At 43.2% G+C, this 72,089-nt stretch overlaps 1 long non-coding RNA gene across 1 annotated transcript; it reads right to left on the reverse strand.

The window, feature by feature from the left end:
• Positions 1-24,174: 24,174 nt before the first annotated feature.
• LOC149122195 (uncharacterized) lies at positions 24,175-50,535 on the reverse strand. The gene is made up of 4 exons (XR_016221899.1): positions 50,064-50,535; positions 31,171-31,318; positions 26,362-26,450; positions 24,175-25,514 (listed from the first exon to the last, which is right to left on the reverse strand). It is a non-coding gene; the product is annotated as an uncharacterized LOC149122195 (long non-coding RNA).
• Positions 50,536-72,089: the final 21,554 nt, after the last annotated feature.

A 72,089-nucleotide genomic window follows, 5' to 3' on the forward strand; every position in this document is an offset into this window, starting at 1 on the left:
TGGAACCCTGATGAAGGCACTTTAAAAATAACTGATTTTGGGGTCAGCACTGTGGTCTAATGGGTAAAAGCCACCACCTGCAGTGCTAGCATCTTGTATGGGCACTGGTTGAAGTCCTGGTTGCTCCACTTCTGATCCAGCTCTCTGCTATGGCCTGCTATGGCAGTAAGAAGATGGCCCAAGTCCTTGGGCCCCTGCACCCATGTGGGAGACAAGGAAGAAGTTCCTAGCTCCTGGCTTCAGATTGGTACAGCGCTGGCCATTGCAGCCATTTGAGGAGTCAACCAGTGGATGGAAGACCTTTTTCTCTTTCTCACCTCTCCTCTCTCTGTGTAACTCTAACTTTGAAATAAATAAATAAATCTAAAAAAAAAAGTAACTGATTGAAAGAAAGTTGGTCAAAAATAACTTCAGGAGCCTTGAGCTCCTATTCTGTTTTTGCACATGTGATATCTCTGCTGGGATGCCATAAGTAAGGTTACAATTCCCTTGGCCACTGTCCCCGGCCAGGAAGGTCAGTCAATGGGCTTGTCCCCACTGCCTCACAGAGACCTCTGCACTCTCAGCATCTGCTGTTGTGGTGGTGATATCTGAGTTCCCTTCAGGTGTGTCAGCGGTACTAGGTATGGTTCAGCAAGCCAGGGAGAAAGGGAAATCACCAGTGTTAACTGTCCTGTAGCTTGACCCAAAAATGCAGCTCCCTGGCATGAACATCTTCCTTATAATGTTTACAGAAGGTGAAAAAAGAGCCTAATGGAGTACAAGATACAGAGTTCTTGTACAGTGGGCATACTGGAGGGAATTGGAGAAGGGTGTGATGGTGCCATGGAACTGGAAAACTTTAATTAAAATCTTGGTTACTCCAGCCCAGTACACTGTTTGGGCTCAGGAATAGAGACTGGGCTTCTGTACAAGCCATAGATTAACTAAATAACAATGTCCCTACCACTTTTGAGCAGTTGCTGAGAGAGGGAGTGTATTCAGATCTTGGTCAACAAGTTGCTTATCCTTGGATGAAGGCTTATGTAAAAATTTCTAACATTCATTAAAAGTATGGAAAAAGATTCTTGATGCTAAAGACCTGTCCACTTCTTTTTCTTTAGTCCATCAGGGGCTGACTGAGGGCTATATGTCCTTTGTGGATAGGCTAGAAAAAGCTATTGGACATCAGGTAGATAATCAGGAAGTGGCAAAATATTACTAAAACAAATGGCTTATGAAAATGCAAATCAGGATTAAAAAATGTTTTAAAAGCTGTTGTCTCCAAAACCTGAAACTATGATGGCAGAAATGAATAAATTTCTTCAAACAGTATAGACTGAGACTTACAAAACTAATTTACTGGCTGCTGCCCTTAAACATCCTGATAACATAAAATACTTTAGCTGTGGGAAGCAAGATATTTTATTATTTCTTTATCTTTCATTTTTTAAAAAGATTTATTTATTTACTTGAAAGGCAGAGTTACAGAGAGGCAGTGGCAGAGAGAGAAGGGGAGAGGGCTTCCATTGGCTGGTTCACTCCCTAGATGGCTGCAATGGCTGCAGCTGTGCTGGTCCAAATCCAGGAGCCAGGAGCTTCTTCTGAGTCTCCCAAGTGGGTGCAGGGGCCCAAGGACTTGGGCCATCCTCTACTGCTTTCCCAGGCCATAGCAGAGAGCTGGATTGGAAGTGGGGCAGCTGACACTTGAAGCAGCACCCTTATGGGATTCTGGCACTCCAGGCAGCAGCTTTAACTGTTATGCTAAACACCAGCCCCATCAAAGTCATTGTAAAAGAAACTTTCTGTCACTGCCAAAATCAGTTACTCAACCTTCAAAAAAGTGTCCAGGGTCTGGACCTGTGGCGTAGAAATCAGCTCCCTACTATGGCCTGCTATGGCAGTAAGAAGATGGCCCAAGTCCTTGGGCCCCTGCACCTGTGTGGGAGACCCAGAAGAAGCTCCTGGATCCTGGCTTCAGATTGGTACAGCGCTGGCCATTGCAGCTATTTGAGGAGTCAACCAGTGAATGGAAGAACTCTTTCTCTCTCATCTCTCCTCTCTCTGTGTAACTCTGACTTTCAAATAAATAAATAAATCTTTAAAAAAGTGTCCAAAACCCAAAAAGCATATCACTGTACTAATCAGAGCTGCTCTGTTCTTTCAGTTTAAACTGAACAATGGTTCTGCTGAGGAACTAATATAATAATAATAAGGAAAGGGAGGGAATGTCCACTTTGCATTCTTTGAATATATACAGGGTAGGGTGAGTGCACTGGTTTGAATTGATGCAGGGACTAGCATGTGATTCAATAGACTAAGCTGCTCTTCTGACATTGGCATCTCATACTGGAGTGCAGGTTTGAGTCCTGGCAACTCCTCTTCCATTCTAGATTTTTGCTAGTCTGTTGAGAAGGCAGTGAAAAATGGCCCAACCATTTCTGTCAACCATATGGAAGACCTGGATGAAGCTCCCGACTCCTGTCTTTCATCTAATTCAGTCCTGATGTGATGGGCATTGTGTAGTAAGCCAACAGATGAGTGATTTCTGCTGCTTGTCTTTCTCAGTCTCTTTCAAATAAAAAAATTTAATTTAAAAATGAAGGAGTGGCCATTTGACATAGTGGTGTGACCACTGCTTGGGATGCCTGCATCCCATTTCAGAGAGCCTGGGAAAAGTCCCAGCTCTGCTTCTGATTCCAGCTTCATGTTGGTGTGCATTCTGAGAGACAGTGATGAGGGTTAAAGGAGTTGAGTCCGTGCCACCCTTGTAGAGACCCAGATTGTGTTTCAGGTTGCTGGTTTGGGCTTGGTCCTGCCCCAGCTGTGGCATAAAGTTGGGGAGTGAACTATCAGATGAGACATATCCACATATTTTCTTTTCAGTACAAAAATAAAATAATTATTTTAAAAGATCACTAGAGTTCTCAAAATATTTAAAATAAAAAGATCAAGCTGTTTCAAAACTATCACAAATGTATTCAGAACAGGAAACACATTGTGAATATTATTGTATTATTTCTGCAGTCTCCATACAGGCATGTAGATGCTTAGAGGGGGTCCAGTTTTATAACTTTGGCCTAATGGGAATTGGGTAAGGTTTAGCCTTTATAGTATTTGATGCTGTCCCTGTTTTACTAACATGATGTGGATATTGTCATCTTACTATTTGGTCATTTTAAGAGTAGTTAATTTTGAAATTAACTACAGAGCATCCCTCAGGAAAGAGTCACTCCAACTGAGAACCTAAGTTCTGAGTTCTGTAAGAGGAGACCATGAGAATCCCCAAGCTCAGACCGGTGTCCGAGTTTTAAGCTGTTACAGATAAGCATTTCCCCCAAGAGCAGGAAACTGACTAAACATGCCAGGCCCTAAGAGGGGCATGAACTGGCCCAACCAAATACCCCAGACCCTAAAGTGAGGAAGAAGCCTCATGAGCATCACCCCAATGTGCTTGAGGTGGCAGAGACCTCTCTTACCAAGCCAGGGGGTTGAGAATTAGGTTCACTGTGGCCTGCAGTGATGAGATCTGGCAAAGGCTCTGTGAATGCATTGAGAAATGAGAAAGTGCAAGCAGATGAGAAAGTGATCTGGAGAGCATCTCTCAGCGCCATCTGAGTCAGAAGGGAAAAGGACATGGTGGGAAAGAGAAGGTAGGCAGGGCAGAGACAGTAAAAAGGGAAAAGAGTTCAGAAAGGAGAAGAAAGTCTGGAGAAAGGTTGATATGCACAGCTCTTACCAAAAGGATACGGGAGTGGTTGATTGGGGCCAGTTGCCATTCCCTCACTCTCCCCTCACATGGCACACCACACGTAAGGAGATGATATGAACTCACAGACTGAATTTATTCAAATAAAATGAACTTGCAGAAGTTGATCAGCTGCCAGCGTGCACAAAGACCAAACATATGACTGAAGTCCCAGACCCCAGCAACCTGGGCCTTATTATATCTTAGGTGGGTTAGGGTAGAGGTGGGGAATAGTAGGTGGAGATGAGCTTCTCCATATAGGTTTTTCAAGGGCTTCCAAACCTGGAGTAGAATGTAGGGGGTGAGGTGGGAACAATATAGGATGTGAGACTGAACTGGTCTCTTGAAAGAAGGCACGGGTAACAAGAACCTAAAATGACTGAAGCTTATGTCCTTGTCCCATCATAAGCCAAAGCCAAGAGCCCAGAACTCCATCTGAGTTCCCACATGGATGGCAGAGACACAAGCACTTGGGCTGCTTTCCCAGGTGCACTAGTGTTGTGGGCTAGCTTAGGCTCAAACTTCAATTTCATGCTCTTGCCTTTTACTTAAAGAAGAATTCTAAGTTCAGGCACAAATACAACATGCAGCATGATGAGGCTTATTTATAGTGAGAATACATAGGAATAAATAGTCTTTATTAAAGCAGAGTGTGGCAGGAAGGGGAAAAACAGACTTCCATACCAGCCTCTTCTGTGTCCATGAGGGGAGAGAGAGCAAGCTTGCATTTCCCTTCACCAAGCTTCTTATGAGCTTCCAAAAGGGCAGTGTTTACATAGTCTGCTTGACATGTGGGTGATAGGATTACCTGGGGGTGGAGGAGGTATGGCTTTCAGCTCATGAACTATCTATCTACCTTGAGTTTTTCCACATCATGAGCAGGGAGCTGGATTGGAAGTGGAGCAGCTGAGACTGCAACCAACACGCAGGTGGGATTGCTTGCATGTAGAGGTGGCTTAACCCATAGTGCCACAACACTGGCCCTGATATTGACATATCATTAACTAAAGTCTTTTTCATTTTCAATTCCTCAGTTATTGCATAATATACTTTTTCTGTCTTAGTAACCACAAATTATCATTTTAAAATCAAAATCTACACATTTTAATGATAAAAATAATACATGGGTGGCATTGTGATTCTGCAGGTTGAGCTGTTGCTTAGAATACCAGTATCCCATAACAGAAAGCCTGATATGAGTCCTGCCTGCTCTTCTGTTCCAGCTCCTTGATAATCCAGTTTCGTTGTAATGCACCTGGAAAGACAGTGACCCAAGTGCCTAGATCCCTGTTGCTGTGGATTCATTTCTGAGAGGAAGAGCGTGGTGGGGGAAAGAGGTACAGAGTCACCACACAGACCCCAGGAGTTGGGTGAAAGCAGGCCTGAGGCAAGTAGTTGCTACAGCTGCTTATATAGTAAGGCAGCCAATCCAATCAAGGGGCGGTCTATGCCCTAACCAATCACAGCCTGTTGCCAGGCAGTTTCCAAAGCCATCCAATCACAGCCTGTTGCCAGCCAGGCTCTGTTGTCATGTGGTTTCTGAAGCCATCCAATCACGGCCTGTTGCCAGGCAGTTTCTGTTGCCAGTGGCCATCTTGGCATGACCTTCTCACCTTCTCATTCTACCACATTGATCCCTATCACCTATGTGGGAGACCCAGATGGGGTTCCTGGTCTCTGGCTTTATCCTAGCCCACCCTAGATATTGAAGCCATTTCTGGAAGAAAACAGTAGATGGAAGCTCTCTCTCTCCTCACTCCCTCAACTTCTCCCTCTCTCTCTCTCTACCTTTAAAAGTACATCTTTAGTAACAACACACATATTAGCTATTAAAGACTGCAAAGAGTATAAAATGAAAGCATGACTCCCTTCATTCTATACTAGTCATATTTCCCAGAACAAACTACTCTTAACTATTTCTTACATTATCTTCTGAGATTTCTATATGCATATATACAAGAGTACTTTAAAGTATCATAAAAATGTAATCAAATGCTTGTCTAATTTGCTGTAATTAATTTCTTTTTAAATTTTTATTTTTATTTATTTGAAAAGTGGAGTTACAGAGAGGCAGAGACAGAGAGAGTGAGAGTGAAAGCGAGGTCTTCCATCTGTTGGTTCACTCCCCAGATGGCCACAATGGCTGGAGCTGAGCAGATCCAAAGCCAGGAGCTTCTTCACGGGCACACCGGTCCAAGGACTTGGGTCATCTTCCACTGCTTTCCCAGGCCATAGCAGAGAGCTGGATCAGAAGTGGAGCAGCTGGGACTTAAACAAGTGCCCAATGGGCACAGCAGGTGACAGCTTTACCTGCTGCACCACAATGTCGGCCCTTGTAACTAATTCCAAAGTCCATGCATACAAGAAAGTTTCAAAACCATTTGTGTAGTGTGTATTATGAAAAGAGGTGAATGAATTGCAAGTTTTGCACCAAAATAATGTCATCTTTAATTCCATTTCTCATGAACTTTTTGAAGTGCCTTCATAAAGATATTTGTGCAGAGGGCTGGCATTGTGGCATAAATGGGTTAAACCACCACCTTTAACGCTGACATCACTTAATGGGCACTAGTTTCTGTCCCAGCTGCTCCACTTCTGATCCAAATCCCTGTTTATGTGCCTGGGAAAGCAGTGAAAGATGACCTGGTGGAAGCTCTTGGCTCCTGGCCACTGGCCCCTGGCTCCTGGCTCTTGAATTTGGCCTGGCTCAGCCCCAGCCATTGCAGCCACTTGGGGAGCAAATCAGCAGATTCACAGGGAGAGATGGAAGAGCTCTCCTTGCCTGTCTCTCTGCCTTCTGAATGAAATGACAATGAGTAAATAGCACTTTATAAAGAGATACATATGCATGTGTCCTTCTTTTTACAAAGGGGCATTTTTTTCTGTACCTTGTTTTACATAAGTACTCTTCCCTACATCATTTTTCAGACCTATTACATATTTAGTATTTGACTGTACAGATATATCATAATGCATTTTACCACTTCTCTGTCAATATACATTTAGGTTGCTTCTGTTTTATTCCCATCTTCAACAATACTACAAAGACCTGACTTGGTCTTTATGTATTTGACCAAATATATGTTAGATAAATTTGCAGTTGAATCCTAGCAAGGGACATTTACATTTAAAGAACTTTGATCTGCCAAATTATCCTCCAAAGAGAGTACTGTTATTCTCCTGCCAATATGAGTGCAAGGGCCTGTTTCCCCACACCTTCCAAAAGTGTGTGTGATCAGAGTCAAAATCCCTTCCGATGCTTCCAATTTCCCATTTCTTCTGCTCTCTGTCTTCAACTTTTCTTTCCCTCTTTTTAGGTCTCTGATCACACTTGGCTTTTGCCAAACTAATCTGTGAATATGTTCTGCAATTATTTCCTCTCTACTTACCTTCTACACTGTCTTCTCTCACCCTCCAATCTCACTTTTCCTGCTCACAAACTTCCCTGATAGTTTCCCTGCTGCTCAGCCCAACTGAACAGAAAGCAGGTGCTCGCTCTTTCCCTGGTCTCCCAACCTGCCATCCTCTTCAACCAACAGAGAATGTTAATCAGGAAACATGGGAATAATTTCATATGAATTAACACTGCCTGTGGTGCTGGCATCTGATACAAATTTCTTATATAGGAGTATGGTTTTGCATTTAATTACACCCATTCTCTACTGCTTATAAACATTATCATATGAAAAAACAGAAATGAGAGTTAACTATATCAGAAATTATGTCAGAAATTAACTCTGAATTTTAAAAAGCTATAATATACATGGTTAATTTTGGCAATCTGCACAAATGACCTGCGTCCTGTTACTTTTTGCTTTTGAGTACTTCCCAACCTCTCTACTGACCTCCACCTCCTCCCTCCTCCTTCACTCCTACTCCCTTTCTACATCACTGCCCCCTTTGCCCCTGAAGCTCTCTCCCTTAGGAAGCAGGCTTGTAGACTGACATTCAATCATGTGAGAAATGTTACTTATTTCAAAATGGTTCTGTAGGACAGGCCTGAATGGCATCTGATGGCAATCAACTGACCTTCTATTAACCCTTAAATGTGTTTCCAGCATATGTGGGGCCAATATTGAGGCATAATATGTAAAGCCACTGCCTGTGACACTGACATCCCACATGGGCTGTGGTTCATGTCCCAGCTACCCTACTTCTAATCCAGCTCCCTGGTAATGTGCCTGAGAAAGTATTAGAGGATAGCCCAAGTGCTTGTGTCCCTGCTTCTTCATGGGAGATGTGGATGAATCTCCTGGCTCCCGCTTTGATCCAGTCCAGCGCTGGCTGTTGTAGCCACTGAGGATGTGAACCAGTGGATGGAAGATTGGTATCTGTGTGTGTGTGTGTTTATCTTTTCCTCTAACTCTGCTTATCAAATAAATAAATTTCTTTTTTTTTTTTTTTGACAGAGTGGACAGTGAGAGAGAGACAGACAGAGAGAAAGGTCTTCCTTTTGCCAGTGGTTCACCCTCCAATGGCTGCCATGGCCAGTGTGCTGTGGTCGGTGCACCACACTGATCCAATGGCAGGAGCCAAGTGCTTCTCCTGGTCTCCCATGGGGTGCAGGGCCCAAGCACTTGGGCCATCCTCCACTGCACTCTCTGGCCATAGCAGAGAGCTGGCCTGGAAGAGGGGCAACTGGGACAGAATCCGGCAACCCAACCGGGACTAGAACCCGGTGTGCCAGCGCAGCTAGGTGGAGGATTAGCCTGTTGAGCCACGGTGCCAGCTACAAATAAATAAATTTCTTTTAAAAAGTTTTAGAAAGGGGTACACACTATGGTGCAGCTAGTTGAAAACATCCCTTGTAACACTGGCATCCCATATAGGTACCAGTCCTGGTGGCTCCATTTCCCATCCAGCTCCCTGCCAATGCTCTGGGATCAAGTACTTGGGCCCCTACACCCAAGTAGGAGATCTGGCTCCAGGCTCCTGGCCTCAGTCTAGCACAGCAGAGGCTGTTGTGGCTATTTGGGGAGTGAACCAGAAGATGAAGATCTCTCTCTTAGAATAGAAAAAAGAGGGGTCAGCACTGTGGTGCAGTAGGTTAATCCTCCACTTTCTGCACTGGCATCACATATGGGCGCCAGTTCTAGTCCCGGTTGCTCCTCTTCCAATCCAGCTCTCTGCTGTGGCCTGGGAAAGTAGTAGAAGATAGCCCAAGTCCTTGGGCCCATGCACCCATGTGGGAGACCCAGGGGAAGCTCCTGGCCCCTGGCTTCAGATCAGCAAAGCTCTGAACATTGCAGCCAGCTGGGGAGTGAACCAGCAGATGGAAGACCTTTCTCTCTATCTCTCTCTCTGCCGATAACTCTACTTCTCAAATAAAAAAAATCTTTAAAAAAAATAGAAAAAAGATTGAAATTAAGGAGAACAAATAAAAAAAGCCCCTCTCTCATTCTGCCTTTCTGTTTAAAGAAAACTGACCACAAATATTCTGACTCAATTTGACATATGATGGAACCAAGAAAGCTACTGCTGACTTTGTCTAGTGCCTCCTCAATCCCTTTCTGCAGAAAAAACAATTCCTCTTGCTTTCCAAGCACCCAAAGCCAAAATGACCAGTGCTACCCAGTTTAACTCTGTTAAGGCTGCTCCAGCATTGAAGGAAAGAAGGAGGAAGGGACACAAATGCATGGTGCTTTAGATCATAGTTTCAGACCAGAATCTCATGGTTGGGGGGTGGGTGCTTTCTCAAGATGGAGTCCCTACTGTCCAGGTGTTACTTCGTTACCAGCTTATGTATCTCATACAAAATATTTCTCTCTTACACATTTTATAAAACTTGCCAGAAACCTATAGCCATGAGGGGAAGGATGTGCCAAGGACAGCCAGTTAGCCTGATGAGTCTAATCATCCTGTTCTCAGCTTTTTCCAAGTTGTATTAACAGGTAAACAACACAGTTGCTCAGAAAGTGGTCTTACAGTTGTTACAAGAGCTGCTTCCCACTAGAAGCACAAAAATTCTGGTCCATTCACAAGCACTGTGATAGGGAGGGCACTGGAGAAAAGGTCAAAAACAACACACTGGGGCTGAGAGGAGAAATGCTGTCACCCTAACACCCTTTACCCAGAAATCACTTTCTGTGTTCACTTCCTAGATGGCCTCATTATGCTAATGAGTTTCATAAACTGGTAATCTGGTGACAATGACATTCTATCAGGACACTGGAATCACTCAGTTATTCATGTGAAAACTGCATTACACTGAAACTCACTCAGCAACAGTTTGCAAGGTCACTTCTACTCTACATCTCTGTGGGGGGAGAGGTGAACTTTTTTTCTTTCCCCTCTTCTTTTTGACCACTCCTCACGTTAACAACTTGTATAGATGCTTCCACAGACCACAGTCTTTATGAAAATGTAGAACTAATATCATCCTATGTAAAAAAAAATGTCATGGGTTAAACACAGAACCCAGAATAAGACAAGTAACTGGACTTCTTCATTAATTCAGTCTGGGTTCCGGCACTGTGGCAGAGTAAAGCTGCCCCCTTCAGTGCCCAAATCCCATATGGGCCATGCCAGGTGGATTGTTTCGAAAGGGAGGGGGGAATTTTTTCTAAGTCCCAGCTACCCCACTTCCAATCTAGCTCTCTGCTATGACCTGGGAAAGCAGCAGATGATGGCCCAGGTCCTTGGGCCCTGCACCCAGTGGGAGACCCAGAAGAAGCTCCTGGCTCCTGGCTCCTGGCTTCAGGTCAGCCCAGCTCTGGCCATTGCAGGCATCTGGGGAATGAACCAGCAGATGGAAGACCTCTCCCTCTCTCTCTGCCTCTGCCCCTCTGTATCTCTGACTTTCAGATAAATAAATCTTTTTTTAAAAAAGTATGGACTATAAGATAATCAGCCTGGTGGAGCACTGGGTGACTGCAGAACTGGGCAGAGAAAGTGCTACTTTTCTGTATTTGTGTTTATAGTTCTCCACTTCATGCAAATCCAGACTAAAATAGCTCCAGTTGTTGACCCGCACAGTTCACTCACTCTCCGTGACAGGCAATAGCAGTTGACATCCTTCCTAACAGGAGAAGGAAGAAGGGCTGACGACAAAAATTGAAAAGCAGACAATTAAATCATCAGCTAAGATTCTGCAGCCTCAAACTCCAGATTGAAAAGTCTGCTAACTAAACACGGAAGAAGGATCAACCCGCAAAGTTACTGCTCACCGTTCATGCCATTCCCTCTGGCGAAAAGCTCAGCAGCAGGGCCACCGCTGCCAGGTGTGTCTGTGGGGAATCCAACGGCCCGATGAGGTGCAGAGTGGGGGCCATGGAGCAGCTCCTATTCTGCCCTCCTTCCCACCCCTGCAGCCTCCCACACTCCTCTGAAGGCCACTGAGCCCCACCCCACAGAAGCAGCAGCCAGAAGGCATTCCATGACCCACCCAAAGTGGGAGCCAAGCTTATTTAAATGGAGCGAACTGGGAGCCTCATGGCCTTCCTTCCCCGCCCTCTCATCCGCCCTGCTTGTGCAGTTGTCCTGACCGGTGCTCTCTGTTTTGTAACCACCACGTAAAGCACATTGAGGAAAATTTCAGCAAGGTAACACACGGGCCGGCTGGGCACTGGGAGGCTGGGCAGTGGCGGTGGGAGACAGGAGAGCCAAGGTCCCAGCCCTGACCATGCCCCGGGAAGCCACCAGGATCACTGAGAAGCAAGTGAGCCACGTGGCAGAGCCGCCACCCACCCTCTCGCCCACCCCTCTCCCACACACACATCTGTGCCCCCTTCTCTTCTCCATACTTGCCATGGAAAGTCCCAGGAGCACGTCCCCCTGCTTCAGGACACTCAGGGAGCAAAGCGGAGAGTGTGGAGCAGAAAAAGTCCCTGGCATGTGGGACCCACAGGCGGCAGCTGAAGAGGCACAGAAGCAGCGGGTGGCGGCTCAGGGTGTCTCCGCAGACTTCCTGGGATTGTGTGCAGAGCAAGAGCGGCAGTGAATGTGGGAGAAGGAGCAGTGTGGCCTCTCAGGCTGACTCTGATCCGTGAATGAACTTCCTCTGTTCTCAACTCTGCGCCAGAGGCAGGCACCGACATGCGCAAATGCTGGCACAGGTACTCCCACGTCCACACGCACAGGCTTTCGGAATGCAGAATACGTCAGGGCACCTGGTGACTCTGGGAAATGGAGTCCAGGCCATGCATTTCTAGAGACTGGAGGGTGATCCCCAAGGGCTTCAGTGTGGAATGGATGGAGAAATACTGGCCAGCAGGGGGCATTCACTCTGTTCACATCCCCTCTTTTTTTCCTTCCCACCCCAAAATCTCAAGGATCAGTTGGTGTTCTTTCCTGAATCAAATCTTAAAGCATGGCACTCACTTCTGCTAACTGATCCCAAATCCTGGCTCCTTCATAAGCTCTGTCTTCTTCCAGAAACATCTTACTGGTTGCATTGTTCCTGGAAACTTCTTTCAAATAATAAATGATTACGAAAGCAATATACCTTTTAGCAGAGGTGTAGAGGGTAGAGTTTAACATGCAGATTTGATAATACAATTTTTATTTGTGTTTTATTGATGTTTATAGTTCTTCTCAAATCATTTTACACCATCTTTTAATTCCTCAAGCATAGAAACAAAGAAGGGAACTGGATACTGTGTGGGGAGCAACTCGGACTAGACTAAGTTACTGGAATTAAGACTTATTCTATGCATCTGCTCTCCCACAATATGGCTCTGGGAGAGGAGTAAACAACCTTTACGCAGCTGCCTCTCGCCAACTTGAGTGATGACCTGCAGGAGCTGATCCTACTCCTGATTGGAGGAGAGCAGCGTACTCGGTGTGTGGGTAGCAGAATTGGGATTGGTGGAAGAGGACTATAAAGGAGGAGAAAGACAACATGCACCAGGAACATCTATCTGAAGGAACACCTGAGCAGCCCCCGAGAGAGTTTGCATAAATCTAGAACACAATCTCATGGGTAAATGATATGTATAAGCCCTATGTAAATCATCAAGCCTATCGTGTTAACTGCTACTATATACAATGGTCCTCACTATGATGCAGTTACTTAGAAACTAAAAGACATGGGGTCAGCGCTGTGGTGTAGTAGGTAAAGCCTCTGCCTGCAGTGCCAGCATCCCATATGGGAACCTGTTTAAGTCCCAGCTTCTCACTTCTGGTCCAGCTCTCTGCTGTGACCTGGGAAAGCAGTAGAAGATGGCCCAAGTCCTTGAGCCCCTGCACCCACATTGGAGATACAGAAGAAGCTCCTGACTCCTAGCTTCAGATCAGCTTAGCTCTAGCCATTGCAGCCATCTGGGGAGTGAACCAGCACATCAAAGATTTTCTCTCTCTTTCCCTCTCTCTCTCTCTATCTCTTTCTCTGCCTCTGTCTCTCTGAAATTGTGCCTTTCAAATAAGTAAATAAAATTTAAAAAATGCTGATGAGAAACTTTTTAAAGAAAAGAAACTAGAAGACATAATCAGTGGCTATAAGAACAACCTAAATAAAAATGAAATTCAAAATCTCACAAAATTACATAATTCATAGCTGAATTTGGAACACCTCACTAAGTCACAGTTCATGTGTCCAGCAATCTCAGGTACTCAAAGTACAATGAGCAGGACATAAGTAAAAATGTTCCCAGAATAGTCAAAATATGCATTATAAAGTCCAAGTGAGGTGTCCTGCCACTGGCTCAGCATCATGGCTCTTAAACTGGCTCATAAACTGGCTCCTCTGGCAGGTGTGAGTGGGCACAAAGAGAAGAAGAAAGCAGTTGGTGTGAACTGTGACTAAGTGGAAAGGGCTCCAAGAACAGTGATGCAGAGCTCTGTGGCCCCTAGCTGGATGTAATGTGCAGGCAGGCATTTTGATTTCTGGGAGACTACGATGCTCTGAGTTGTCCTGGGACCATCAGAACTGAGCAGAATCAACACATCCAAGGCCAACATCCACAATTCATCTAGTAATAATGGAGCACAGGAGCTTGGCTTTATGGGTACAATTAAGCCGCACTCCCTTGCTGTATCTTTCTGTTTGGAGCCACTGGAACTGGAGAGCACATGGGGTCAGAGGGGGTAGAGGAGCATGATGTGTGGGGGTCTAAATGTGGTAGTAGTGTGCAGAGGGAGATGTGGAGGAGGAAGAGAAAACCAAAAGCATCTAACACTAGGGGCATAAGGAGCAGAGGAGGAAGGGAGACAGGGATGATTTGTCTGCATTATGCCTGGTACTCTCCTGGGTATAATTAATACAACATGAATGCTGTGAATATAGTGCTTACCCTAAAGACACTTCAGTCCTGGGGGACAGGTGACAAGGACATAGACAATTACAAAAGAGTGTGATAAAAGGTGTAGGTGCACAATAGAATCACCTGCATCATTTGTGGATTTCATGTCCACGTCAGGTAAGAACAATTAGGCTAAGGTCAAATCTCAGGCAGGAGAGCCCAGAAATGACACAGTTGTCTGAAAAGAAAATAGGCAGGTGATAGGCAGAGGCTTGGTAACTGAACCTGGGGCCAGAGCCTGGATCCTGACTGACTGGGAGGCTGTCAAACTCTCATTAACTTGTACCAGGCTGAGGTGTCCTAGCTTCTATCCTGGTGCTCATGTCTGTAGAGAGGCATAACAAGAAAGAGAAACTCACCTCTGGCTGTGGTTGACCAGAGGGACTGTGGGAGGTCCTCCATTTGAGGCCAGAATTGTTTTACCCTGAGGTTTCCTCATTCATGGGAAGCTTTATTTTCTTTTTCTTTCTCTTTCTCTTTCTCTTTCTCTTTCACTTTCCTTTCCCTTTCCCTTTCCCTTTCCCTTTCCCTTTCCCTTTCCCTTTCCCTTTCCCTTTCCTTTCCTTTCCTCTTTCTTTCTTTCTTTCTTTCTTTCTTTCTTTCTTTCTTTCTTTCTTTCTTTCTTTCTTTCTTTCTTTCTTTCTTTTTTGACAGGCAGAGTTAGATAGTGAGAGAGAGATAGAGACACGGAGAAAGGAGAAAGGTTTTCCTTCTGTTGGTTCACCCCCAAATGGCTGCTATGGCTGGTGTGCTGTGTTGATCTGAAGCCAGGAGCCAGGTGCTTCCTCCTGGTCTCCCATGTGGTTGCAGGGCCCAAGCACTTGGGCCATCCTCCACTGCACTCCCAGGCCACAGCAGAGAGCTGGACTGGAAGAGGAGCAACCAGGACAGAATCTGGTGCCCCAACCGGGACTAGAACTCGGAGTACTGGTGCCGCAGGTGGATATTTTCTTTTTTGCATTAAACTCTTCTGCCACCAGATCTCCCACATACCCACAGAGGACAGATCATAATGACTTATTGAATGAACAGAATCTTGAGGTGTCAACTAAATAGAAGACTCATCTTATGAGTCAATACTCACCTTATGGGTGTACTGCAATATGAGAAAATTGAGGCAGGGGATTTTGGTCACACTCAACCTAAGAGTCCTTAAAAATCAGAATAAATAGGAGCTGGTGCTGTGGCACAGTGGGTTAAAGCTCTGGGCTGAAGCACCTGCATCCCATATGGGCACTGGTTTGAGTCCCATCTGCTCCTCTTCTGATCCAGCTCTCTGCTATGACCTGGGAAAGCAGTAGAAGATGGCCCAAGTCCTTGGACTCTTGCACCCATGGGGGAGACCTGGAAGAAGCTCTTGGTTCCTGGCTTCAGATCAGTGCAGCTCCAGCTGGTGCAGCTCCAGCTGGTACAACTCCAGCCATTGAGGCCATCTGGGGAGTGAACCATTGGATGAAAGACCTCTCTCTGTTTCTACCTCTCTCTGTAACTCTGTCTTTCAAATAAATTAAATATTTTTTTAAAAAAGAAAAATAAATAAATAATCCCTTTCACAACTCAGAAGTGCCCAGCTGCCAACCTCCTGAGTATATGCTCCCAGAAAATGAGAAATCCCCTAAGACTAGAGGTGGGCAAGCACTATCTTGACACTTTCAAAACCACGTGAGGAGAAAAAGCCCCACCCTACTAGAACCCATTCATCCAAGGATACAGCAGAAGCCTCAGAGGCTGGCTTCATTGCACATTTGCCAACAGAGTAGGCAGGGCACAGAAGGCGTGAAGATATTTGTGGCCTCATGGTGCTGGCTCCAGCTGTTGACACACAAAGAATGGGTGATAGGCAGGAGTTTGAGCTAGCCCTGCTTCTGCCTGGTCAGCAGTTTAGTACGCATGGACCAAATCTGCATCTGGAGTGCCTGCTGAGGCCAGGGGATACATAGGGACCTACAGCCAGAGGAAGTCTGAAGCACTAGCTTCAAGGTTGGAGAGTTGCCATAGCAACAACACTTTTAGGGGATGATGTGACAGGGACAGCCCTGGGAAGATGAACTGGTCTCCTGATCCCATGTCTTTCTGTTTATGCTCCTCTGACCTACAACGTGAATGAGGCTCTGACAGAGGGAGAGTGGGGCATGGGATTTGCAAGGCAGACAACTTACCTGGGACAACTAGAGAAGAGGAGAGATTTGCAGGCTAGAAACAGAGCAAAGAGACAGCAAAATAATACATCCTTGTTGCCCCTTCCCCAAGACGCACAATTGACCTCTTCTTAAATCAGAATTGATGGTAGTAGTGATGTTGGAAATTGTGAGTGAAGGGCCCAATGTGGCTAATTTTCTGTTTGTCTTTCCTGCAAAAGGTATAGCAAATGATATCTACTTAAAACATACACATAGCTTGAGGCCTGACTGAGAGTTCTTGCAAAATATAAGTATACCTTGTGAACTTGAAAGATGCTAACTGTGTGGCCCCTCACTGGGGATTTGGAATTCTGTAATTAGAGCTGGATTTTGTCACCGGTGGTGCACACTGTTGTCCATGGCCACTCTTGTGGCATTTACCCCGGTTGGACATTTCCTCAGATTCCCAGCTGAAAGGCACCAAACATGAATGCCTTTAGCTAAAGAGTGAAATCTATCTAAACTGCAGCAGATTGTGATTGGATAGATTTTTATTGTAGAATTACTACTGGAAATCGCCTTCATCAAAGCATACTTTCTTCTGACTTTATCATACTCAGTGATGGAGCAAGGACAAAAGCCTTGCATCCCTGTTGACCTCTTACATAGCAACAAGCAGGCCCCTGTTTTTCTGCCTTGCCAATACAGCTCCACCCTACTTTAACTAGGCCTGTCCTGCCCTGACTTTTGGACACATTACTATCAGAAGACTCCTGCTGTCTGCCCAAGATTTCTCTCACTCCTCTCAAGCTATCTATCCATATCGCAGCAGCTAAGCCTCACAGTCCAGCCTCAGCCTGAACCTCTCCCAGATCATGCTGTGATCTCAAGTGACCCTGAAATCTAGCCCAAACTCTCCCTCTTTCTCATCAGCCCAGCTTTAGCTCACATCCCCAAGCCCTTTCAGTCCACTTTGTTCTATATAAACCAATGTTCTGTAAGGCAGGGGGTCTTCTCACTGCTGTATGCTCACTGGCAACTCTCTCCCATGTACTCACCCATGAATTGTCCTATATGAGGTCTAGAGCACTCTAGGGAGCGATACAGGAGACATCAAGTCTCTGCAGCTGCATGATGTGCTGATTGGACTTAAAAGCTCAGAGTAGGGGAACTCAAGTGTGGCCCACTGGATACAATCTGATAGCACAGTAGTAGTAAAAATGGTAAAATAGTATTCATTGAGTCATTATATGCTAGACATGGCTAGTAGTGTTTTAAAATGTGTTGTCCCATTTCATTTTGCTTAAGCACACGATACTATTATTATCATCATTTTCCAAGTGAAGAAGAATAGAGATTACCCAAGATGCTATTGCTAAGCTGTGGCAAAGCCAGAATTCAAACCTGGAAGCATTTCTTAATGATGATGGTTACTTTTTGGTTGGATTTGTCAGAGTCTGGTTGATTATACACACTCTATATACTGTTTACACACTCCAGAAGGTTTTTCTTTTTTTTTTTTTTTTAATTTTTTGACAGGCAGAGTGGACAGTGAGAGAGAGAGAGACAGAGAGAAAGGTCTTCCTTTTCCATTAGTTCACCCTCCAATGGCCACTGTGGCTGGCTCACCACACTGATCTGAAGCCAGGAACCAGGTGCTTCTCCTGGTCTCCCATGGGGTGCAGGGCCTAAGCACTTGGACCATCCTCCACTGCACTCCTGGGCCACAGCAGAGAGCTGGACTGGAAGGGGAGCAACCTGGACAGAATCCAGCACCCCGACCGGGACTAGAACCTGGTGTGCCAGCACTGCAGGTGGAGCATTAGCCTATTGAGCCATGGCGCTGGCCCATAAGGTTTTTCTTAAAAAAAGATTTATTTATCTTATTTGGAAGGCAGAGTTAGAGAGCACTTAGACCATCCTTCACAGCATTCCCAGGCATATCAGTAGGGAGCTGGACCACAAGTGAAGCAGCTGAGACTCAAACCAAAGCCCATAGGGATGCCAAAGCTGCATGTAATGGCTTTACCTGCTACGCTACAGTGCTGGGCCAAGATCAAGACTTTCAAAAGTCCTTATATATGACCTAAGTTACAGAGAGGCAGAGGCAGTGAGTGAGGTCTTCCATCTGCTGGATCACTCCCAGATGAATAGCCAGAGCTGTGCCAATCTGAAACCAGGAGCCAGGAGCTTCTTTTGGGTCTTCTACACAAGTGCAGGGGCCCAAGGATTTGGACCATCTTCTACTGCTTTCCCAGGCCACAGCAGAGAGCTGGCCTCAGAATCAGCCCTTAAGGCATGCGGATCTGGCTGAAAAGCCCATGAGAGTATTTCAGGCATGGAAAGCCAAGACACTCTGGGGAAAAAAAAAAAACCTAAATGAAAGATCTCTGCGAGTGAGATCCCAGTGGAAAGAATGGGTCATCAAAGAAGGAGGTACCTTTCTCTGAAGGGAGGAGAGAACTTCCACTTTGACCATGGCCTTGTCTAAATATGATCAGAGTCAGTGAACTCAGGGGGCTTCCATAGCCTTGGCAGCTCATGACAAGAGCCTAGGGTGATTACTGATGCCATAAACAACAGTGTCAATTTGTTAAGTCAACAACAGGAGTCACTGTGCACTTACTTCTCATGTAGGATCTTTGTCCTTAGTGTGCTGTACATTGAGATCTAATGCTATAACTAGTACTCAAACAGTATTTTTCACTTTATGTTTCTGTGTGGGAGCAAACTGTTGAAATCTTTACTTCATGTATGCTAAACTGATCTTCTGTATATAAAGAGAATCGAAAATGAATCTTGATGTGAATGGAAGGGGAGAGGGAGTGGGAAAGGGGAGGGTTGCGGGTGGGAGGGACGTTATGGGGGGTAAGCCATTGTAATTCATAAGCTGTACTTTGGAAATTTATATTCATTAAATAAAAGTTTGAAAGCAAAAATAAAATAAAATAAAATAAACTCAAGTGTCATAATTAAAAAAAAAAACAATTATTTGGGGAGTGAACTACTGGATGGAAGACTTTCTCTCTGCCTTTGCCTCTATGTAACTCTGCTTTTCAAATAAATAAATAAATCCTTTTTTAAAAAATGTTTTATGGGGCTTACTAGTGTATGATTAATCAACATTTCTAGTTCCCTTATATAATGTCAATTATAGTATAATATTCTGCTATTACCTTTTAACTCTGTTCATTGTTTAGGATGACAACTCAATTTATTATCTTCTTTGGTTTGGTTACATTTTTTTTTTAACTTTTATTTAATGAATATAAATTTCCAAAGTACAGCTTATGGATTACAATGGCTTACCCCCCATAACGTCCCTCCCACCCGCAACCCTCCCCTTTCCCACTCCCTCTCCCCTTCCATTCACATCAAGATTCATTTTCGATTCTCTTTATATACAGAAGATCAGTTTAGCATACATGAAGTAAAGATTTCAAGTTTGCTCCCACACAGAAACATAAAGTGAAAAATACTGTTTGAGTACTAGTTATAGCATTAAATCTCAATGTACAGCACACTAAGGACAAAGATCCTACATGAGGAGTAAGTGTTATTTATTTGTTGGTATGTCTGAGTTACATAGAGAGAGAAAGAGAGGCAGAGAGAGCGAGTGAGGTCTTTCACCCACTGGTTCACTCCCCAGTTGGCTGTAATGGCTGGAGCTGTGCCAATCCAAAGCCAGAAACAAGGAGATTCTTCCAGGTCTCCCATGTGGGTGCAGGGTCCCAAGGACATGGGCCATCTTCTGCTGCCTTCCCAGGCCATAGCAAAGAACTGGATCAGAAGTGAAGCAGCCAGAACATGAACCAGTGCCTATATGAGATGCCCGCATTGCTGGCGGCATCTTTACCCACTACTCCACAGGGCCAGCATTGTTATATATTTTTCTTTAGATCTTTGTGCCTCTTGCCTGGCAGAATTTTTCAGAAGTATAATTCCCAGCATAATACACCTGGCCTGGCACTTTGAGATAGTGAATTCTGGCTACATAACAGATATAGCTAAGTTTATTAATGGACAGCAAGTAAAGTTAGCCTGAAGACCACTCCTTCTAAACCCTCATTGTTGCTCAAAGTTGGCTAAAAATGTGCTCACACTGACCCCTTCTCATCAAATGTTTCTCTCTTAGATGGGTCTGTGTCAAAAACCAGGTCAAATAAAACCTGGAAAAATTGGAACATGATCAGCTGCATTTTCAGAAATGGATTTTGTTCACAAGGAGGAAACAAAAATCAAGATGCAATGAGTCATTAGTGTCAATCCTAAATCAGATTAGATGAAACAGGGTGGTTATAAAGGGAGGGTTTTTTTAATGAATTATTGTTTGATAGTAACTATAACAGAACATTCTGTCAGAACTATATCCTCTAGAGAGGGCTCCCATTTTGGAGGAGAGATGCTAACTTGATGTGATACTTAGTGTTCTCATACCTAATGCTAGAAATTTTGTACAGCACCCACAGTGAACTTCTGAGGAAGTTCTTTGACATTGTTGTTCCTGAAAAGCTGGGATTAGGATGCAGAGTACTAATTCAAACTTTGGAAAAATAAAATTGCTGATGCTGTAAGAGTGATATGGGCATTGCCATGTGAGGCTAGCTGATATGTCTCAGAATAACAGTCACTGGTGTACTGCAGGACACAGAGTAGCTCACTTTTGGCCAACCCAGCACAATACACACAACTCACTGTGTGTGCTTCCACTTCTGGAGCAAAGGTTACTGGCTCATTTTGGGCTATTTGGAAGATATTAAGACATACTATTTGATAACCAAAATGTTACTCTGAAGCTATAATTTTTTTATGACAGGCAGAGTTAGACAGTGAGAGACAGACAGAGAGAAAGGTCTTCTTTCCATTGGTTCATCCCCCAAACAGGTGCCATGGCAGGCACACTGCACCCATCCAAAGCCAGGAGCCAGGTGCTTCCTTCTGGTATCCCATGCAGGTGCAGGGCACAAGCACCTGGGCCATCCTCTACTGCTTTCCTGGGGCACAGCAGAGAGCTGGACTGGAAGAGGAGCAACTGGGACAGAACCAGTGCCCCAACCAGGACTAGAACACTGAGTGCTGGTGTCTCAGTAGGAAGATTAGCCCAGTGAGCCATGGCACTGGCCTGAAGCTATAATGTTTAATTCAGTCACCTTGCCACGAGACCCCTCTGGGGCACATATATGTGAATAATTTTATGATATTGAACAGCTGGATCTGAGCAATGTCCCTTTAGCAGAGGGGGTAACACCCATTCCATGTCATAGAAAGCCCATGGGTCTGGCCTTGCTAAGGCAACTGCAAATGGGACTTGAAATTCAATAAACCTGTAGCAGGCTAAATCTTTTTTTAAAAAGATTTATTTATTTACTTATTTATTTGAGAAGCAGAGAGAGAGAGAGAGAGAGAGAGAGAGAGAGATTGTCCATCCATTGTTTCACTCCCCAAATGGCCACAGTGGCCGGAGCTGGGCCAATCCAAATCAGGAGCCAGGAACTTCTTCCAGGTATCCTGAGCAGGTACAGGGCCCCAGGACTTGGGCATCTTCTACTGCTTTCCCAGGCCATAGTAGAGAGCTGAATTGGAAGTGGAGTACCTGCAATGTGAACCAGTGCCCATATGGGATGCTAGCACTGTGGGCAGTGGCTTTACCTGCTATGCCACAGCGCCAGCATCCCATATGGGCACTGGTTCAAGTCCTAGCTGCTCCACTTCTAATCCACTCTCTGCCATTGCCTGGGAGAAAAGTGGAAGATGGCCCAAGTACATGGGCTCCTACGCCTGTGTGAGAGACCTGGAAGAAGCTCCAAGGCTCCTGGCTTTGAATTGGCTCAGCTTCTGCCTTTGAAGCCATCTGGGCAGAGAACCAGCAGATGGAAGACTTCTCTCTGCCTCTGCCTCTCTGTAACTCTGCCTTTCAAATAAATAATCTAAAAAAAAAAAAAAAAAGCTGCACAGAAACTGGCTGTACAATCCTTATAATGCAGAGGATCTCTACAGCTAAACCCGAGACTAGAAACTTTATCTGAAGCAATGCCTACAGGGGCTGGTGTTGTAGTGTACCAGGTAAAACTGCCAACTTCAACTCAGTATCCCATATGGATGCTGGTTAGAGTCACAGCTGCTCCACTTCTGATCCAGCTCCCTGCTAATGGCCTTGCAAAAGCAGCAGAAGGTGACTCAAGTACTTGTTCCCCTACCACTCATGTGGAACACCCTGAAGAAGCTCCTAGCTTTGTCATGATCAATCCCTGGATTATGTAACCATCTGAGAAGTGAACGAGCAATGGAAAATCTCTGTCTCGCTTTCTTTCTCTGTTAACCTATTAAGTAAATAAATAACTAATAAAAGAAATACCTAAAACTTTGTCTCCCTTCATTTTTACAATACCCCAGTCAGACAGTCATTGTTCCTTTTCCCTGAGGTTTGAAGAATAATAAGAAATAGGGGCAATTGAGACAAAACTTCTATAATACAAAATCAGGGCTCAGCCTCTTGTCTGTGTCTCTTAGCCCAAAGTTTCCTTGCCTATACAGTATCAAAAAAATTTGGGACCAATGCTGTGGCATGGTGGGCTAAGCCTTTACCTGCAGTGCCAGCATCTCATATGGGTGATGGTTTTACTCCCAGCTGCTCCACTTTTGATCCAGCTCCCTGCTAATGGCTTTGGAAAGCAACAGAAGATGGCCCATGTCTTTAGGCCTCTGTGGAAACAGCCCCAAGTCTTCCAGAAGCTGCAATAGTGCTTCCTTAGCATAGTCTTGAAGGAAAAATGTTCTTGTATTTACTGTAGGCACAGCACCTACATCACCTGGTGGATTAAGAATGCGCACGATATGAAGCCTCTTGGGTGAGTTCAGGATCAAACTCATTGTTCAGTGGTTTCTTGCTGCCCTCTGCTGGGCTTCTGATGCAACTAATACATTTTTTGTTAAGATACTGACAAACTGCTTACAGACCACCCTACTCAATGAAGAATAGCAGAGTTGAAGTGATCCCAATTTTCCATTTTAGTACTTAAAAAGCTATAGAAATTGAGAGGGATCATATTCATAACCTGTTTTAACTGCATCCTATTTTTATGTTTCATTTTCATTTCCTATCATCTTGTATTTTTTACTTTCACTTGTTATCTATTTTCTATAGCTCTCTATTTAGGAATATGTTGCTATTTTGCATATATATGTGCACTTCTCAAACGTCCTTCTGTTATTGACACTCAAGATAAATCCCTGTGGTCATAGAACATTCATTGTTTTATTTGTATCTTTTCAGTTTATTTAGGCTCTTTTGTGACCTAGCAAAAGTTCTTCTGCAGAGTATTATATGTGCACTTGAACAGCAAGTGTATTCTCTTGTCCAACTACACTGTCAAGTTCTTTCATGATGTTCATATTTCCTATATCCTTTCCAATATATTGCAAGCTACTTTGCAAACTTCTTTCCATTACTGAAAATGGCAAATATATGTGCCCTAATACTAGTTGACAACTCTACTTCTCCCTTTTTGTCTGTGACTCTGCTTTCAAATAAATCAATCTTAAAAAAATTCCTAAAGAATAACATTGAAATTTTCATTGCAATTGCATTGGTTTGATTTTATATTCTGTAATTTTTCTGAGTTCTAACATTTTTAATGGACTCAGTAGGGTTTTTTGATATTTGAAATTCTGAAAGATGGGAGGGATGGATGGACAGAGAGCAGCCATGTGTTGGTTCATGCCCCAATGATCACAGTGTGTGGGGATGAGTTAAATCAAAGCTAGGATCTGAGAGTTCAAGCTTCTCATGTGAGGGAAAGGGACGACTTGAAGCATCAATCTCCTGCTGTCTCTGTTAATGATACACATGCCATGTAACAGACAACTAATTCCACTACATTCTTATTTTTATCAGTATGCTCTCTTTCTTGCCTAATAGCTCTAGTTTGAAGTTCCACTTCTACAAGCAAAAGAAATGATGAGGGCAGGAATCCTTATCTCCTTGATATTAGAGGAGACGACTGAATACCATGAGCAGTGATCTAGCTATGGCCTGGATCGTGCTGATGTGTATTTTTCTATACCCAGTCTGTTTACTACACCACATCTATTTCTTTGTGTGATGCAAGGCAATGTCTTGTGCTAAGCTCTGTCACATCTCAATTATCCCCTTGTGGGTCTATATTAGCCCAATACAGGCATTGGCCAATGAACCATCAAGGTTATGGTGAGGGAAACACTCCCCAGCTGGAGGCAAGATAGAGTAAAATTGCAGTGATGCTTCGGTGATCCCAGCATCCCATATGGTTAAGGTCCTGGCTACTCCACTTCTGGTGCTACTCCTTGCTACTGCTCCTAAAAAAGCAGTGGATGATGGCCCAAGTTCTTGGATCTCTGCCACCCAAGTAGAGACCTGGTGGAGTCCCAGTCTCCTGGCTTTGGCCTGGCCCTACACAGCTGCTTCAGACATTTGGGGAGTGGATTGCTGAAGCTGACATGAGGTGATATTTTGAATGAAATTAGGTCATTGTTAGTCCCTCCTCAGCTTCCAAATAGCCTACTAAATTATGTTTCACCATTAAGAGACTCATTGTACCATATGCAATTGTGTATTAAAACAGACAGCTGGGCAAATAGCATAAACTTAAACAGAAATACCATTAGTTTTAACAATCCTCTACTAAGGTATATAAATGAAAGACATAGAACCAGTATAATGAAGAGCTACCTATATTCTCATGTGTATTACACATTACTCAGAATATTAGATGTAAAAACAGTGGACATATCTACCTACACATGAATAGACTTGAAATGTGCCACATAAACACAATGGGGTTCCACTGAGCCTTCCATAGTGAAATTCTGTCACTTTTGACAATTTATGTGAATATAGAGATTATCATGTGAAGTGACAAACCCAGAAGTACACAAAAGGACAAATATTATCTCACTAAAAATCTGGAATGCATGTTAGAGAGAAGAATGGTGGAGTAAGGATAAAGGGGACACATTGGTAAATATGCACAAAGTTTCCCCTAGACACCTTGAATTAAATTATAATGCTGCATTTCATATTTCAAATTTCTTGTACAGGTTTTTAAATGTTCTCACCATAATATATGAGGTGAAGAATGAATAGTTCTGGGCCAGTGCCATGGCTCAATAGGCTAATCCTCCACCTTGCGGCACCGGCACACCAGGTTCTAGTCCCGGTTGGGGCACCGGATTCTGTCCCGGTTGCCCCTCTTCCAGGCCAGCTCTCTGCTATGGCCAGGGAGTGCAGTGGAGGATGGTCCAGGTGCATGGGCCCTGCACCCCATGGGAGACCAGGATAAGTACATGGCTCCTGCCTTCGGATCAGCATGGTGCGACCATTGGAGGGTAAACCAATGGCAAAGGAAGACCTTTCTCTCTGTCTCTGTCTCTGTCTCTCACTGTCCACTCTGCCTGTCAAAAAAAAAAAAAAAAAAAGAATGTGAATAATTCTCATTTGAAAATCCCAGAATTAACATTCATCAAATGATCACATCATACCCTAAAGTATCTACAACTATTTTTCAGTTGAATATTTATAAAGGCAAATATTATCAGGTTACACTAAAAAAAAAAGAACAATATAATCTGTATAGGATTAAAACATTTTTTAAAACTTTTTTGTATTAATACAAAGAGAAATGTTCCATGCATTCCATAGCAGGATAAAACTTAAGGGGCCAGCACTGTGGCATAGCTATAATTCTAACATTTGAAGCTAAAAAAACTTTTTCAGAGAAAATTCAAGCCAAAACAAGAAAGCAGAAGAAATAAAGAGTAAAATGGAGAAGGTGGAGACAGGAAGGGGTAATTTTCCCCATATTCATGTAGGAAAGAAGCAGTGCTGTGATGCTAGCATGTGGCAAGGATGCCTCCCCACCAAGACCCTACAATCTCTGAACCTTGCTATCAACCACCATACTCACATATGAATCCTCTTTGGACTCTGCTGATGCCTCTGGGACAGTCATACAACTCCTGCTGTGCATGTAAACCAAGCTCAGGAAGAGCCAGTTCAGATTTACCACCCATATGCTCTTGTCTGTTGGCTGGCAGGGTGAAAAACCCTGCAGAGTTTACTACATACCAATTGTAAGCAGGTGGCATGTTTGAATATCCTGGGGATTTTGTATTTTCACCTGGGTAAGAGACAAAGGATTGTGCTACTTAATGCTGAACACAGTTGCTCCATCAGCAAAATGATTTCCTTCTTTTGCCTGGAAATGCAGGGGCTACACAAGGGGTACAGATAATATTAAACCTTTTAAAGTGTCCAGGTCCTGCTGCTCCTCCAGGGTGAAGTCCACAGTCCACACCTGTAACAGTGCATTTCTCCAAAAGGTATCAGCTCTGGATCAAAAAGAAGGGTGACAGGGAGTTCATTCTTCTCTTTATGTCTATCTTGCCTCTTATATAAGATGAAGCTAATTTTTGTATGCTATAGGCCAACAGAAAGGAAAATGATAAACAAAACATATAAATTTCATATTAACTTTGCAATTATGAAATTTACTATAATAGAGTTTCCTTTATTCAGTAAAAGATCACAGTGTAATCTGTAGACATAAGTGTAATGTGTAACTGAAGGGTGTTAGATCAAGTGAGACGTCCATTCAAAGTAGATCAGGCTAACAATGTTTTAAAAAACTTTGGAAGGATGGCCTTGTGGCATAGTGTGTAAAACCACAAGGAACCTGTTTAAGACCCAGTTGTTAACTTCCTTTCCAGCACTCTGCTAATGCACCTGGGAAAGCATAAGATGGCCCATGTCCTTGGGCCCCTGCAGCCACCTGGGAGACCTGAGAGAAGTTCCTGGCTCCCATCTGTTCCAGTTCCAGCTGTTGCCACCATCTGGGGAGTGAACTAATGATGGAAGATCTCTCTCTCTCTTTCTAAATAAATCTATTAAACAATAAATTTTAGGGGATGGTATAGTGCCACAGCAGATTAAGCTACCATCTGAACTCACAGCATCCCACATGAGCACCAATATGAGCCACACCTACTCCATTTCTTATCCACTCCCTGTGAATAAATGTGGAAAACCAGTGGAAGATGGCCAAAGTACTTAGACTTCTGCCATCCACCTGGGAAACTTGGAAGAAGTTCTGGGCAGGTACTGACCCAACCCCAGCCATTGTAGCAATTTGGGGACAACCAGCAGATGGGAGATCTATCTCTTTCTCTCTGTAACTCTTTCAAATAAATAAATAAGTAGTAAATAAAACTTTTTTGGATCATCAGGTTACACTTCACAGAAAAGACATATCTCTTCATCAATGTGTCCTCATTAATATAAAATTGCAAAACACACTGGCAAAAAGGCAAAGAAAAAACTAGACCAAGTGATGAGAACTACAAATGAACCATATCTAGGTGAGTGGTCCTGGACTTTGAGGAGAAAAAATCAGTAAACATGTTCAAAGAAGTGTTAACTGAATGAATCACTGTTTTTGAAAATTATTTATAAACAAAAGTATACTTATAAGCTTTTTCACATTTCTTCCAAAACTCAATGTAATTGCTATTGTTTACATGAAAGATATTGCCTATGTCCTCAAACAGGGCACATAAACTTGGAAAGTTATCTTAGAAGATTTGCATTCTTTTAAAGATTTTATTGGAGCTGGCACTGTGGCACAGTGGGTTAAAGCCCCAGCCTGCAGTGCCAGCATCCCATACGGGCACTGCTTTGAGTCCTGGCTACTCTACTTCCAACCCAGCTCTCTTCTATGGCCTAGGAAAAAGGTGGAAGATGGCCCAAGTACACGGGCCCCTATACCCATGTGGGAGACCCAAAAGAAACTCTTGGCTCCTGGCTTTGGTTCAGCTCACCTCTGGCTGTTGCAGACATTTGGGGAGTGAGCCAGTGGAAGGAAGACCTCTCTCTCTCTGGCTCTACCTCTATCTGTAACTCTATCTTTCAAATAAATAAAAATAAATATTTAAAAATAACAGATCAAAGGGACAAGATTTAAAAAAATATTTTATTGATTTATTTGAGAGGTACAACTACAGACACAGAGAGGGAGGGATAGAAAATATTTCTTCCATCTGCTGGTTCACTCCCCAAATGGCCTCAACGGCCAGAGTTGAGTCACTCAGAAGCCAGGAGCCAGGAGCTCCTTCAAAGTCTCCCACATGGGTGCCAGAGCCCAAGCACTTGGGCCATCTTACACTATGTTCCCAGGCCACAAGCAGAGAGCTGGATCAGAAGATGAGCAGTCAGGACACAAACAGGTACCCATATTGGATGCTGGTGCAACATCACCAGCCCCCAGAAGATTTGAATTTGAGAGTCAACGTCTGGAAGGAGAATGGAGAGATAGAGAGGAAGAAGGAGAAGACATGATGACCAACCATTAGACATAGAGTAGTCAGAATAGTGAAGAAAAAGACAGGAAGCGTGAACACAATTCGGTACTAATTGGTTGTGCAGAGGGTTGAAAGTGGAGTTTAATTCCATGATGTGTGCATGAAAGACTGTGTGGACACTGGCACAGGAAGTTGAAATTGGGAAAAAATCAACAAGAATATGATGCAAAGAAGTGAGACTGGTACCCATATGGGATGCTGGCACTATAGGCTATAGCTTAACTTTTAAGTCTTGAAAAAAAAAAAAAAAAAGATTGTTTGCACACAATTTATACCTGCAAGACTCAAAGAATCTCCTGAGAACACCTATTTGGTTGGGTCAATAAAAAAAGAATACTGGAGCCAACATTGTGGTGTAGCAGGTTAATCCACTGCTGGCAACACTGGAATCATATATAGGTGCCAGAACAAAACCTCTCTGTACCACTTCCCACCCAGCTCCCTGCTAAGGTATCAGAAAGCAGAAGATAACCCAAGGGTGTGGTCTCTTCCACCCACATAGGAGATATGGAAGAAGCTCCAGGATCCTGGCTTCAGACTGTCATAGCAGCAGTCAATGCAGCCATTTGTGTAATGAATCAGCAGACAGAACCTCTCTCTCCCTCCTCTTTCTGTAACTCTTCCTTTCACATTAATAAATAAACCATTTAAAAAAAAGGTGAAACATGACCACTGCTGGACAACAGTGGGAGTCAGAAAGTATTCTTATTCTATATATTATTGTTTAACATTGCCTCCTCCAGTTCTTCCAAAAAGTACAAGCAATCCTTTGGGAAACGATAGCAATCTGTCATCTCCAAAGTAACTAATACCTTAAGGTTATGGCCATGACAACACTGTTAAATATGTGAACAGTTAAATAGACCTCAAATGCTTTCAAATGCTCAAAATTGGCCAAAGGAAAGGAGAATGAAGCATATATAAAACATGTTTAAAAAATCATAAAATGAAAGATTAAAACATCATCTCAAAAAGTTGACTCCAGGCTGGCGCCATGGCTCACTAGGCTAATCCTCCGCCTGTGGTGCCAGCAGACTGGGTTCTAGTCCTGGTCGGAGGGCTGGATTCTGTCCCGGTTGCTCCTCTTCTAGTCCAGCTCTCTGCTGTGGTCTGGGAGTGCAGTGGAGGATGGCCCAAGTCCTTGGGCCCTGCACCCTCATGGGAGACCAAGAGAAGCACCTGGCTCCTGGCTCCTGGCTTCAGATCAGTGTGGTGCACCGGCCGCAGCACACTGGCCGCAGTGGCTATTGGAGGGTGAACCAACGGAAAAAGGGAGACCTTTCTCTTTGTCTCTCCCTCTCACTGTCCACTCTGCCTGTCAAAAAAAAAAAAAAAGGTTGACTCCATCTAAAACTATGAAAACATATATCTAAGTCCACTTTTTATTGTCAGAAGCAATCCAACAGACAAAAAGTACTGAGGGTTTAAGCCATAGAGGCCATGGGTGATAGGAAATACAACACCTAAGCAATCTAACCCTGAGAGTCTTTGCCAAAGGCTACTGCATAGGGCATGGACATGTGCAGTGAGGATGCATAATCAAGGCCTCAGTAGAGTGTGTGCCATGTGCACTTAGGTCACTCTCTATTTCTGCCTCCATGATAGACAAATTGCTATGATGACCCCCCCCCCCTTCGTGACTCCCTGCTTTTTTCAGATCATAAAGGAATCTGAAAACCTGAAGAGTTACTCTGGTTATTTTACTCATGCTTTCACCCTCCACATGGGGTACACAGAAGGCACATAACTTGTTTTCTCTGTTAACAGGTCTATGTATCAAGGGAGGCTACATCTGGAGATAACATGGGTGCCTGGCATTATTCCAGATTCTGGATTTGAGTGTGAAATGATGGAAACATGGGACATTGTAGTCTCTGGTTGAGAAAAAGTTAAGATACCTGTGGGATGGCCTGCGCTGCGGCTCACTTGGTTAATCCTTTGCCTGCGGTGCTGGCATCCCATATGGGCACCGGGTTCTACTCCTGGTTGCTCCTCTTCCAGTACAGCTCTCTGCTGTGGCCTGGGAAGGCAGTGAAGGATGGCGCAAGTGCTTGGGCACCTGCACCTGCATGGGAGACCAGGAGGAAGCACCTGGCCCCTGGCTTCAGATCAGCGTAGTGCCAGCCGTGCCAGCATTTTGGGGGTGAACCAGGGTTAGGAAGTGGCTTCACCTGCTATGCCTCAACACAGGCTGCAAAATTGTTTTAATCTTATACATCTATTTGAGCACTGTACTGTGATTTATTTGTATTTTACAAACCAGCAAGCAGTAAAAGCATGAATTATTCACGTTAAGTAATGGAAAATAGATTCACACTAAATTTTGTAGCATATAAGTAGCTGATACTAAGTGTGAAAAACTTGTATAATGCCCACATTTGAATACACAATCCATAGAGATTATTAGGGAAAAAGTGTAACCATGAACAAGGAAAAGTCTTCCAAAACAGTGTTTGTTCCAAATCAACTGTGGTTTCTGAAATGGGTCTCAAAATACAACTTTTAAAATAATGTGGTAAATTAAATAACACTACTCAAAAATAAATAAATAAACCAGAGTTTGTGACATCTACAAATCATTTGATATTTGATAATGCACTTCACCATAGCTCTAGATATCAAATATGACAAACTACATTCACATTAATTGGAAAACAATATTTAAAAAAAAAATCATAGTAGACAAGACACACACCCTGGTATTTGATGTGAGCCTCCCAATCAGCAGCTTAAACTGATGCAGCACAATCCCTGCCCCACAGCTCCCGGTTTTGTTTTAGCCCAGACTCAGTTGTGAGCCTTGGAGGAATCAGCACATGAAAGCACTGTATCTGTGTCTCTGCCTAAAAGATATAAAAGAATAAATGAACAAAATTTACTACTCCACTCATAAGCAGGATGCAGCTACAGAAGAGATGTTGACTCTACGCCCCTCAACATCCCTTAGGATTAAGAGAATGGGGTCTCTGAGGGGAGAATGTTGTAGGCAGGCATATAGAATAAAATTGATTAGGTGTGTGAGCTAAAAGACCATACTTTCACCATGCCCCTGTGTGACCTCATGCCCCTACCTGGCCACACCTGTGTACCCACCGGCCAATCAGGTTAATTAACTGTTCCCCTTTGGAAGTGGATTAAAAGTCTGGGACATGGTGTCTTTCTCTCTCCTTTCCTTGGCCTTTTGCCAGTATGGGGCTTGCTGCAGCACTGCACCTCCAGAGCTCGTGGCCTTTGGGCCACCCACCCCATGCTTCCTGGCCTAGATGTTCCTCCATGTGGCTGGTTCCTAGTACTCAGCATGAATTCAGATTTGCTTCTCTCCTGTAGATAGGGTTCTCACTCTCCTATGCATTTCTTTCACTAAATAAAAGCTTAAAAATGTAAAACAAATTTGGCTGCTTTCTGCTCTTTTCCCTATTTCTAAACTTTGCAACACAAGCAACCGCAAATGTGCTCCATTAAAACAGATTTGCTTACTGTGGACATTGCAGGGAGGTTTGAGGGTAAGAAATGCCACTTGTGATAACATCATTACATACTGGAGTGCCTTGTTGGAGCCTGCTTATCCTACCTGATCCATCTTCCTGCTAATGTTCATCCTGAGATGATGATTCAAGTACTTGAGTCCCCCCCCCATAAACATGGTAGCTGCAAATGCAGTTTTTGGATGCTGGATTTAGCCTGTCCTAACCATAGCTGCTGCAGGCCCCTGGGCAGTGAGCCAGCAGATGAGAAGGTCTTTCTGTCTCTGCCTTTCAAATAAATGAAAATAAATAAGACATTAAAGAAAAATGACAGCAAAAGAGAACAATTAAAATACCCTATTTTAATGAATTCTACTATATAAATTATCATGTTCAATGTGGATTATCTAAATATACCAATTAAAAGAGATTGAAACAGCCAAAATAAAACCAAGACCAAACCATGTGTGATCTATAAGAAAACATATATATTTATATATATATATGTTTATATATATATATAAAGACACAAAAAGATGATCTGATTCTGGGTTAAGTAAAGAAAAAATTGGATGCCAGCATTATAGCGCTGTATCAAGATTAACTTCCTACTTATGATGCTGGCATCCAACAGACTATCAAATATCAGCTGCTCTGTTTTCAATTGAGCTCCCTTCTAATGTCTAGGAAAGCAGTGATGATTGTCCTAGTACCTGGCTCCTGCCACCCATGTGGGAAACCCAAATGGAGCTTAGGTATCCTCCAGATGAAGAGTTAGGGTCCTGGCTTAGGCCCAGCCCAGCCCAATCCAGCCCATTGTAGCCATTTGCAGAGTGAACCAGAGGATGGAAGATCTCTTTCTCTTTCACTCTCCCATTCAAATAAATAAATATTTAAGAAAGAATAAATTTCACTTGCATATGAAATGTGAAAGATCTGCATTACAACATGGTGACTCCACCATCATCAAAAACAACTACATGATAGAATGCATATGGTGGTGAGGTTTATTTCACTTCTACACACATATTTATCACCACTAATGTATTAAACTATTCCATTTTTTTCAAGTGAAAATATATAAGTACATTAAGAGTAGGATAAACACAAAGATAGCTTCAGTTCTGATTAGGATTTAGGTCAGAAAAATTTTAAGTGTTACACAATGAAACTGAAGGCAGTTTTCCAAAAGGATAGTACACAGTTTCCTTACCATCAATCTGTGCAAAGTAAAATCCATACAACTGAATGGGCATTACAGATACATCAGTGGTAATCAGTACAAATAAATATAAGTGGAAATACCAAGTCACTGGAAACTGGTATTTAGTAATGAATAATCAGAGATGCCAGTTACTTCTAGATGGAATAAGGAAATAAGGTCATCCCAGTGTTGACAAATCACAAAATACACATCAATGAAAATTTAGTTAATCCCTCCACTCTATGAATACTTCATATTAAATTTGAATTTATCCACAACCTGCAGCCTAACAATATTTTTCTCAGTTATTTAAAATATTTGCCATGTATTAGCACTGGTGGGGAATTAAAAAAAATAACAGTCACAGACATCGAATAATAATCTAGAAGAAAGCAACGTTCCATAACTCCTGGAACCACTGACATGAACTCCCTGAACGACAACCTAGAATAGAAACATCTGGGGAGGCCAGTGCTGTGGCTCAATAGGCTAATCCTCCACCTTGTGGTGCCAGCACACTGGGTTCTAGTCCCGGTCGGGGCGCCAGATTCTGTCCCAGTTGCCCCTCTTCCAGGCCAGCTCTCTGCTGCGGCCCGGGAGTGCAGTGGAGGATGGCCCAAGTCCTTCGGCCCTGCACCCACATGGGAGACCAGGAGAAGCACCTGCTCCTGCCTTTGGATCAGCACAGTGCACCAGCCGCAGTGTGCCGGCCGCGGCGGCCATTGGAGTGTGAACCAATGGCAAAGGAAGACTTTTCTCTCTGTCTCTCTCTCTCACTGTCCACTCTGCCTGTCAAAAAGAAAAAAAAAAAAAGAAAAAAAAAGAAACATCTGGGGAAAAACACTCAAGGCAAAAAAGGAAAACATCTTTTTAGTGTAAAATATCAATAGTTAGTATCAGCATTCTGAAAAGTTGAAAAGCCAAGAGACAAACACAAGCAAAATTCTTCTTTGGAAGAAGCAGATTGTAAACTACAAAAAGAACCACAAAGAATCAGACCTGGTCACTTCTGAGGACAGTGGGGGAAGAAATCAGGAAGACACCTGAACTGACAAATGCCCATTTATTCACTTGGGTTAGCATTCTGTGGGTGTTTATACTTTTTATGTAAAGTCAGCAGAAAATAAGGCTACTGAACAGTAATCAGGCCCTTGCTTCTCAACAACTGGATTCACCAGAGAGGAAAGCATTTATTTCAAGAAGCCAGCATCTTGGGGAGAAAGAGATCTCTTCATCTAAAACATGCTCTTTCCACCCAACAAGCCAGCAAGAGCTGTTTCTAAGAACATGGGTTGAGGGGCAGACACTGGTATATGGGGTAAAGGCAGCCAGCAGTACCACTGTCACATATGGGCACCAGCTGCTCTGCTTCTGATCCAACTCACTGTGAATGCAGCTGGGAAATCAGTGGAAGGTCACCCATGTGCTTGGGCCCCTGCCACCCCCTTGGGAGACCTGGGAGATGCTTCTGACTCCTGGATTTGGTCTGGCCCAGCTCAGGTGATTGCAGCCATGTGGGGAATGAACTAGCTGATGGAAAATCTCTCTCTATCTCTTCCTCTCTCTCTGTACCTCTTCCTTTCAAATAAAATAAATAAATCTTTTGTTAAAAAATGGGTAGCTTCAGATGGAGGTTAGAAATCAAAGGGATTCTATTTAGTTGACAATTTGGCAGCTGTTCTGGCTTTGCTCTAATAAGTGCTCATCTTGGGAAATCCAAGGCATCAACCAGGTGAAGATGTTTTGATGGGGCTGAAGCTCCTTTGTTAGCTGGATCAAAGTCTGCTATTCTGAGCTGGTGCTGTGGCACAGCAGGGTAAAGACACAGCCTAGGGCACCAGCATCTCATATGAGATGCTCCTTTTCTGACCCAGCTCTCTGCTGTGGTCTCTGGGAAAGCAGTAGAAGATTGCCCGTCCTTGGGCCCCTGAACCCATGTGGGAGACCCAGAAGAGGCCTCTGTCTCCTGATCAGCTCAGATCTGGCCATTGCAGTCATTTGGGGAATGAACCAGTGGATGGGATACCACATAGGATCCCTGATCATTATAATAATCACTTACATAATATTAAGTCAAATTATGTATAAATATATTAAGTATATTGAATATTTAATTAATAGACATAGACATTTAAAATATATTACAAATCTCAACTCTCAAAACTCAGTTTTCTAAACCCAAAGTCAGAGAATACATGAGATAATCTTGACAAAACACAAAATTTCTTTCCCTTCTGTAATAACCAAAAGGTAAAGTAAATTCTTTTGTGCTGTGTTTCTTCTAATGGGAAGCTCCTCCAGATTACTTAGAAGTTAAACCCAATGGAAAGGTACCCAAACTTAGACACTGGAGGCTGTGAGCATTCAACATTATAAAAGAATGAAAAAACTTAGAAAAGATTACACCTGTTGCTGGTACTGTGGCTTAGCAAGTAAAGCCACTGCCTGCAATGCTGTGATCCCATATGGGTGTCAGTTCACATCCTAGCTGCTCCACTTCTGATCCAGCTCTCTGCTATGGCCTGGGAAAGCAGCAGAAGATGGCCCAAGTCCTTAGGCCCCTGCATCCCTGTGGGAGACCCAAAAGAAGCTCCTGGCTGCAGCTCAGTGCAGCTTTGGCCATTGTGGTCATCTGGGGAGAGAACTATCAGATGGAAGACCTCTCTCTCTCTCTCTGTAACTCTGCATTTCAAATAAATAAATACATCAAAATTAAAGAAAATAATACACCTTAGAAACAAAAGCAGAAAAAAAAATCCCATAGACCAATTTAAATACATCTAGAAAAGTCAGGTGTAGGGGCCAGTGTTGTGGCATGGAGTGTAAAAGCCACCACCACAGGCATTCCACATGCACACTGATTCTAGTCCTGACTATTCCATTTCTGATACAGTCTCTGCTAATGTGCCTAGAAAACCAATGAAAAATGGCCAAGTCCTTGGGCCCCTGACAGAGAGGTGGGAGACCTAGAAGCTCCTGATTTCTGGCCAGTGTGGCTCAAGTTCAGCCATTGTGGCCATTTGGGGTGTGAAGCAGTAGACCAAAGATCTCTGTCTCTCCCTCTCTCTGTAAACTCTGCCTTTCAAATAAAATGAAAGCTTAAAAAATATTAGGTGTAGGGGTTGGTGCTGTGGCATAGCGGGTCAAGCCACTGCCTGCAGTGCCAGCATCTCATAAGGGCACTGGTTTGAGGCCCGGCTGCTCCACTTCCTATCCAACTCTCTGCTGTGGCCTGGGAAAGCATCAGAAGATGGCCCAAGTCCTTGGGTTCCTGCACACACTTGGGAGACCTGGAAGAAGCTCCTGGCTCCTGGCTTCACATCAGCACAGCTCTGGCTGTTGTGGCCATCTGGGGAGTGAACTATCAGATGGAAGACCTCTCTGTCTCTCTGTAACTCTGCATTTCAAATAAATAAATACATCAAAATTAAAGAAAATAACACACCTTAGAAACAAAAGCAGAAAAAAATCCCATAGACCAAATTAAATACATCTAGAAAAGTCAGGTGTAGGGGCCAGTGTTGTGGCATGGAGTGTAAAAGCCACCACCTGTGACACTGCATGCACTTGGGAGACCTGGAAGAAGCTCCTGGCTCCTGGTCACATCAGCACAGCTCTGGCTGTTGCAGCCATCTGGGGAGTGAACCAGCATATGGAAGACTTGTCTCTCTCTCTCTGCCTCTTCTCTCTCTGTGTAACTCTGACTTTCAAATAAATAAATAAAGCCTTTTAAAAAATTAGGTGTAAAGATCAAGTACTCTTATTATCCCTAGTCTCCTAAGATAAATATTACTCTTTCACGATTAATTTATTTCCAAGGCAGAGTTACAGAGAGAGAGAATCTTCCATTGGCTAGTTCATTAGCCAAATGGCCACTACAACCAGAACTGAGCCAGGCAGAAGCCACTGCCAGGAGACTCATCCAGGTCTCCCACATGGGTGCAGGGTCCCAAGGACTTGGGCCATCCTCTCCTGTTTTCCCAGGTGCTTTAGCTAGGAGATGAATCAGAAGTGGGCCACGAGGAATCAAACCAGTGCCCATATGGGTTGCTGCCATCACAGGCAGCATCTTAACCCAAAATATCAGCTGTAAACACAAGCATTTCTCATGACAGGCCATAACTAAACAATAAAGGAGGAGAAAAAGCTTATAAAAGATGGCTAGTTGTTGGAAAGAAGTCAATCAAATGGAAATTGTTAAGAAGCTGCAGTTGAGAAGACAGTTCAAAATGTTATTAGAGGGGCCAGGCACTGGAGCATAGTAGGCTAATCCTAGGAAAGCAGTGCAAGATGTGCTTGAGAATGGGGGACCCACAAGAAGCCCCTGGCTCCTCTTGGATTGGCTCAGCTCCAGCCATTGCAGCCATTTGGGGAGTGAACCCATGGATGGAAGACCTTTCACTCTGCCTCTCCCTCTCTCTATCTCTCTCAAAATTTTAGGCACTGTGATATAGAAGGTTAAGCCTCCTCCTCAGTGCCAGCATCTCATGTGGACTCTGGCTCAGTTGAGTCCCAGCTGCTCTACTTCTGATCCAGCTCTCTGCTAAAGCACCTGGGAAAAGCAGAGGAAGGTGGCCTAAGTACTTGAGTCCCTGCACCTGTGTGGGAGACTCAGCAGGCACTCCTAGCTCCTGCTTACTGGCTCCTGCCTGACCCAACCCCCACCCATTGAGGCTATTTGGGTAGTGAGTCATTGGATGGAAGATCTCTTTCTTTTCCTCTTTCTCACTTTGTATCTCTGCCTTTCAGATAAATAAATCTTTCAGAAAGTTAGCAGACTTTAAAATCAAATATTAAAAACCTCTAGCAAGATGGGCCAAGGACCTCAATAGACATTTTACAAAAGAGGAAATCCAAATGGCCAACAGACACATGAAAAAATGTTCAAGATCACTAGCAATCAGGGAAATGCAAATCAAAACCACAATGAGGTTTCACCTCACCCCAGTTAGAATGGCTCACATTCAGAAATCTACCAACAATAGATGCTAGAGAGGATGTGGGGAAAATGGGACACTAACCCACTGTTGGTGGGAATGCAAATTGGTTAAGCTACTATGGAAGTCAGTCTGGAGATTCCTCAGAAACCTGAAGATAACCCTACCATTCAACCCAGCCATCCCACTACTTGGAATTTACCCAAAGAAAATGAAATTGGCACACAAACAAGCTGTCTGCACATTAATGTTTATTGCACTTCAATTCACAATAGCTAAGACCTGGAACCAACCCAAATGCCCATCAACAGTAAACTGGATAAAGAAATTATGGGACATGTACTCTATAGAATACTATACAGCAGTCAAAAACAATGAAACCCGGTCATTTGCAACAAGATGGAGGAATTTGGAAAACATCATGCTGAGTGAATTGAGCCAGTCCCAAAGGGACAAATATCATATGTTCTCCCTGATTGGCAACAACTAACTGAGCACCAAAGGGGAAACTTGTTGAAATGAAATGGACACTATGAGAAACAGTGACTTGATCAGCTCTTGTCCTGACGGCTGATGTACAATGTAATACTTTATCCATTTTAGTATTTTTTTTTTTGTTCTAGTACCATTGGTTGAACTCTGTAATTAACACACAATCATTCTTAGGTGTTTAAATTTTAACTGAAAAGTGATCCCTGTTAGGAATTTGGAAAACATTATGCTGAGTGAAATAAGCCAATCCCAAAGGGACAAATACCACTTGTTAACTAACTGAGCACCAAAAAGGAAACCTATTAAAGTGAAATGAACACTATGAGAAACGGTGACGTGATCAGCCCTCACCCTGACTGTTGATGAGCAGCTTAATATGTTATGAAACTTAGTTTTTTTTTTGTTTGTTCTACTTAATACTTTTGGTTGAATACTGTAATCAATACACAATTCTTCTTAAGTGCTGAAACTTAACTGAAAAGTGATCCCTGTTAAATGTAAGAGTGGGAATAAGAGAGGGAAGAGATGTGCAATTTGGGACATGCTCAAGCTGACTTACCTCAAACGGTAGAGTTAGAAACATACCAGGGGATTCCAATTCAATCCCATCGAGGTGGCATGTACCAATGCCATCTCACTAGTCCCAGTGATCAATTTCTGTTCACAATTGATCATAATGATAGGACTAAGAGCCAAAGGGATCACATAAACAAGAATAGTGTCTGCAAATACTAGCTGATAGAATCAAAAAGGGAGAGAATGATCCAACATGGGAAGCGAGATACACAGCAGACCCATAGAATGGCAGATGTCCTAAACAGCACTTTGCCTCAGAATCAGCCCTTAAGGCATTTGGATGTGGCTGAAAAGCCCATGAGAGTATTTTAGGCATGGAAAGCCAAGACACTCTGGGGAAAAAAAAAAAAAAACCTAAATGAAAGATCTCTGCGAGTGAGATCCCAGTGGAAAGAATGGGTCATCAAAGAAGGAGGTACCTTTCTCTGAATGGAGGAGAGAACTTCCACTTTGACCATGGCCTTGTCTAAATATGATCAGAGTCAGTGAACTCAGGGGGCTTCCATAGCCTTGGCAACTCATGACAAGAGCCGAGGGTGATTACTGAGGCCATAGACAACAGTGTCAATTTGTTAAGTCAACAACAGAAGTCACTGTTGTGAGTACACTCCTCATGTAGGATCTTTGTCCTTAGTGTGCTGTACATTGAGATTTAATGCTATAACTAGTACTCAAACAGTATTTTTCACTTTATGTTTCTGTGTGGGAGCAAACTTGAAATCTTTACTTAATGTATGATAAACTGATCTTCTGTATATAAAGAGAAACAAAAATGAATCTTGATGTGAATGGAAGGGGAGAGGGAGTGGGAAAGGGGAGAGTTGTGGGTGGGAGGGACGTTATTGGGGAGACGCCATTGTAATCCATAAGCTGTACTTTGGAAATTTATATTCATTAAATAAAAGTTTAAAAAAAAACCTCTAGCAAATATTTATCATTAATATTGATATTTTCTAAAAAAAAAACTCTACTGATTTAACATAGGGGACTAAATCCTAGTTTTATTTGTTTGAAAGACAGAGTTACAGAAAAAAAAAAGCCAATAAGAAAGAGATTGTCTGGTTCACTCCCCATCCATCTACAACAACCAGAGCTGGGACAGATTGAAGCCGGAAGCCAGGAAAATCCATGTGGTTCTCCCACATGTGTGGCAGGGGTCACAGCACTTGGGCCATCTTCTGCTATCCCAGGCACATTTGCAGGGTGCTGGATTAGAAGTGGAGCAGTTTGGACTCAAAGAAGCACTCTTATGGGATGCAGGTATGATAGACTGCACTTAACCTATGATGTTGGCCCCACTCTGAAAATTTTTAATGTCAGGGCCAGTGTTGTGATGTATGGGTAAGGCCACTACCTGTGATGCTGGCATCCCATATGGGCACTGGTTCATATCGCAGCTGCTCTACATCAGATCAAGCTCCCTGCTAATGGCCTGGAAAAGCAGAGGGAAATGGCACAAGTGTTTAGGCCCCTGCTACTGATGTAGGAGACCTGAATGGAGCTCCAGGCTCCTGCCTTCAGTCTGGCCCAGTGCTTATTACAGACATCTGGGAATGAACCAGTAAATGGAAGAAGTCTGTCTCTGTCTCTCTCACTCAGCCTTTCCAATACGTAAATCTTTCAAAAATTCTAAACTTTGGGATATTGACTTAGAATTATTTCTTATTGGGGCTGGTGCTGTGGCATAGTAGGTTAAGCCTCCACCCACAGTGCTGGAGTGCTGGCATCCCATAAGGACACTGGTTCAAGTCCTGGTTGCTCCACTCCAATCCAGCTCCCTGCTAATGACCTAGGAAAACAGTGGAAGGTGGCCCAAAGTCCTTTAGCCCCTGCACCCATGCGGGAGAGTGGGAGGAGGCTCCTGGCTTCTGGCTTGATATCTGCAAGATCCAGCCATTACAGCCCTCTGGGGAGTGAACCAGTGGGTGCAGGACCTCTCTCTCTCTCTCTCTCTCTCTCCTTCTCCCTCTCCCTCTCTCTGTTATTCTGCTTTGCAAATATTTAAGTAAATAAATCTTAAAAAATTGTTTCTTATCCTTGCTAACTTGCTGTTTAGTGAAAACTTAGCAGGTAATTTTGAATGCTTATATGTTAACAACTTATTAAAACATTTACCAAAAGGCCGAATGCCTTCTATATATTTTAAGAAGCCAAGAGTACATGTATTTAGAAAAATCTATCTTACATTTAGCAATTCAAAAAAATTCATCCTACTGCAGAGTAGTCCTTGGTCTCTCTAGCTGCTACACTGCTTTATCTCTCTGCAGCCACTGTAAGCCAGAGATGCTCTTATCCCTGGGCAGGAAAACCTGAGGTCTATTACCTCATGTCAAATTGGATAGGGGCCCCAAATCAGTAATCCATACCGTGATTACCTTGATGAGAGGATCTGGGTTGCGCATGGCACAAGCATCATGAGCCATCAAGGGTGGGATTCCCTTTGTACCCAGTCATCCTCCTCACCTTGCACAGCTTGTGGACATTCTCTTCAGTGTGTGTTCAGTTTGTATACCACCTCCTGCTCATGCCTGCCAGCACGTGGCTTCTGCTGTGATGTAGTGAACAGCAAGATGGCCCTGTGGTGTCAAAGATCAGGCAGAAATGCTCACCTGTCTGCTCGATGCTGATGTTTGCTCCATCTCACACATATCCATGAATCCAGCAAGGCTTGCAGCATCAGTTTGAACCTCACTATGGATTCTGAGCCAGCACTGCTACATTATCTTCTCTACCTCCTCTCCAGTCAGTGCATACTTGAGTCTATTTCTCAGGAAGGTGAAGAGAGGGAGACATCCCTTAGGTTGCAGAGACCTGATGATGCACAAGGTGCCACAGCAAAGACCACCAATTCATTTTTTAGCAATTACACTTACATTGCCTGAGAAACTACCATATTAGATAAGTATGGTTAATCTCTTAAGTCATGATCTTGCCACAGAACAACTTTAAATTGGACTTCATAGGAAGCAATGAACACTGCATCATCTTTTCATCTATTGTTTGTGCTTAGGTGAAAATTACATTTGATTTTAAATAACACAAATAAGCACAACCAACTTTTACACATATAACAGTACACACATATAATGCATAGCATACATTATGACACAGAAAAATATAGAAATCTCTGCAACTCTTTAAATCTTTTAATCAGGTCCTATGGCTCACCATGTGGGTAGCCAATTGAACAGGGATGGATGTTGGTAAGAAGAAAGAGCTTATTTCTAGAAGCTGGCATCTTGGGGAAAGAAATTTCTCTCTTTTTTTAAGATTTTATTTATTCATTTGAGAGACAGAGCCACAGAGAGTGGGAGAGCCAGAGAGAAAGGTCCTCCACCAGCTGGACCACCCCCAAAATGGCCACAATGGCTGAGGCTGGGCTGATCCAAAGCCAGGAGCCAGGGCCTTCCCCATATCTCCCACATGGGTACTGGGTCCCAAGCCCCACTCCGGGCATCTCCCACCGCATTCCCAGGCCACAAAGCAGAGAGCCAGATCAGGAGAGGATCAACAGGGACATGAAACAGTGCCCACATGGGATGTCGGCACTACAGGTGGAGGTCCAGCTCTATATGCCACAGTACAGCCCCAAAAGAGAGCTCTTGATATAAAATGTAATATCTGTTAAAGGGTTAATTTTTAAAAGATTTATTTATTTGGAAGTCAGAGTTACACGCAGAGAGAAGGAGAGGTAGAGAGAGAGGTAGAGAGAGAGAGAGAGGTCTTCCATCCAAAGGTTCACTCCCCAATTGGCTGTGACGGCCAGGGCTGTGTCAATCCAAGGCCAGGAGCCTGAGATCATTCTGGGTCTCCCACTTGGGTGCAGGAGCCCAAGGACTTGGGCCATCTTCTACTGCTATCCCAGACCATAACTGCTAAAGGGTTTCTTAAAGGACAAGGGTAGCTTCAGGGGGAGGTAAATAAAACAATGAGTCACCTTAATTGACAATATGTAAATGCCCAAGCTTTTTTCTGATGAGGCCTCTTAACCAGGGGGCTCAGCATCAGTTGGGTGGAGGCTTCTTTGTTAGCTGGGGCAAAAGTCCACCATTATACAAATGCTACTATTCACTAGAGTAATTCAGGCAATATACAGTACCAGTAATTGGTTTTTGCTATATAAAATGTGAAAAGGAAAAGCGAAGGAGGATGGCTTTAGTATGGTTACAACTCCTTTTTAAAAGCTCCAATCAACTGAATATAATTACTTCCTGCTGTTAGTAACCTCAATTAACCCTATTGTTCCTCAGGGGAAACCTGAAAAATTTACTTGAGCATTTAACTCGGAAAGCAACTCCAGTCCCAGTGATGGTACTGGACACTAACATACATAAAGATAATTATATCCTCATTTCAGATTTCGTAGGCACTCTGTTGGAAAAACATCTTTTATTGCTTTATTAACTCTTGTTCCTCACAGTCAATTTTATCAGAGGCATTTGTGGAAATTTGCAATAGATTTAAAAAAATTTTTTTAAATTTATTTGACAGCTAGTCGGTGAGAGAGACAGAGAGAAAGGTCTTCCTTCCATTGGTTCACCCCCAAAATGGCCACTACAGCCGGCGCTGTGCTGATCTAAAGCCAGGAGCCAGGTGCTTCTTGTCTCCCATGCGGGCAGGGCCCAAGCACTTGGGCCATTCTCCACTGCCTTCCTGGGCCACAGCAGAGTTGGACTGGAAGAGGAGCAACTGGGACTAGAACCCGGCACCCATATGGGATGCCAGTGCTGCAGGTGGAGGATTAACCAAGGGAGCCATGGTGCTGGCCCCTATGATAGATTTTTAAGAGATCATGGAGTCCCAGGATCTCTGCTCTACCACTGGGCTGAGGCAGAGCTGAAGCTCCTGCTTTTTCTAAATTGACAAGGACTCCTAACCTGTCTCCTTGGACATCAACAGCCACAGACACAGTTGCTGGAAGGTTTAAGGGATTTAAATGCTTACTCCATCCCATTTACCAGAACTCTCACAAAACCTCTACTGTTAGAAACCCACTGACGCTGTGCCATATTGGGTAAAGCAGCCACCTGCAGTGAGTGCCAGCATCCCATGTGGGTGCCCGTTGGGGCTGGTCCTGGGTGCTCCAATTGTGATCCAGGTCTCTGATGTGGCCCTGGGGGAGCAGTGGAGGATGGCTCAGGCCCTTGGGCCCTTGCACTGGGTGTGGGGGGGAACCCAGAGAAACCTCCTGGCTCCTGGATTCGAATCAGCCCAGCTCTGGCCATTGCAGCCATCTGAGAAGTAAACCAGTAGATGAAGGACCTGATGGAACAAGGAACAAGGACATAAGCCTCAGCCATTCTCCTGCATTGAACAAAAGAGATAAACATTAGAATGTATTCTTTGCCCTAGAAACACAATTGGAGGGCCTGCGCTGTGGCATAGCAGGTAAAGCTGCTGTCTGCAGTGCAGGAATCTCTTATGGGTGCCGGTTTGAGTCCTGGCTGCTCCATTTCTAATCCAGCTCTCTGCTATGCCTGGGAAAGCAGTAGAAGATGGCCCAAGTCCTTGGGGCCCTGCACCCATGTGGGAGACCCAGAAGAAGCTCCTGGCTCCGGGCTTCAGATCAATGTACCTCTCTCTGGCCATTGTGGCCATCTGGGGAGTGAACCAGAGGATGGAAGCCTTCTCTCTCCCTCTCTGCCTCTCCTTCTCTCTCTGATTAATCTTAAAAAACAACAACAACAACAACAAAAAAAAACACCTCAATTGGGTCTCACACTCTGTTGTCTTCATACTCCACCCCTTACAGCCACCTGAAAGGCCAGTTCCAGGAATTCCCCTCTGCTTGCTGCCCCCTACCTCACCCCCATCCCCAGCCTTCCCTGGGGGTCAGTCAGGTGTTCCATCATGGGTATGTGGACAGTTGCTCTTGGTCACCCATCTCTACAGATTTATTTTCCCTGAATGAATTCAGTCCGGCTATAAATTCATACACTACCTCCTCTATTCTGTGCCTCTTTTCCTAACAGGACCCCCCCCCACCTCTGCCTCTCTAACTCTGCTTTTCAAATAAAATAAACATTTAAAAATCCCACTTAACAACCACCTTCTCTTAAATTTAACACATATGCAGGCCATGCAATATTACAATAGAACACCATGTTTTTCTTAGTCATAAGATCTTAACTATATCCTGCCCAATCAGCCACAATGCAACTCAAGGTGATTTTGGATGGAAATTAAATTGAACCACTCATATTTCACCCAAGAGGAAGAAATCCTCATACAAACAACCAAACGAGTACTCTTCCAAAAAATATCCAAATTTCCTCTCAGGGAGGCTGAAGTAAAAATCTTAGAATCTGTCTCCCACACACCAGTACTACAAAAAATGACCTAAACTAGGTCCAAATGCCATGAGCCCAAAGAGCAGAGACAGGAATTTCAGGTATGCCCCTGGTTCAACTTACCCAGTCTCAGAGCTGTTGACTCCAGACACAAGGGGAGCCATTGACTCCCCACAAGGTAGCTAACGTGACAGTGGGAAGAGAAAGGAAAGTCCTGGAGAGCAAGTGCTCTCAGAAGCTGCTGGGATGTCCCCAGTGTCCCAGCCAAAATGTTAGCTCAAAAGTGGCTCTGGGGTGGAGGTACAACTGACCTTTGCCCTCCTTACTAATGTGAAAGGGTTAAGCCACTTGAAAAATATATTCCAGGGGCCAGCGCTGTGGCTCAGTGGGTTAATGCCCTGGCCTGAAGTGCCACCATCCCATATGGGCACCGGTTCTAGTCCTGGCAGCTCCTTTTCCCATCCAGCTCTGTGCTATCGCCTGGGAAAGCAGCAGAAGATGGCCCAAGTCCTTGGGCCCCTAACCTGTGTGGGAGACCCGGAAGAAGCTCCTGGCTCCTGGCTTCAGATCGTTGCAGCTCCAGCTATTATGGCCAATTGAGGAGTGAATCATGGGATGGAAGGCCTCTCCCTCTCTCTCTCTGCCTCTCCTCTCTGTGTAACTCTGACTTTCCAATAAATAAATAAAATCTTTTAAAAAACAACAAAAATACATCCCAGACTTCTGGGCTAGCTCACCAGTGTTGTTTCCAGACACATAATCTGGCTCTTGATGCTCACCGCTTCAATTCACCATAGCTGAGTGCTGGCCAGAGGAAAGGGTGCATTTCCAGAAGGCAGTTGCAGTCTTGGGAAAGAAAGTTCTCCCAATCCAAAGAAGCCTTTTTCTACCAAACCGCACAGCACAGAGGGTGTTTAAAGGGACAGGGGTAATTGGAGCACCAGGCTTGAAATAAAACAATGAGTCTATTCAATTGACAACTATGCAGATTTTCAGGCTTTGTTCTGAGGAAGGTCCCACCAGACAGTCAGGGGAGTCCAGGGTGTCAGGTGGGAGGTGCTTTCTACCTCAGTTGGGGGAGGGTTCTCTGTCAGCAGGGGCTATGCCTGCCCTTCCAAATCATCTCCTTTTTTTCAGTAGGCTTCCAAAACTCTTCTGCAAATATTACTCACAAGATTAGGGTAAGGTAGGGTGCCTTCATTAGGACTACCATGCTGTTGGAGGAGGGTGATCGGGGTTTATAAAGAGGTTCTAAGGCAGGGGGTGCTGGTGTGAGGACTAGATGACCTAATGGGGAGTCCTTGTAAGAGTGCACAAGATGCTTGCTTCTCCCCAGAACCTGTCTATTAGCAAGAGAGAAGTGGTGATCCCACTCCCCCAGTTTCTAGCTTTATCATGAGAATAGCAAGGAAGCAATGATCCACCCTTCTGAGCTTCTAGTTTCATCAGGAGAATAGAAAGAATTTGCCTATCCTACTATTCGGCTGGATTTTTGTTTTAACAAGAGCAAGCTAGACAGGATTATTGATGGGTTTTGTCCCCATTAGCTGTGATTATTCTGCTCATCCAAATTGCAGTTAAAAGACTCCACTCCATTTTTCAGGTCTCCCTGTCTTGGAGACCCCCTAGTGGCTGCTGTGGCAAGATGTTTCTCATGTAAATAAATCTTGCTTTGCTCACCACTGCGTGTCCACAGGGAAATTCCCCAGGCACCTTCCTTCATCACCACTTTCCCCCATTACTTTGGTGTGGTGAAGTCATGGGAGAGTTGACGATCTCTGGTTTCAGATGTCATGGCTTGTCGCTAGGTCGAGGACAGTGCTTAAGTTCTCTGATTCCTCCTGGTGGTCAGCACCTGAGTCCTTCAGCTCTGCCTCAGCCTAATGGTAGAACAAAGACCTGGGGCTTCCCTGCTCTCCCTGCTCTCTTAAAAACCTACTGTAAATTTCCACAGATGCCCCTATGAAGTTGGTTGTGAGGAGCAAAAGTTAACAATAGGATTTCTTTCTTTCTTTCTTTCTTTCTTTCTTTCTTTCTTTCTTTCTTTCTTTCTTTCTCTTTTTTTTTTCTTGACAGGCAGAGTTAGTGAGAGAGAGAGACTGAGGGAAAAGTCTTCTCTTTTCTGTTGGTTCACTCCCCAAGTGCACTGTGCCATTCCTAAGCCAGGAGCCAGATGTTTCCTCCTGGTCTTGTTAGGTAGAAAGTCAGTTATGAGCTTCTGTGTGTGTGACATAAAGGCCTAAAGAGAAAACATCTATGTCCAGCATATGCATCTGCATCTCAGTCATCCTGACAATGTTTCACTGGCAGCCTGGCCTTTGCATCCTGCCCTGCCCCCTTCTACCTGATAACCTGCCAGGCAGGGGTCCCCACCCCTTCTGCCTGACAAATCTTCCACAATCTCCCAGATGCAGCCCAGTATCTGCATTTCAAACACCCTGCTCCCGGATCCCCATTGTTGTACTTCAACTTTAGGTCAGTGTAATTTTGACATTAGCACTCAACGTAAAACTCTGTAAACAATTTTAAAATTGTAAACCTTTTAAAACTTTTAATGACTTGCTCACACCTTCTGAAACTTTACACCCGTAGTTACTTTTACATAGTCTTGAATTGTCATGTATGGACAACCTATGAGAGAGAATACATGCTAACGAACTCAATCTCTCTTATCGAATTTAAGATGTGAAAAGTACACATAACACATTTTCCCCAAGTTTTACTTAGCACTGATGCCTAGATGACTTAAGACACTGAGTTATTAATGAATACCACACCATTATCTGAATTAGAAGTCAAAATTACATTCCCATGCTTTTAAGTAACATAAGGATAGCACCTCCTGGACAGCAAACACTAGTTCATGTTTACAACTTTGGAAAGATCTTCATCGTTAAGAGAAACAAGTTTAAAGCATATCAAAGACATGTAAAACTGAGCAAGTGAGCCACTGAGCAAACCTAAGGACATTTGCATTAACTCAATTCTCTGAACCAATCTGTATTGGCTTACTTTAGTTAACAACATAAAGGCTTGTATGCACAGAATTTACTCTCATTTTCATAAGACCACTCTAGCTGGAAAGCAAAAACTTGAATACAGCATAGGTCACATAATCTGAATTGACTCAAACAGCTGTTGCTTTAACAAATTTTAAAGTCCCATCCTTTGAGAGTTCCAGGGATCCGACTGGAAGCCCAAAGTTGGAAGACTCGGTTTAGAATTTAAGCTGTCAGAGAGTCAAACTATTTACCCAAAATTAGTATGTTTCTGATCAGTTGGGTAATCACTCAAACATTAAAAACAGATAAACAACGTAAACAACTTCGCATTGCAATTTTCCCAATCAAGACTCTAAGGGCAATAGAAAAAGGTGAAACCTTCAAGACAGGTGAACGCTCTCACATAAGTCAGGAACAGTAGCACAGAAAAGAGCTGATTATCAGCATATGAACCCATTGCTTAGGTTTCCATTAACTGCAAAGAGAAAAACCCATCAGGTTGTTAAGGGTTAATGGCTTAAAGTTCTGGCTCCCTTAGGTAAGGCCAGCAATAGTATTGAATTGGAGATTCCTCCAGGAGAGGAAAAAAAAGCAGCCCTGGAGTGGGGGCGCTCTCTCTAGAGATATCTGGCTATGCCTGCCTGGGTGCGGCAGGCGAAGAGGACTGGAATAGAGTGCAGAGAAAGGCTGTGGTCCCCCATTTACAGGGAAGACTGCACACACACCGGGGCCTGGCAGGACTAGCTGTGGGGTTGGGTAGGTGCGCCGTTTCACCAAGAGTGCTGGGAACCTCCTATAATTCAACCAAAGCCAGATCAATCAGGACTACTGCAAACACTCAGTCAATTACAACAGATAGTTAACTTTAGCTCCTTTCCAGATTCAGTCCTCAGGCAGTCAAAGCTTAGCAACAGTAATAGTTCAAAAAACTTTAAGACGCACCAGAGCTACCATAAGCTGCAAAGACGGAAAACTTTCTACCAAGTTGGAAAGGGTTAACAGGTAATAGGTAACAGCTTTTCCCTAGGTGGAGAGGCCTGTGGAATTTCCCTCTCCCTTTCTCCTGGCCAGTGGTATAGGAATGGAGATGAGGAGAGCAAAAGAGTCAGGGAGGGACCCCCGGGAGGAGGAGGAAGGCAGAAAGCCACAGAGGACAAGATGTGAGAGACTGCCCTCACCTTCCTCTATGAATCTCAGCTGGAGGACAGCATAGGGAAAGGCCCTCATGTCTGGGGCTGAGTGGGGTTCAAAATCTCCTATCGCTCAAGATTACCCACTACCTAGTTGTCTGAGTTTACCTGGAGGGCCAATATTAGCCTTGACCGAAGCTAAGCCCTGCTCGCTTAGCAGTAGGCAGTGTGACCAGGCGTCCCTCCAAGAGATAGACCTGATCCCCTGGTTGCAGTCCAGCCACCGGGAAGCCAAAGTGAGCTCAGGGAGTCTCCAGGCTCTCAGCCAACTGCCCTTCCTAATTTCCCTCCCATTCCTTACAATCCCTCTGGAGTTTCAGCCATAGCTAAGCCGTGGCCGGGGGGATTCCGCGTTCTCGGAGAGCTTTGGGGTGCCAGACACTCAACGGTCACTTCCACAGATCCGGTACCGCTTGAGGGAAGGAATACTGACCTCCGATGTCTTCTCAAAATCCCTTCGTGGTTGCCAAAAATGTTACCGGAGAAATTGCAGGGTTCTTGTCTTTGTGCAAGCAAAGAATTCAGGCATGAGACAGAGAGTAGTGGGAGATAAAATAGCAAGGTTTATTAAGAAAGGGACATCCGTAAGGACGGATGGGCACCTCTCCAGACAGGACCTGAGAGAATGCCCAGTCGCTCGGACTGGGGTGGGAGGGAGCGAGGTTACATGTTGAGAGGAGAGATTACACCTGGCCAGACCAGGCAGGTGGCTCAGCAGAGAGGCAGAGGGCTGAGCGCGCAGTCCTGTTGAGGCTGGGGGTTTTTAAGGAGATGGGTCTGGCTTCCTCACCTCTACTCCTCTTGGAACAAAGGGCTTTTTGGATGTAAATGGAAAAACTTCTATCTGAGTTTTCCCCTGAAGGTATCAAACAGGAGGAAGCCTAGCTGGCCCCAACCTGAGTTTAGAGGGAGGGTGAGCAAGACCCCATAGAGAATGGGGTGGAAGGGTCGGTAGCCAACCCGGGAAGAACCAGCAGCAAACCCGGGAAGGGCCAAGCAGACAAAAGAACAACGCAGGGTCCTGTGTCATTCCTCTGCAAAGAGGGGGAGCGACATAATGGTGCCGTGACTCGGATAAGAAACCTAGGCAGGGTTTAGTGTCGTTCCTCCACGAAGAGGGGGAGCGACACATATACACATATGTATCTTATTACAGATATATATGTATACACACACACATATATATATATATCTGTAACTCAATAACGTCATTGCTTTAGCATGTTGCCCAAATCCATAGTTCTGTCTTGGTACTTATATAACATGAGAAACTCATAGAAATAATTTCCTTCTAATCTCAGCCAAAGCAACCTCACACAAAGTTATCTGCTACAAATCTGTAACATTCTTATATTCCCTTATATTCCTTAAGTTATTTGTTCTGCTTTGTTCCTCTCTCTCCTTGCCAAACACCACTTTTATTTCATGTTAGGACAAAGATCACTTGCATTTTTTGTGCAAGATGTCCAGTGTGTAACAAGTCTTCCCAGCCAAATGAATCAGTTTAGAGGTATTTATTGGGATTATCCTCCTGGGCAAGGTTCACCAGTTCCAACAGAGTGGGGGCCAGGGAAGTCATGCTTCGGAGGTCGAGAGGGCTCCTTTTATAGATACAGGGCATGGGGGTTAAAGGTTGAGGTGCCTCTGATCCTCATTGGTTGACCTTTAGGTGCACACGGGACCTTGGCAAGGACTTTTTGTTCCTGGAAGTGTGGGCCTTCTCTCTTGTGGATCCCAAAGCTACCACTTTGTTATTTGGAACACATCTTGGGTGCCAAGACACAGTCTCTTTCTCATTTTTCTCTTCCCTATCTATTGGTTCCTTAATTTGCATTTTGAAATAATCCTAAAAATCCTCTAAAATAAGAGCAAAGTATTTTAATAAAAGAACATGTAGAATTTCAACTTATTTTTAAGTAGTCTAAAATGGTTTGTCTTATATCAATGATTTATGTAAACAAAAAAGTCCATTGTCTTTTACAATTTTTAAAAAGCAAACAGTACAGGGGCCGGTGCTGTGGCACAGCAGGTTAATGCCCTGGCCTGAAGTGCCAGCATCCCATATGAGCACTGGTTTGAGACTGAGTTTGTAGGTCCAGCATGCTGGTTTGAGAAGTGGCTTCTCCACTTCTAATCCAGCTCTCTGCCCCAGAGTCAGCTCATACCCATCAACCACAATATGAGAGCCTCACTCCCTTAGGAAGAGCTGTGGCAAGAGGACTGGGTTATGGATTTAGTGACCTGTTTCCTAACTGAGGGGAATTACATTATCCAGGAGGAAAAACAAGGGCCAGGGGATCACACAAATCATGGGTTCTCCCCCAAATTTCATGCATGAAATGTGGATTCTCCCTGAGAACCTGTGCATCCTAACCACACAATTTGGAAAAATACAGAGCTCTAGGGCTGAGTCAAAGTCACCACATTCAGGAATGAGAAGATAGCCAGTGTCCCATGCCAGATACCATCCTGCAAGCAGGAGGCAACTAACCCCACAAACTCACCATATTCCAGATTCCAGGCATCCTTCTGATGGCTTTTGTAGTGAGAGAACTTCACAGATGACAGACTGAGCCGTGTGGAACCCCTATAAGCAGCAGACTGGAGAAGCTGTATTTAGCACATGAAGAAAAAGACCTCATGTTGCTCTTCATTGTTGATCCAGTGTGTCTAATTGAACAGTTTGTCGAGCCAGTGAGCAGGCATCATGTCAGAGAAGATGCAGCCAATCAGAGTCACACCTACTAGATTTCTGTGACAGTTGGGGAGAAGGGGTGCCATTCATCCAGGCTGTGGCTGGTGGGGATAGTGAGGGTTGAGTATTGGGCTCAGGTCTGGAGGTGCTCACCCTCCTTGGGCCTCGCTCTCCTAAGAGCAGGGGCTGCTGTCACCTTCATGATGACTCAACCACATGAGAGTGGGGATCTCTCCCACCCTCCAATGTCTGTGATTCTGCTGGGATCTTATGACCTGGAGCTTCCAATAAACTCCTTTACAAGAGATGAAATTTACTCAAAATTTAATGAATTCTGAGCTTTTCATTTTCTTCATTTTTTTGACTTAATTTTGTTTTAGGTCATTTTGCTTTTTTAATGATTTGAAAAATATTTAAAGATACTCTATAGAAGTTTTCTAGTCTGTATTTTGTCCTTTTTTTTCTTTCTTTTTTTTTTCTTTGTCAGGCAGAGTGGACAGTGAGAGAGAGAGACAGAGAGAAAGGTCTTCCTTTGCCGTTGGTTCACCCTCCAATGGCCTCCGCGGGCAGCATGCTGAGGCCAGCGCACCACGCTGATCCAATGGCAGGAGCCAGGTACTTATCCTGGTCTCCCATGGGGTGCAGGGCCCAAGGACTTGGGCCATCCTCCACTGCACTCCTGGGCCACAGCATAGAGCTGGCCTGGAAGAGGGGCAACCAGGACAGAATCCAGCGCCCCGACCGGGACTAGAATCCGGTGTGCCAGAGCCACTAGGCGGAGGATTAGCCTAGTGAGCAGCGGCGCCGGCCTGTATTTTGTCCTTTAAAATGGCTTTCTATTTTTTCCTGCTGCTACATGGAAAGCCACTTGATATATATTGATCTTATACTCACTAATATCACTTAATTCTCTTGTCAGTTTATAGTTTGTTTTGGATTACCTCTGTAGATTGTAGAGTTAACCACATATATTGAAATTTTTGTTGTTTAATTGGGTGTAGAAGGGACATTCCTCAATACAATCAAGGCAATTTATGAAAAAACCACAGGCAGCATCATAGCGAATGGGGAAAGGTTGGAAGCATTTCCACTTGTGAGAGACCAGAGCCATGCCATGACAGGCTTCTCACAAGACAAAAAAACTGACTAGGCCCAGGATGCCCCTGGTATGAGAAGATGAAACCTGACACCAGGCAGTCCTTGGTCCTGTCAGCAGGACCAGGTGGAGGCAACCAATAAAGTGGGCTGTCCTTGCTCCTGCAGACCCGGGGGAAGGAAGGAATGCAGATATAATACTTGTTTGCCTGGGAACTATAAAAGCCCTGAGAACAAAGAGAAGGGGGTCTTGGTCTCCCAGCACTGCATTGCATGGGAGGCTGGGGCCCCAGCATGCTGGACCTACAGATAAAGTCCCTTTGTTCTTTGCATTACGGTGAGTCTCACTGGTTCTTTCTATCTGGGCAATCTGGAACACAACACACTGAGATCCGGTACCAGACAGCAATGCCCACTCTCACCACTGCTATTCAATATAGTACTGGAAGTTTTTGCCAGAGCCATTTGGCAAGAAAAAGAAATTGCAGGGATACAAATTGGGAAGGAAGAACTCAAACTATCCCTCTTTGCAGACAATATGATTCTTTATTTAGGGCATCCAAAGAACTCCACTAAGAGACTATTTGGAACTCATAGAAGAGTTTGGCAAAGTAGCAGGATATAAAATTAGTGCACAAAAATCAACAGCCTTTGTATACACAGGCAATGCCATGGCTGTGAAAGAACTTCTAAGATCATTACTATTCACAATAGCCACAAAAACAAATACCTTGAAATAAACTTAACCATGGATGTCAAAGATCTCTATGATGAGAATTACAAAACTTTAAAGAAATAGAAAAGGATACCAAAAAATGAAAAAAATCTTCCATGTTCATGGACTAGAAGAATCAATATCTTCAAAATGTCCACTCTCCTAAAAGTGATTTATACATTCAATATGATGCCAATCAAAATACCAAAGACATTGTTCTCAGATCTGGAAAAAATGATGCTGAAATTCATATGGAGGCACAGGAGACCTCGAATAGCTAAAGCAATCTTGTACACAAAAACAGAGCTGGAGGCATCACAATACCAGATTTCAGGACATACTACAGGGCAGTTGTAATCAAAACAGCATGGTACTGGTACAGAAACACATGGATGGACCAGTGGAACAGAATAGAAACACCAGAAATCAATCCAAACATGTACAGCCAACTTATATTTGATCAAGGAGCTAAAACCAATTCCTGGAGCAAGGACAGTTTGTTCAACAAATTGTGCTAGGAAAACTGGACTTCCTCATGCAGAAGTATGAAGCAAAACCACACCTTACACCTTACACAAAAGTCCACTCAACTTAGATTAAAGATCTAAGCTTACTACCCGACACCATCAAATTATTAGAGAACATGGGAGAAACCCTGCAAGATATAGGCACAGGCAGACTTCTTGGGAAAACCCTAGAGGCACAGGCAGTCAATGCTAAAATTAACAATTGGGATTACAGCAAATTGAGAAGTTTCTGTACTGCAAAAGAAACAGTCAGAAAATTAAAGAGGTAACCAACCGAATGGGAAAAAATGTTTGCAAATTATGCAACTGATAAAGGATTAATAACCAGAATCTATAAAGAGATCAAAAAACTCCACAACAACAAAACAAACAACCCAGTTAAGAGATGGGCCAAGGACCTAAGCAGACACTTTTCAAAAGAGGAAATCCAAATGGCCAACAAACACATGGAAAAATGTTCAGGACCACTAGCCATCAGGGAAATGCAAATCAAAACCACAATGAGGTTTCACCTTGCCCCAGTTAGAAAGGCTTTCATACAGACAACAATGAACAACAGATGCTGGTGAGAATGTGGGGAAAAAGGCACACTAATCTATGGTTGGTGGGAATGTGAACTGGTAAAGCCATTACGTAAGAGTTTGGAGATTCCTCAGAAATCTGAATATAACCCTACCACACGACCCAGCCATCCCACTCCTTGGAATTTACCCAAAGGAAATTAAATTGGTAAATAAAAGAGCTATCTGTACCTCAGTGTTTATTGCAGCTCAATTCACAATAGCTAAGACATGGAATCAACCTAAATGCCCATCAGCAGAAGACTGGATAAATAAATTATGGGATATGCACTCTATAGAATTCTACACAGCAATTTTTAAAAAATCTGGTCATTTGCAACAAAATGGAGGAATCTGGAAAACATCATGCTGAGTGAAATAAGCCAATCCCAAAGGGACAAATATCATATGTTCTCCCTGATCTGTGACAACTAACTGAGCACCTAAAAGGAAGCCTGTAGAAGTGAAACTGACATGATGAGCCCTTGATCAGCCCTTGTCCTGACTGTTGAGGAGTAGCTTACTATTTTATTCTTTTTAGTATTTCCTTTTTCTACTTAATACCATTGATTGAACTCTAATTAACATACAATTATTCTTAGGTGTTTAAATTCAACTGGAAATTGATCCTTGTCAAAAATAAGAGTGGGAATAAGAGAGGTACATTTTGGCAGATGCTCACTTGGACTTACCCCTAATGATAGAGCTAGAAACATGCCATGGGGCTTCAAATCCCATTAAGTTGGCATGTACCAATGCCATCTTACTAGTCAAAGTGATCAGTTTAAGTTCCTAATTGATCATAAAGATGGGATTAATTGTCAAAGGGATCACATAAATAAGATAAGTGCCTGCTAAAAATAATTGAAAAAATTAAAAAGGAGAGAATGATCCAACATGGGAAGCAGGATACACAGCAGACTCAGAATCACAAATGCCCTAAACAGCACTCTGGCCTCAGAATCAGCCCTTAAGGCATTCAGATCTGGCTAAAAAGCCCATGAGAGTTTCTTAGGCATGGAAAGCCAAGACACTGTGGCAAAAAAATGACCTAAATGAACAATCTTTATGAGTGAGATTCCTGTGGAAAGAAGAGACCATCAAAAAAGGAGGTACCTTTCTCTGAAGGGAGGAGGAAACTTCCACTTTGATTATGGCCTTGTCTAAATAAGGTCAGAGTTTGTGAACTCAAGAGATTTCCATAGCCTTGGCAGCTCATGACAAGAGGCTCAGGTGATAACTGACATCATAAATAAGAGTGCCAATTGTTAAATCAACAACAGGAGTCACCCTGCACTTACTTCCCATGTAAGATCTGTGTCCTTAATGTTTTGTACTATGTGAATTAATGGTAAAACTAGTATTCAAACAATACTTTACACTTTGTGTATCTGTGCAGGTGCAATCTGTTGAAATCTTTCCTTAGTATATACTAAGCTGACCTTCTGTATATAAAGATAATTTAAAATGAATCTTAATGAAGAATGGGATGGGAGAAGGAGTAGGAGATGGGATGTTTTGCAGGTGGGAGGGTGATTTTGGGGAGAAAAACTGCTATAATCCAAAAGTTGTATTTTCAAAATTTGTATTTATTAAATAAAAGTTTTCTAAAAACAAAATAAAATTTTGTTGTTTAAAATTTGATCCATTTATCTGGTGCTTCTATTTTGTTGTTTCATTTTCCTTACTACACTTCTAGTACAATGTTGCAGAAATAGAATGGGAGGAGGTAGCTCTGTCAGGGTAAACTCCCAGGAAAAGAGCTTTCATTGTCTTATCTTAATGATACTGGTTGTTATAGGCTCCTCAGAGACAATTTTAATTATAATAAAAAATTCTGATATTTTACTTCTCTTTTAACAGTTTCTTTAAAGCTTAGATGCTGAATTTAATCAAATGCTTTCTAGCATTAAGCTTAAATATTCATGCATTTTATTCTTTTATTTTTAATGGTTTATTTGAAAGGCATACTGATAGAGAACTTTCATCCATTGGTTCACATCTCATTGGATGACAACAACCAAGCTGGACCTAGCTGAAGCCATCAGACAGGAATACTAACTGGATCTCACACATGAGTGTCAGGGACTCAAGTATTTGGGCCATTTTCTGCTGCTTTCCCGGGTGGAACAGCAGGGAACTGGGCAAAATGTCAATCATTCAGAATTTAATCTAGCACTCTGATATGGGACTCCAGCATCACAGCTGGTGGGTTAACCCACTGTGCCACAAGGGTAGCCATTGATTTTGAGTGTGTGTGTGTGTGTGTGTGTGTGTGTTTGTGGCAGTAGCTTGGTGTACTATATATATACATACATAAATACATATATATACTTGAAAGGCAGAGTTACAAACATACACACACACACACAAACACACACACACACACAGAGAATCTATCAGTGATGGCTAGGTCTGGGATAGATTGAAGCAGGAGGCTTGAACTCCATCTGGGTCTCCACAAGGGTGCAGAGGCCCAAAGCCTTGGGTCATCTTTCACTGCATTCTCAGGCCTATTAGCAGGGAACTAGATCAGAAGTGCAGAAGGGGCTGGCACTGTGGTGTAGCAGGTAAAGCCACCACCTACAGTGCCAGCATCCCATATGGATGCCAGTTTGAGTCCTGGCTGCTTCACTTCTGATCCTGCTCTCTGACTGGGAAAGCAGTAGAAGATGGCCCAAGTCATCAGGCAGCTACCCTTGAGTGGGAGATCCAGAGAGAGTTCCTAGCTCCTGGCTTCGGATCAGCTCAGCTCCATCCATTACAGCCATCTGGAGAGTGAATCAATGGATGGAAGACCTCTTTTTCTCTGTTTCTCCCTCTCTGTAGCTCTGCCTTTCGAATAAGTAAATAAATCTTTAAAAAAAAGAAAGAAGTGTAGCAGTTAGTACATGAAGCAGTGCCTATATAGGGTGTCATCATTGCAGACAGTGGACCCAAGATATATTTTTAATAACTGTAATGCTTGATATCTTGGGGATATTTGAATAGGTAAACCCACAGGTAAATGACATACATCCCAGGGTTCATCCTTACCTTTTGGGTAGAGCTAAACATCAATGGCTCCTCAGCACTCCAATTCAGAACCACTCTCAGAGGGCTTATACACTGCACTGATGAGTAAACTTGCTTTGAGTGTTCCACAAAGAGAAATTACTGAAATGTGTCAACTGGACTCTCTAGGGAGCAATAGTGACGTGCAGTAAAACTGCAAATCCAGTGAATTGTTGGCACCTGTCTGTTGGGTCTTGTGCCTACTCATGTGGTTTAAGGGAGCCACAGGAAGGCTGCAAAGACTGCAGCTGACAAACCTGTCATTTGGAGGTTCAGAAAAGGGAGCAGCAGCATCTTTCTGTAACTTGGGGTCCCAGCAGGGAAATCTTATGATGTTTCCTCCCAGTAGCACAGAGGCTGCTTCTCTCCTCTGGGATCAGGCCCCAGATTTCAGGTCTCTACAAAATTTAAATGTTCTTTCACACCCCCAGCCAGTGCTGAAGTGTTCTATGACCCCTTGCTAGCTGACAGCTGCTGTCATCTCAGCATCCCTTGTGACCTGGAGGATGGATGGCACTTGTGGCAGCAGTGTCCTGTTCAGAAACTCAGTCTCAGAGGAAACAGGTTTGGAGGAGTGGTGACTCGGTTTCTGAATATGAGGGACACTCATAACATGTTGAGGTACTGTAGAGTCTGACACATACAAACCCCTTGACAAATACTTGCCATCCCAGGAGCACTCTCAAAACATTGGGGGAGGGGGGCACTGTTGTGGCATAGTGGCTTAAGCCACTTCCAGTGATCCCATGTGGGTGCCAGTTTGAGACTTGGCTGCTCCATTTCTGATCCAGTTCAATACTAGTGTGCCTTGGAAAGCATCAGAAGATGGCCCAGGGGCCAGCACTGTGGCACAGCAGGTGAAGCCACAGCCTGCAGTGCTGGCATCCCGTATAGGCACCATTTCAAGTCCTGGAAGCTCCACGTCTGATCCAGCTCTCTGCTATGGCCTGGAAAAGCAGTGGAAAATGACCCAAGTCGTTGGGCTCCTGCACCCACATGGGAAGACCTGCAGGAAGCTCCTGGCTCCTGGCTTCAGATGGGTGCACTCCAGCCAACTGGGGAGTGAACCAGTGGATGGAAGACCTTTCTCTCTCTCTCTCTGCCTCTCCTTTTCTCTCTGTGTAACCCTGACTTCCAAATAAGCAAAATAAATCTTAAAAAAAGAAGATGGCCCAAGGACTTGGGCCCCTGCCTGCCATGTGGGAGGTCTGGATGAAGCTCCTGGCTTCTGGCTTCAGCTCAGCCCATCTCTGGATATTGCAGGCATTTGTGGAGTGAACCTGTGGGAGGAAGGTCTCTCTCTCTCTCTCTGTGTGTCTCTTCTCTCTCTGTAGCTCTATTTCAAATAAATAGATTTTTAAAAAGACTTAGAAAACAACCTACCAAACATTCTACATGCTGGGCACAGGATCAGTTCCCAGTGTCTGGGTCCCCGTTCATTGTAGTGATGTTATCACACCATTGCATTCATTGGCTAGATGATTTCAGACACAACCAGGAAGATACTCAAAGATTTATTGTTTAAAATAGATTTATTTATTTATTTGAAAGGCAGAAGGGCTGGCTTTGAGGGGTATTGGGTAAAGTTAGCACCTGTGATGCTGGCATCTTATATGTTTATGTTCTGGCTGCTCCATTTCCAGTCCAGCTCCCTGCTAATGGCCTGGGAAAAGCAACAGAGGATGGCACAAGTGTTTGAGCTCCAGCCACTCGCCTGGAGACTGGAAGAATCTCCTGACTCATGGCTTTAGCCTGAACTGACACCAGCCATTGTAGCCATCTGGAGGGAGTGAACAAGCAGATGGAAGATTTCTCCCTCTGTCTCTGTCTCTTCCTCTCTCTGTACAACTCTGACTTTCAAAAGAGAAAAAAGAATCTTTAAAATATAGAAGTCTGAGTGACAGAGAAGGAGAAAGATAGATAGTTGAAAGAGAGAGAGAGAGATCTTCCATCTATTAGTCTACTCTCCAAATGGCCACAATAGCTGAGGCTGAACCAGAACAAATCCAGGAGCCTGGAACTCCATTCAGGTCTCCCATGTCGGTGTAGGGGTCCAGGTACTTGGGTGATGACTCCACTGCTTTCCAACATGTATTTATAGGGTGTTGGATTGGAAGAGGAGCAGTAAGGACTCAAAGAATGCTCATACAAGATGCTGGCATTGTAGGTTGAGGCCTAATATTTGCACCATAGTGCTGGCCCTGATTTTCTTTTTTTTTTTTAACTTTTATTTAATAAATATAAATTTCTAAAGTACAGCTTATGGATTACAATGGCTTCCACCCCATAACGTCCCTCCATCCCACAACCCTCCCCTTTCCCACTCCCTCTCCCCTTCCATTCACATCAAGATTCATTTTCGATTCTCTTTATATACAGAAGATCAGTTTAGCATACATTAAGTATAGATTTCAACAGTTTGCTCCCACACAGAAACATAAAGTGAAAAATACTGTTTGAGTACTAGTTATAGCATTAGATCTCAATGTACAGCACACTAAGGACAAAGATCCTACATGAGGAGTAAGTGCACAGTGACTTCTGTTGTTGACTTAACAAATTGACACTCTTGTCTATGGCCTCAGTAATCACCCTCGGCTCTTGTCATGAGTTGCCAAGGCTATGGAAGCCCCCTGAGTTCACTGACTCTGATCATATTTAGACAAGGCCATGGTCAAAGTGGAAGTTCTCTCCTCCCTTCAGAGAAAGGTACCTCCTTCTTTGATGACCCATTCTTTCCACTGGGATCTCACTCGAGCAGATCTTTCATTTAGTTTTTTTTTTTTTCCCCAGAGTGTCTTGGCTTTCCATGCCTGAAATACTCTCATGGGCTTTTCAGCCACATCCAAATGCCTTAAGGGCTGATTCTGAGGCCAGAGTGCTGTTTAGGACATCTGCCATTCTATGGGTCTGCTGTGTATCTCGCTTCCCATGTTGGATCATTCTCTCCCTTTTTGATACTATCAGCTAGTATTTGCAGACACTATTCTTGTTTATGTGATCCCTTTGGCTCTTAGTCCTATCATTATGATCAATTGTGAACAGAAATTGATCACTGGGATTAGTGAGATGGCATTGGTACATGCCACCTTGATGGAATTGAATTGGAATCCCCTGGTATATTTCTAACTCTACCATTTGAGGTAAGTCAGCTTGAGCATGTCCCGAATTGCACATCTCTTCCCTCTCTTATTCCCACTCTTACATTTAACAGGGATCACTTTTCAGTTAAGTTTCAGCACTTAAGAAGAATTGTGTATTGATTACAGTATTCAACCAAAAGTATTAAGTAGAACAAACAAAAAAAAAACTAAGAGGCATAACATATTAAGCTGCTCATCAACGGTCAGGGTGAGGGCTGATCACGTCACCGTTTCTCATAGTGTTCATTTCACTTTAACAGGTTTCCTTTTTGGTGCTCAGTTAGTTGTCACCTATCAAGGAGAACAAGTGGTATTTGTCCCTTTGGGATTGGCTTATTTCACTCAGCATAATGTTTTCCAAATTCCTAACAGGGATCACTTTTCAGTTAAAATTTAAACACCTAAGAATGATTGTGTGTTAATTACAGAGTTCAACCAATGGTACTAGAACAAAAAAAAAATACTAAAATGGATAAAGTATTACATTGTACATCAGCCATCAGGACAAGAGCTGATCAAGTCACTGTTTCTCATAGTGTCCATTTCACTTCAACAAGTTTCCCCTTTGGTGCTCAGTTAGTTGTTGCCAATCAGAGAGAACATATGATATTTGTCCCTTTGGGACTGGCTCAATTCATTCAGCATGATGTTTTCCAAATTCCTCCATCTTCTTGCAAATGACTGGGTTTCGTTGTTTTTGACTGCTGTATAGTATTCTATAGAGTACATGTCCCATAATTTCTTTATCCAGTCTACTGTTGATGGACATTTGGGTTGGTTCCAGGTCTTAGCTATTGTGAATTGAGCTGCAATAAACATTAATGTGCAGACAGCTTTTTTGTTTGCCAATTTCATTTCCTTTGGGTAAATTCCAAGGAGTGGGATGGCTGGGTTGAATGGTAGGGTTATCTTCAGGTTTCTGAGGAATCTCCAGACTGACTTCCATAGTGGCTTAACCAGTTTGCATTCCCACCAACAGTGGGTTAGTGTCCCTTTTTCCCCACATCCTCTCCAGCATCTGTTGTTGGTAGATTTCTGAATGTGAGCCATTCTAACCGGGGTGAGGTGGAACCTCATTGTGGTTTTGATTTGCATTACCCTGATTGCTAGTGATCTTGAACATTTTTTCATGTGTCTGTTGGCCATTTGGATTTCCTCTTTTGAAAAATGTCTATTGAGGTCCTTGGCCCATCTCCTAAGTGGGTTGTTTGTTTTGATCTTGTGGAGTTTCTTGATTTCTTTGTAGATTCTGGTTATTAACCCTTTATCTGTTGCATAGTTTGCAAATATTTTTTCCCATTCTGTTGGTTGTCTCTTCACTCTCCTGACTGTTTCTTTTGCAGTACAGAAACTTCTCAATTTGATGCAATCCCAAATGTTAATTTTGGCTTTGACTGCCTGTGCTTCTGGGGTGTTTTCCAAGAAGTCATTGCCGGTACCTATATCTTGCAGGGTTTTTCCAAGATGTTCTGAGAGGGTTCATATGGCAGAAAACTGTAATAAATCAACTGTCACTTTTGGAAAAGTAACTCAAATAGAAAAAGCTGTCCATGAAAATTCTAGCCTCAATATGCATCAACAAACTCGCACAACAAAGAAATTTTATAAGTACACTAGGTATGTTGAACCTGTCATTCACCAGTCACATCTTGCAATAAATCAGAGACTAAATACAAAGGAAAAACTTTACACATGTAAACCTTGTGGAAAATCACTCAGTTTTAATTCACCTCATGAATGTAGTGACTGTGGAAAAGTCTTTACACAAAAGTCATACCTCATAAACCATCAGCGAATTCACACAGAAGAGAAACTTTATAAATGCCTTCATTGTGGAAAAGGCTTTCGGTGGAAGTCAGTCCTCAGAGTACACCAGAGAATTCACACAGGGGAGAGACCCTATGAATGTAATGACTGTGGAAAAACCTTTAGACAAAAGTCAAACCTTGTAATACACCAGAGAATTCACACAATGGAGAAACCTCATAAATGTAATGACTGTGGAAAAGCCTTTGGACACAAGTCAGTCCTCAGAAAACATCAGCAAATTCACACAGGAGAGAAACCTCATAAATGTATTGACTGTGGAAAAGCCTTTGGAAGAAAGTCAGATCTCATCATACACCAGCGAATTCACACAGGGCAGAAACTTCATAAATGTAATGACTGTGGAAAAGCCTTTACACAAAAGTCACACCTCATCGTGCACCAGAGACTTCACACAGGGGAGAAACCTCATAAATGTAATGACTGTGGAAAAGCCTTTGGAGAAAAGTCAGACCTGATGAAACAGCGAATTCACACAGGGGAGAAACCTCATAAATGTAATGACTGTGGAAAAGCCTTTGTATGAAAGTCACACCTCATATCACACTGGAGAATTCACACAGGGGAGAAACCCCATGAATGTAATGATTGAGGGAAAGCCTCTGGATAAAAGTCAATCCTTTGGAAACATCAGAATTGACACAGGGAAGAAATCTCATGAATGTAATGACTTTGTAAAAGCCTTTGGACAAAAGACAAACCTCATATCACAGCAGAGAATTCACACAGGGTAGAAAACTCATGATTGTAATAACTGTGGAAAGCATTTAGCCATAAGTCAACCTTCATCATGCATCAGAGAATTCACACAGGGCAGAAACCTTATGAATGTAATGACTGGAAAAGCCTTTGGACAAAAGTCAAACCTCATAATGCACCAGAGAATGCACAGTGTTGAAACTTCATGAGTGTAATGACTGTGGAAAAACTTGATTTTTAAGTTCCAACTCCAAATGCATCAGAGGATTCACACAGGGAAATAACCTTATAAATGTAATGACTGCAGAAAAGCCTTTTTCTATAAGTTATATCAAAACAGAATTCACACAGGGCAGAAACCTTATGAATCTAATGAGTGATGAAAAGCCTTTATAAATCATGTTATAAATCATAGCTCGTATCACACCAGAGAATTCACACTGGGGAGAAACTTCATGAATGCAATGACTGTAGAAAAGCCCTTGGCAATAAGTCACATCTCAGAATGCATCAGAAAATTCACATGAAGAGAAACCTTTTGGACATAATGACTTGGAAAGCTTTTTCCCATAATTCAGCCCTCCTGCACATCATCTAATTCATATGGGGGAAAACACTTTGGATATAATACATATGGAAAAGCCTTTATCCATAAGTAACACTTCATAAAACATCAGAATTCACATGGGGGAGAAACCGTATGAATGGAATGAGTGTTGGAAAACTATGTCAAAATCACACAATATAACATCAGAGAATTTATTACATGGTGGAAATCTAGTAATAAATGTGGGAAAGCCTTTTGTCCGAAGGAATACCTCATAACACATGTAGTTCAAACAAGGGAGCGAACTTAAGAATATAGTGAATGTGAAGGACTTTTTCCAAAAATCAACATAACCATGTGACAGAGCCTTTTGCTGGAAATTGCATCCCATACAATAGGCACTGCAATAAGGAAGAAAGGTTGGGACCAGAGCTGTGGCACAGTAGGTTAAATCCCTGGCCTGAAATGCTGGCATACCATTTGGGCACTGGTTCTAGTCCTGCTTGCTCCTCTTCTGATCCAGCTCTCTGCTATGGCCTGGGAAAGCAGTAGAAGATGGCCCCGCACCCACATGGGAGACCCAGAAGAAGCTCCTGACTCCTGGCTTTGGATTGCTGCAGCTCCAGCCATTACATCCATCTGGGGAGTGAACCAGTGGATGGAAGACCTCTTTCTGCTTCTCTGTCTCTCTGTAACTCTGTCTTTCAAATGAATAAAGTAAATTGTTAAAAACAAAAATAGGCTGGCACTGTGGCTCAATAGGCTAATCCTCCGCCTTGCGGCACTGGCACACCGGATTTTGTCCTGGTTGCCCCTCTTCCAGGCCAACTCTCTGCTATGCCCCAGGAGTGCAGAGGAGGATGGCCCAAGTGCTTGGGCCCTACACCCACATGGGAGACCAGGAGAAGCACCTGGCTTTGGATCAGCATGATGCGCCTGCCACAGTGGCCATTGGAGGGTGAACCAATGGCAAAGGAAGAGCTTTCTCTCTGTCTCTCTCTCTCACTGTCCGCTCTGCCTGTCAAAAGTAAAAAAAAAAAAAAAAAGCAGAAGTTTAGAAATACTATTAGTGTGAAAAAATCCATTTGTCAGAAATTGATCATTATGCATCATAAAATTCACACAAGGGGTTTCTTAGGGGTGTAATGAATGTGGAAGTATATTTTCATGCAATTCAGGCTTGCATAAATATGCAAGTCAAAAAAGGTGATATCCTTCAAGTGCAATAGACCTCAAAAAATCATGGCCAGAAATTAAACATCAGGCCGGTGCCGTGGAGCAGTAGATTAATCCTCCACCTGCTATGCTGGCATCCCATATGGGTGCCAGTTCTAGTCCCAGCTGCCCCTCTTCAATCCAGCTCTACTGTGGCCTGGGAAAGCAGTAGAAGACAGCCCAAGTGCTTGGGCCTCTGCACCCACATGGAAGACCAGGAAGAAGCACCTGGCTCCTGGCTTCAGATCAGTGCAGCTTTGGCCATTGTGGCCATTTGAGGAGTGAACCAACGTAAGGAAGACCTTTATCTCCGTCTCTCTCACTGTCTGTAACTCTACCTGTGAAACAAATAAAAATCTTAAAGAACAAGAAATTAAACATCAACTAATACCAGAGAATTCATACAGTAAAATGGCAATTTAATGAATGTGAAAAATTCTTCTGCCATTAATCAATTCACATAAAGAGACTCAGAAATGAGAAAACATACATGCATAAAAAAGTCATGTACCATACGTCACCTCTCAATGGTTACCTGACAACTCACAGAAAGAAAAAATCCTATGACTGTATTGTAATGTGAAATACCTTTATTATTAGGGAAACTTCCACAAAACATAGCAAGATTACAGAGAGAAGTCCCTGAAATATAATTTGTTTGGAAGAAGTCTTTGGTGGAATCACACCTTAGTGAGTATTGGGCAGTTTTCATGATGAATTGTGACAGAGAGTGGTTAACTGTTGTTCAGAAATTTTTCTCTTATACAACCTGAACTTTTGGTTTCTCATGATTGTGAGTGGGATCAAGTATATGAACTGAACTGTGCTCTCTTGTGTAAACTTTGTTAATAAATATTTAAAAGTTGAGTAACAGTTATTTCAACAGTTATTTGGAATACCATCTTCATCAATTACAAAGTTATTTGTTTTATAGCCGCTTTGTTGGCCACCCAGGATTCTTTCCCCACATTATTGTAGTGCAAACCAGTGATGTCACCATAGGCATATCAAGTGACACATGTTCCAGCCATAATAGTGTACCCCAGCCCTGCATAATAAGTGTTGTGTGCAACACAAGGGAATGAGTTTGTGGTGACCTATATACCCATTAGAAATTTCAACTTATCTGTGTGCACATCTGAATTAGACTACTCTACCCAAGGTCCATTTGAAGATGCAAGTAGATGTTGTCGCACACATTACCCTCATTCTTTAAAGGGACAACCTCAAACCCTATAAGTTGCAACACTCATCTGAATTTTCCTGTATTACTGAGTGCATAATGCCTTTTTCACTCACGATACCCCTTTTCCATTCTACTTCATTCAATTCCTAATTGCCTTGAAAAGAACATGGAATGAAGTCTATCCATGTGGTAGCCATTGCAACAGAGAAGCAGGAGCGTAAATGTAGTATACTTTAAAAAAAAAAGATTTATTTATTTGAAAGTCAGAGTTACACAGAAAAAGCAGAGGCAGAGCAAGAGAGTATCTTCCATCCAATGGTTCACTCCCCAATTGGCCACAATGGCCAGAACTGTGCTGATCCAAAGCCAGGAGCTTCCTCCAGATCTCCCATGTAGGTGCAGGGGCCCAAGCACTTGGGCCTTCTACTATTTCCCAGGCCATAGCAGAGAGCTAGATTGGAAGTGGAGCAGCCGGGTCTTGAACTGGCACCCATATGGGATGCCGGCACTTCAGGTCAGGGTATTAACCTATGACACAGTGCTGGCCCCTGTAGTACACTTTTATATTAATTTAACTTATAATTTTTATAACTTTTGTTGTATTTTCTGCTCCTGCAGGTGGCCCTCATTTTTATTGGAAATGTGTGTTTTTACTCCTTCTGATTTACAAAGTCCTTTCTCGATTTATATAAATCTGATTTACATTCAGTTAATTCCTCAGGATACCCTCAGGAGGAACACTTATCCTAGGTTGCATGGCTATCCCATGATAACAGGGCTACAAATGCTAGGGTGCATCTAGCTGCAATAGCTCTTTTATTTCCCATCTAGATAATAGCTGTGCAACTAATCCATTCCACCTCCATTACTACCCATGAGAAATAGCTCTTCATCCCTGTTTAAGTCCCCACAGCTTCTTACAAGTGTTCATCAAATTAAATCTTATTATAAACAGATTTAATAGAAAATGAATGATGCAGCTGCTGGTAGTTTCAGTGAGGTTGAATGATTTGCTGTACTGCTGTTTTGTCTGGGTTATCTTTCATATTACTTAGAACTATTTTTTCACAATATTGCTTCCCTGAGCACTTTTTCCTAGTCTCCCAGCTAAACAAAGAGACAGATTTTGTGTTATTTTAAAGTAATCTATTATGTTCTCTTAATGCCTCTTAAGTTCTAATTGTTTAAAACAACTGAGTTTTAAAGGAGTTATAAGTTGATCAAATCTGGTCTATACTTTGTCATGATGTTAAGGGATCTTATTTCAACTAGATATTTTAAGCTTTCTTGTCATCTTTTACAGGCATTCAAAAAAATCAAAGTTCCAAAGAATTTGGACTTTGATATCTCCAGCTGGGTTCCTGGAAATGTCAAAGGATATATGTCTCTCATCTTGGAGAGACACCAGCTAATCAATCAGGCTATTTGGGTTATATTACAGCTATTGTTAAAATGTGAAGTCATGCTAAATTTTAAGTTTCAATAATATAAAATGCCACTGATACAAATGTCTGAAAGTTAAAAAGTCGAATGATCTTGTGTTAGTAGACATGGTGGTTATCTTAATGAGAAAGGCTCAGAGGCCTAAAAGAATTAAATGTTTTGTAAAATCCTACAGTTGCTTTTGAAAATACTGTGTGAAGTAAGCAAATGCCTCTTGTTGGTTAATGAGTTTATCATTTTAAACATAGCTATTTAAAGTCTTTTCTCATCCACAGTTTTGTATATCAGATTTGCTGCTCTAAACTAAAACATTGTTGGTTATGTGTTTAGCTGACCTCCTATAGGTTCTGATGGACTTTTTCCAGCCACTTCTATTGAATTCGGTAGTTTTGAATTGTTCTGTAAACAGATGAAGTCCATAATGCACTACAGGTTCCAACTGGAAGAAAGTATGGTTAATGAAGTTTACCAAGAACAGAAAGTAATTTTAATTGGTTGGTAATAAAGAAAACAGCTGAGGCCAGTGCCATGGGTCAATAGGCTAATCCTCCATGTTGCAGTGCCCGCACACCGGGTTCTAGTCCCAGTTGGGGTGCCAGATTCTGTCCCAGTTGCCCCTCTTCCAGGCCAGCTCTCTGCTATGGCGCAGGAGTGCAGTGGAGGATGGCCCAAGTGCTTGGGCCCTGCACCCACATGGAATACCAGGAAAAGCACCTGGCTCCTGGCTTCAGATCAGCACAATGCACTGGCTGCAGCGTGCCAGCCAACGCAGCCATTGGAGGGTGAACCAACAGCAAAAGGAAGACCTTTCTCTCTGTCTCTCTCTCTCTCACTGTCCACTCTGCCTGTCAAAAATAAAAAAAAAAAAAAGAAAACAGCTAAATATTTTAGGAAACTATTACTAAAACTGCTTTATTGTTCTATCTTGTCTATTGTATTATGTGTGTCTTCATATTGTATGTCTACATGGGAAAATTTATTTTGAGCTCTGTCTTAATTGGTTTATCAAGGAAAGATTGCTCATAAATTTAATAGCTAAAATTAATTGAAGATACATTTGATTCATGTGACCTGAATCTCTTTGTCAGATGTTTTAAATTTGTTGATAGAAAGGAACTAAAAAATGTTTTTATGTTTCTGTTTTCTGTTTAAACAAGCCACATCATGTTAGATATTTAAGATATATTTAAATACATGTATTCTTGAAGTTTATAGAAGGCATTGGACCTACAGTAAATATTTTATAAGCTATTATTTAATGGTTAAAACCACTTGCTAAGATTCCATTTGACATTGTCAGTGGGCATTCTGGCAAGCCTGACTTGCTCCCACATTTCTCTATTCTCTTTAAGATGGGACACTGACTCTGTCCTGAGGGATTCCTCAAGATGTAGTTTGATTTTTAGATCTCATGAAAGGAGTGACATATTCTGTGTAACAGCATAGCCAAAATGAGAGCTTAAATCATAATTTTACAGCTGGACTTACTTCACCTTTGGATCCCAAATCCCCTTGGACTAGATGGTGAAAGTGACATCTTAAGTTTTAACATATATATATATATATATATATATATATATATATATTATTAAGTTTAAAAGTGACTGTATTTGATTGCATTAAGTTTTAAATTGGTCATATAGGAGGCACTAATTGTTAAAGTGATCATATCAATAGAATTAATAGAATATAAGAGGAGTAAATGCTTCAACATGGGAAGCAGTCCATACTGCAGACTCATTGAATGGCAATTGCTCTAAGTAATGCTCAGTGACCTCAGAGTCATCCCTAAAGGCATTCTGGTCTGGCTAAAAAGCCCACAAGAGCATTTCAGGCATGGAAAGTCAGGACACTTGTGCAAAAAGGTGTGCCTACATGGAGAGTCTCCCTGGGTGAGACTCCTGTGGAAAGAAGTGGTCATCAAAGAAGGATGTACTCTATTCAAAGAGAGAACTTTCACTTTGCTTCCATCTTTCTCTAAATATTGACGGAGTTTGTGGAATAAGAAGGCTTCCATAGCCTAGACAGCTCATGTCAAGAGCCTTGGGTGACTACTGACATCACACAAAAGAGTGTGAATAGTTAAATTAACCATAGGAGTCACTGTGCACTAACTTCCCATGCAGGACCTTAAGTCTATGCTTAAAAAAACAGAGGGGAGAGTATGGTACCCCCACTATGGGTGTATTAACTTTGCTCCTTTCACCGTAAAGTTCTTAGAGGTCTCACTCCCTAGAGAGCCACCAGTAGTGAAACACTGGAGACATTTCACAGGTGCAACCCAGTTGCCTCTGGTTTGATGGAGGGACCCAACCACCCAACAATGGAAGGGGCCTGATCCTCTCATAATGATGGGCAAAGTTTTTGCTTGTATTTTCCAGAGATCACTCTGCAGCCTATGTGGATAGCAGCCTGAAATACCAAACCCTGGACCCAGTCCCTGAAAACTGACCTTCTACAAACCAACTTCAGCACCTTTCCCTGAACAAGCAATTCATAGAAAGATCCTCTTCAGATCAGCTACAGCTTACATGGAAGGGACCTTACCAGGTGCTACTGAACATGACTACCTCAGTAAAATTAGGATTAAACGTCTACCTCTCAAGTCCTCACAGGTGTACTCAAAAGACATGCCTGATTATTCCTGTAAGCCAGATATCTTAAGCAAAAAGAAAAGTAAAGCCTTTGCTTTCCTCACATCAACAGTGCTGTGCCTGAAGGCAGACATGGTGTACCTGCCTCTTTTGATTCTCTCTGTTGTTAATAACAAAACTCCTAATGTGTTCTTCTATTATAATTCTCTATACTCAAGCTAAATGGGTTTATAATTTATCACCACCCTGCACCCTCATGGGAGATCTGGAGGAAATGCTTGGCTCCTGGCTTTGGATAGGCACAGTTCTGGCCATTGCGGCCAACTGGGGAGTGAATTAGCAGTTGGAAGACCTATCTCTCTCTGCCTCTCCTTCTCACTCTGTGTAACTCTGACTTTCAAGTAAATAAATAAATCTTTTTTTAAAAAAAGAAAAAAAATACCTGATAAATTTTATAGTGCAATACATAAGATCCCAACAAAACAACAGTTAATTCTAAAATAGTAAGCATGTTAGAAATAGTTTACCACAGAAGACAGGATAGGGAGCTGTTGTTTAATAATGGGTTGAGCCACTCCCTACAATACTGGGGTTCTATATGAGTGGTGATTTGAATTCTGGCTGCTGTACTTCCAAACCAGTTATGTTAATGCTCCTGGGAAAGCAGCAGTGGATTCCACACATATTCTGACCCCTGGCACATATGTGGGAGACCGATATTCAGTGATCCTCACCAGGTAATCAGCGAGCCCTGAGTACATGCAACTTCCCACAGTGACTGCCCAAAGTCCCAGCCACACCCTGAGCCCTCCCATGCAGCATCAGTGTTCTCACAGTCCCAGCACACAAGCCTCCCACAGTCATGAGCACCCAGCCCCCCATCAGTTCTCCCCACCAAATTCAAGTTTCTCTGCTCTGCTGTTTGCTGTGTGTACAGACACTGGGGCATCTATTACATATGTCCAAAATGATGCCTGCTCTCTATCAGCTTGTTACAGAATGCCAGTTTCAGGGTGGTCAGGGAGAGAGAAACAAGGCAGGTACACTGTCCTACCTAGGGCTCCTAGCTGGATTCCCACCAGGATCTTTCTGCAACTTTATCACCAGTGGCTTGGGTTGCTCCAGTCTGGTCTCACCTCCTGAGCTGCTGCTGAGGTTC

The sequence above is a fragment of the Oryctolagus cuniculus genome, chromosome 15, assembly GCF_051225735.1.
Source record: "Oryctolagus cuniculus isolate XC-2025 breed Fujian yellow rabbit chromosome 15, ASM5122573v1, whole genome shotgun sequence".
In the NCBI taxonomy this organism is placed as follows: Eukaryota; Metazoa; Chordata; class Mammalia; order Lagomorpha; family Leporidae; genus Oryctolagus; species Oryctolagus cuniculus.